The 53,465-nt window shown below is 45.3% G+C and overlaps 1 protein-coding gene across 5 annotated transcripts; it reads right to left on the bottom strand.

Annotated features, from left to right (window-relative positions):
• Window positions 1-593: 593 nt before the first annotated feature.
• On the bottom strand, window positions 594-49,947 carry MKX (mohawk homeobox). Of its 5 annotated transcripts, none has more exons than XM_049798367.1 (7): window positions 49,902-49,947; window positions 48,071-48,317; window positions 45,619-45,778; window positions 38,715-38,868; window positions 37,223-37,558; window positions 3,326-3,359; window positions 594-3,181 (listed from the first exon to the last, which is right to left on the bottom strand). In XM_049798367.1, the coding sequence occupies exons 2-7, from the start codon at window positions 48,250-48,252 to the stop codon at window positions 2,995-2,997; spliced, it is 1,053 nt and encodes a 350-aa protein (XP_049654324.1). In that variant the 5' UTR covers window positions 48,253-48,317; window positions 49,902-49,947; the 3' UTR covers window positions 594-2,994. The 5 variants fall into 5 exon arrangements, with proteins under 5 accessions (XP_049654324.1, XP_049654321.1, XP_049654323.1 ...); XM_049798364.1 differs by lacking the exon at window positions 49,902-49,947 and adding an exon at window positions 48,580-48,658; XM_049798366.1 differs by lacking the exon at window positions 49,902-49,947 and adding an exon at window positions 48,580-48,654 and having other exon boundaries at window positions 48,071-48,312.
• Between the last annotated feature and the right edge of the window lie 3,518 nt (window positions 49,948-53,465).

Consider the following 53,465-nt stretch of genomic DNA (forward strand, 5'->3'; position numbering starts at 1 on the left):
CTCCCATGCAACTGCAGGAACTTTGCTGAGGCATAAAAGTTAGGGGGCTAGTTGCACTGGGCTCTCATTACTATGAGCACTGAACTTCTAGATGGTCTAATTGCATCTCCTTCTCCAGCAAGGCTCCACAGCCAGAGTGTATCCATACATGGTACTGTAAAGAACTGTAGCCTGTACTCAGAAAAAACCCTAAATGACCAACGTCTTTCCCAGCTTATAGACCTTCTCCAGTGATTTGAGACAGTGATTAGCTATGGCTTCCCTCTGCACTCCTCCAATGTGGAGGTCCTATAAGCATCATGCCATGTTGTCATTAGCAGTCATTAGCCTAAACTTGCTGAACAGTCATTTTCATCAGGGATGTGCTAAACTACTTCATGTAACTGTGCACCACAAGGTGTATTAATCAAAAGACTAGCATTCCTGGTTTGTCTTTGCCTATCACATGCTTGTATCCCAGTATAGAGAAACCCTGACTATAACAGGAAACCAGAAATGCAAATGACTAAGGACAGATAAATGAATATTTAATTCAAACCAGTAAGACGTTGTTTGCAGTTATTTATTTTACTAAAATGGTTACATATGTTGAAACAAAGAAGAGCAATAGTAATAATGTTTGTTTTTCCAATATCATAAATAATTATTGAGTCTTCATTAGCTGTTGGCTCAGCACTGATCATGATTTTTGTTATTTAAAAAAAGACACACACATAATTCATTAGAATTTGTGTTTTCAGAAAACTCTAAAGCAGCAGTAGAAAAAAAATAAATTAAAGGAAATGGTAACAAGAAATTATGCCAAGTATTTCTTAAATTTAAAACCCACTTGATGTGTTTTACAGATTATTCTTTGTGCTTTGATCATTTAAAAAAAGAACCATGAACAAGTTGTTTATACAATGGCTTGTCTTCTCCAGTTTTACTCCAGAGAAGTCCCCAAAAGTACCTTTTTTACATGAAAAATTTTGTTGTCATTTATACAGACAAAACCACTGAATATTTCTAACAGAAAAGTTTGTCAAAACCATCAATTTATTGTCACAAAATATTTAATACCAGAATAACTTATAATAGTATGAACAAAAGTGAAGTATTAACTCTCTGCTATTAGTTAGAAACTCACATTATTATGTCAAAATCCAGTAAAGTATCAAAAATTAATGTCATGGAATCTTAGACATATAATGATGCAAGTCAGTAAAACATACTTCAACTGTTCATACAGTCATGACATACATTTCTTGCTTGGCACTTTAAGTCAATGCAAATCAGCAATTTAGAAAACAAAGTAAAAATATATATGTACAAAATATTTTCATATCAAATCATTTTCATTGTACACTAAATAAACCCAACAACATGTTATGTTACATCAAGAAGTTTCCTAAGAAGTCACACCAAGGCTGATATTTGCGATGTATATTGACTATTTTAGTGCAACTGGAACAGCCTCTACTTGCAAGTTAGTTTCATCATTAGCACAGTCCTGCTTCCATTGAAGTGGGAGTTCTGCCATTAAACTCAGTGGGAGCAGGACTAAAGTCTTGTCTTGTTCATTGATGGCTCACCGAAAAGAGAAACAAGGAAAAGGGTAAGTAGAAAAAAACCTGACAGGATACTCACAGGAAAAAATCCAAATCCTAGCAACAATCAGCTCTTTTCCAGTTCTCTGTAACTGATTCAGTATAAATTGGTTTTGGCTTTGCCACTGTTTATTCAAGCACTGTAAACCTCATTAGACTATTGTTACATGACTTAATAACTTGTACACCTCCCAATAAAACTTAAAAATAAACCTGGTTTTATGCTAGTTATTACGCTCAATAGCAGTCAAGTTTAGAGACATAACGTTTAATACATGGTTTATTATCTACTTAAAACCCTCCCACTTTAAATGCTGAGATTTTTCAATGTTTCATTTCCCATTTGTGTTTCTAGTTTGGGCTTTGATAGTTTACATTATAGCTTTTTCTCACTGAAATGTGACCTGTCAATCAACCGTCCTCATTTATGCAGTACCTACAAAATAAAAATGTTTAAACCACATTAAAGTAATAAGTTCCACCATGGAAACTTTTTTTTGAGCTCCATTGCAAATAATAAATGGCACTATAGATTTATTTTTGTACAAGAAGGAATCAATTTTACTTCCATCAAAACTTCAGTAAGTCACTAGCAAAGCTTTAAAATTATAGACATTCAACTTGAATTTACAGCTAGTCTGGCTAGAACCTTCTCAACTAGAAATCTTTAATGAGCAACACAGCTGGGAGCATAGGTATAAGTTCAAAATAATCTGAACAATTAACTTATTTCCTAAATTTGTGTGTTCTAGAGTATTGCACTTTTCAAAGGAATGATTTTGGTATTTTAATATACTGCATATACAGGTAAGAAACATGCATAACAACCTCATTGTCACTTTGACAAAACATACTGTACAATTTTTATAACACTGTTGATTAAAAAGAGAGAGAGAAAAATGATGTAACAATTTCATTAAGACTCGTCAATTTGTACAAGTCAAATAAGCACAACTCTCCAGGGCCTCCAGCAGTAATGTGTTTAGCCCTAGGCTGCCTAAGCCCACTTGGAATAATATACAAAGTTTAAGCATTATGGCATTGTCATTTTGAGGCATAATACTGTTGTACTATGCCCACGTTATAGCTTATTTTTTGAAAGCAAGGCACTTACTGTAATAGCAATGCAAACATCTTATGCGCACTTTGATTAACATAAAATAAGTTAATGTTTTGATAAAAACAGTTTTTTTATAATTTACATGCCTTTTATAGAAGCAATTGAACATTTCATTTAATACAATGAAAACGTCTGAGTCAGAAAGAACATTATTTTTTTAAACTGACCATACTGTTAAAGGGGGCCTATTTTCCACATTTGCCTCATATCTGTGAATCTGATTTTGCTGAAAACCAATCCTGCGAGGAAAATGTCCATTTGACAGGAAAAAGAAAAAGGACCCATCTCTTAAAACTGCTGAACTAATGGCACTTTAACAGTCTTTACTTCTGATATATGTGATGATTTCTGAATGATGCAGCTGGTAGTTCCCTGCAGTTTATCCTTTCCCTGGGCAAGGTTCGTTAGGGCCATAGCTGCGTTGATCTCCTTCCAGTATGTTTCATCTTTGCTGTTTCCTTTTCTGTTAGCTGCGCTAGATTCAAGCAATAACAAATATTTACACATACAGCTTACACAGCTATGTGATGTCAGGACAACCATAATAATATATATTATTACAATATATAATTTATTATTATTATTATTATTATTGAAAACTGTGAAACCCCTTACTCACCTTTCACACTTATTTGGTCCATTCTCCAGAGTTTCTGAAAACAGGAAAAAAAAAAAGATGTCTATTTTCTTTTAATAGTTTTTAAAACAAGCAAGTTCATGGAATAGGCACATGGAAAAATAACCAAAGATTAATTCCAAAACTGATACCAGATTTCCAAATAAAATCTTTGTTTGGACACATATAAAGGGCCAGCTTCATGCAAGTGTCTGTCTGGAGAAATCTACACTGAGCGTGGAGCAGGGAACATGTCAAAAAAAAAATGCTGTGGGGAGGTTCCCGAAACACAACCTTACAGAAATAGGCTTTGGTGAGGCAGAACCTCACTAAGCCTCACCAGAACCGCACTGGCAGAACCGGTGCAGAACCCTGCCCGGCGCATCCCACACCAGCCTATGTCTGGGAAAAGGTTATCTTGCCAATAGTGAGAATAAAGCTGGTCTTGGAGGTTCACCCACATTTTGCAGGGTGATAGAGCTAGTTTTTCAAAACATCCCAAGGATGTAAGGAATTGCAAAACCTAAAAATAAAAATCGGCTTCATTGCCCTTCAGTGAATGCCTTCTTGTATGCACTAAAAATAGGACTTTCACCCATGCACACACGATGTATGTGGTTTTTAATGCGCCCCTTGCCCAGGCTGCAACTCAGTCAGAGGCAGGCTGAGAAGGCTACAAGTAACAAGCACACCTGGTTAACAGCCTTCAAAGATGAAATTGCATCACAGGCATAAACTACACTTTCCCATCAAGAGTCACATTTGTTCATTCATTAAGTCCTCACGTCGCAGAGAAGCCAGAAATATTTACCAGGCAGAAATGTATAAGGTTTATTCAGTGGGCTTGCTATCCTGACACAGAAACGCATTATAGAGGAGTGAGAAGCTGATGCCTAACTGCAATACTTATGGAGAACGAGTCAAACAAAAGAAAGACCAACAGCATGAACACTAATGGCTACAAGACCCAAAAAGCCCCTAAACGCAGCACAGATCTCATACAGTAATGCACCTCCTTATGAGCCTAGATTCCCAGGTAAAAATCAACCTTATTGTTGGATTTCCATCAGATTATTAATTAAAAGTTGATCTTTTCTTTAAACAGAGCTTCCAGTGGAATAGGTCTCAAAGCTCATTGCAGCCCTTGGTAGGTCTCCACTTGCGAGCGACTTTGCCCACCACAGACCAGCAGCCTGTTTTCTCATACAGCCAACCCGCGTCAAACAACTCGGCCCAGCCGCGCTCCCAGCACTTGGAGGTGATCACTGAAGACCACAGTCTCACCAAAGAAATGGAGGGAGACCAGCTCTGATTTCAGAGGTCAGGTGTTTGCCAAGCTATTTGATTTAGCAGACCTCCATCCTTTCACAAAACAGCTTTATAAATAAATGTCCACAAGTGACCAAGGTTTACATTTTGTTCCAAAAGAGCACATCTTAATCAGTATCTCTCAAGGTCTCCTAGATCAATTCTTGAATGGGATTCAGGAGGGGGAAGTTCAATCTATGCAGAAGAGAGGGAACCAAGGAAAAAAGAACCATTTGATCCAGAGATCACTGAATGACACCAAAAGTCTCCTTCATGCTGTACTTGGCTACAAGTAATTTTTTAGCCCTGCTTCATTTTTTTTTTCTTAATAGAGACAATTTTAAAGAGAAGGTTTAGGGCTGAATAGGTCAGTAGGTATAGAAATGGAAATGGCAAGTAATAGAGAATGTCGTTGCCAGAGCAAACCTGGATATAAATACACCTCTCAAGCATCTGTCAGTTTCTTTTGCTATTGGAAAATATTTCCTATGAACAAAAAAATTGCTTGTACAAACTTCTGAGGAAAGTAGGTGTGAATGGTGACACACATTCCAATTCCAGCGTTTATTTGAAGGAGTATTTGCAAATATTTTTTACTGGTGTTTAGCCAGCTCTGAAAGAAAGCAGCTTGCCCATGGTATATAAAGCAGTAGCAAAGCTAAAAAATAAAATCCAGGAGCAAAGAGCTACCCATTCTTTAATTTGCTGAAGATTTTTCCTGAATTACAAGTCTTTTTTTTAATCCATTCAGTTCTTATGTTTTTTCAAACTATTTATGTCAAAGAAACTTGAAACTGGGTTATAAGAAAACCATCATTAATAATTTGCAAAGCTCTTGCTAATAACTGCTGTAAAAGCATGTTAGTACAATGAAGTCTGAAAATCCATCATTTCAAAGCACAGGCCCCCTTTTTCTTGCCAAAAATCTTTTTCTGCTATACCAAACCTCTGACAGCATATCCCAGTTTGCACTACCATAGCATCCAAGCAGTTCACATCTGTCTGAACAGCCCCTAGTGAAGGAAATAAATATTACTATCATTTTTTGGATGGGGATAGCCACCTTGAGAGAGAGACGAAGACCAGTCCCCATGCTCTCCTTGACATCTTGCTGGTCAAACCAACTTGATCCAACTCAAAAAGAAGAGTAGGGTTCACCTCACTTGCCATGAATCTGCCATCTAAGTCATATAACTTTATCTAGGCTAGTTGTCCAGCCTCCATTCACAAACAACAGAGATGCCCTCCAAGAAGTGGTTTCAGCCCACTTATCTAACACCGCAGTCCAACATCCCTCAGTGCTGCTGCAAAACCAGACCACGAAGCCTTCCTCTATGTCCATCTCCTCCCACTGTTTCCCTTTGGGCAGCATTATCATCCATGTGGATATGCTGTGAGCTGGATGATGGCAGGACCGTATCTCTCCTTTGGAGACTAAACTGGTGGTGTAACTACAGCCTTAACTGCTTAGCTCAGCCTGGAAGAAATCCAGTCTGGCCATGTCTGGCTCTTCACTGACAAGAGAGGGAACACAGATGACAAAATTTATCGAATTTAAAAAAAAGAAAGGTCAATCTTGCCCGACATTTTGCTTTTTCTTCATCTTTTGCCATCTACCTGCTCTATGCCCTACTACTAATTGAAGCTTTTGATGATTAAAGCTTTTGGTATTTGGCATATCTGCACAACAATTGCAAAGTTGTTTCACCTGTAAAAGCAACATTTTAGTGAGACTGTTTCATGAATATAATCAAAGAACAGCATTCTCAGTATGGAAAGTGTTTGGTTTCTTGACCATCACACAACATGTTCCTAGATTTCTTCTCTGAGGCAATGAGGAAATGGCACTGGGACTGGGTAACATCTCTGGAAATGGTGACAGAAGGAATGGAAAAATCATGCAGCGTACTGAATGCCACTGAGTAGCCTCAGTCTCTCCAGAAAAAGTGTGGTCCTCTCACTAGTTGGATGAAGGCAGGCTGTCACACAAATTTCAACCCCTACAGACTTGTCAAGCTTAGGTCAATGTGTCAAATGACTCCAGAGAAAGCCAACGGTGATGCATTATTATATTCCACGCTGTTCCCAAGACTTATTTGATAGGGTGTATGCTCAAGTTTATCAACAGAATGCCACTGGCCAGCACAAGTAACTTTCCTAAACAAACTACAGTTGTGCTCAATAGCAGATTTATTAATTGAAACCCAAAAAGAAGCTGCTGCTGAACGTGGTTTGTTCTGCCTCAGAAAGCAATGTGCTTCTTGTGAAAAGGTGTTGGTAGGCTTTCAGCATATACTGAGATCCTATAGTAAGTCTCTTTAATATTAAATACCAGAAACATCTTTTTGTTACAAGATTGGAAATAATCTAAAACTGTGGTCATTTGCTCTACAACTGGAAAGTTTTAAGCACCATGAAAATGGAAATTCAGTCATTTATAATTAGGGATTGTCATTTATACTTCACTTTCTGGTGCTTCGTTCTGCTCCCAGTTGCAAGCATCCAAAGAATCAGCTTTTGCCTGGCCAGGAATGTCTCATTCTGCTCTCACCATCCGCCCAAAGAAACCAGCAAGGCGGGATATTTGTTCCCTCTTGTTTATAATAGGAAGTCACTATAAATCACTTACCAATGGAATCCTGTATACCTTTCCATTAGTATGAGTTTTCAGTACACAGTTTACTGTAGCACGCAGTGCCAGGAGTGTAGTCACCAGACAATACCAGCTTTGTGATACAGTATGGTATTTTTCAGGACTCACATAATTATTAATAATATATGTAGCATATATTATTTTTTTTTCACCACAAAATTTCTTCATAAATATTCACTGGCTGATCCTGACAGCTCTCTTGCAAGGTAGCCTGCAGTACCATTTTAGCAGAGATGGAAATGAGTCTCAGAAGTCCAAAGACAACATGCCTAGGCAATACTTTGACCATTTCAAAAGCATTTAAGAGCAGAATTTTCCAGGATTTCTCCTATATTTAAAATGTTTTCTTTTGTTCTTCTGCTATCAGAAAGGCCCACCAAAAGAAAATATACCCTACCGTTCTTGCAGGCAAACCATTCTTAAGCTGGACAATGGCATCACTTACCTCCAGTACATTGCCATTACACCTGACTGTTGTCAAAACAATATAAAAATAATTCACAAGAAGATATACATCTAAGGACATACACAGTGCCCTTTTACATACTGCATCCAGTATTAGAGAAGAAAGCCAGAGCATAAACGCTGTAGCACATATGCCTACTCCAATTTACAACATACAAAGGCTCTCTGGCTACATGGTGCTTGCGGCACATTCGAATATTTCAGAACAATTCAAACCCTTACCGTTCGCCGAGTCCAGACTAATAATTTTTATATACTTGGATGACTTCAGGGGTGTGCTAAGCAATGTTAATTATGGTTACGTTTTATTCTTTGGATCTAAGAATTCTGACCCAAGAATATCACACGTGTGTGGTGATGAACTGACTTCACCTAAAGGCCCTGCCGGGAACAGAAAAGGAAAGACTGACCACTTACGTAGGACCAAGAAGCATCCGCGTTGCTCCCCTGCTCGGTGTTACATACAGCTCAAGCTGAACTGCAACAACTGGCTTAAACCCCTGCTTTGTGTTATCAGGTAACACTGACAAAGAAAAGATGGCTTGAAACCAAGAGGGGAAAGAACGTGTGAATGAGGGAATGAGACAGAGAGGAAAGGGTACAGAACATTATGTAGTGGGGAAAAAATGGACATGGAAGTCAAGACACAGTAGGTCAGTCCCACATGACCATGGTATTTCTTGAAGCTACTTAAACATGTACAGATTCCTGATGAATTACACACCTTCTATTCTAGCTCAAAACGGAGGGAAAAAAAGAACTGCTGGCCCCAAATGGTGAACACTATAAAATATTTGTTAGTTCAATAAAAGGTCCTGTATAACTTATCTTCATTTTAAAATTGGCAATGTTATTCAGCTGTTTCTCTCGCTGCCTCCTGAACTTTCTTTTGTTGCTTTTGGAGACTCTGGCTTAACATGTGTTGACCAGCATTTTCAAAACAAGCAAGAGGAGGAAAAAGAGGGAGGAACAGGAAATAAATGGGGGCAGCTGAATGAAAAATGAAGTTTACATGTGTGAGTAAATTAGTGGTGAGATGAGTATTTTGGTAGGTCACACACACACACCTGGACTCTAGTATTTTCCAAGCCGCAATTTCAGGGCATATACAACTTTCAGCTCTCTGGTTCTCCAAGAACAAAACTGGGTTAACTGGAGTTAATATCCCTGTACTCCTCCACATTGACACAGCTCCTTTTCTCCCAGAGGATCCCAAAGTAAACCACGAATCATACAACATCACTAACCTTCACCCGCACCTGGGGAGGGAAGGTGGCTCAGCCCAGGCTGCTCGGCAGCACAAGGGCCCAAAGCACCAGGCCAGGCCCTTTCCTCTTACAAGAAATGTCATTTAATCTTGATGCAAAGACCACAGCATCTTTTGAAAAACCCCAGCACAGCAAACCTCAGCTCCTCTAGCTTGAATTGGAGGAAGCAGGAGTTGCCCTTCCCATGCTGACACTTCCAGGACTCCCATTTTGAGCCTGATGAGAACAGACAAATGAGTTTCAGAACGTGGATACTGCTCAGCCAGCAGCCCACATCGCAAAGGCTTTCTACACACAGGCAGGACTCATCCAATCCAGCACAGAAACTCTTAAAACCCTTTTCCTTTTGCACCATCCTCTCAGGTTTCCTCAGGGACATCAGACCTATTAAGGATGAATTATGGAGAAGCGCAGACAGGAAAGCTCACGCTGGACGAGACTCCAAACCGCAGAGTCTCCTACGGAAATGTTCCCCAAACTCGCCCCCGTGGCTGACCTCCTGCAGACCCCGGGCCACCTCCACAGGGGATGCGCCCAGTGTTGTCCCTCCTGCCAGAGCAGGTCCTGGACTGGGCAGGTCTGCGTGAAACTGCCCGGTCGGGGCTGGCAGTGCCTGTGCAGCAGAGCCTTTCGCTGGGGGGATGAAAGTCCCCGCTGGAGTTTCAGATGACCTGTGGCTGCAGACGCGGCGAGGCAGCGTGACCTGGGAGTGTGCAGGATACCAGTCACAGCTGGTCCGATCTCAGGGGGGTACCGGGTTTCTACTGACAAAGATTTATTGCCATGTCCTTTTGTTGGGTGGGAGGAAGAAAGCTGTCAGAAACTTGCAGGAACGAGCTCTGGGCCCCGGCTCTAGAGACAATTCCTTTTCAGCAAAGCTTTCATTTACCACTGCTCGCTCTTTCTTCCAGGAGGAGGTTATGGAGCAGCTTGTAATGAAGTCACCCCCACAACCCCGCTGCCTCACTCCTTTGGCTTCACAGTGACACCAAGTACAACAACTGACCTGTCATCAGCTGTTACGTCCTTTCAGATGAACAAACTGCATAATGACAATTTATGTTCACAGTGACAGCTACAGTGAATATTTTTCCCTGTTCTCCCAGTGCTTTTTTTTCCAGGAACAGCTTTAGCCCTGGCCTGATCTCTTCTATTAAGACCCGTAGGTTGCATCTTGCCAATGTTGGAAATATCCCTTTGCCATCACGCCTCTGACCAAGCCTTTTCAGGGAAATGTTTCTTTGAAATTTGCTTCTTGCACCAAAACATCAGATATAAGCTTTAACTGTGAGGGACTGGTACCACTCAAGTTTTTTCCTGAATACCTGGGAACTGGAAAACTTTTTTTCCCTGTGCAGCCTTCAGCCTGCTGAAGTGGGAGTAGGCATCTAGTTACATTTTAATACATGTGATTTTTATAAAATGAGTGTACATGCCCACAGAGACTGGGATAGGTGTATTTTATAAACCATAAAAGAGAATTGAGTTTGCAAGTCTGTATTAACATTTGCATTAATAAGTGCACTAAAAGCCCCACATAATAGTAGGCATGGTGCAAATGGTCTTACAGTCTTGGGCTATGCACCTGCATGTAAGAATTTATGAGTTAGCAAACTAGATACAAACCTGGTGTAAATCACTTCATTGTTCGGGCTGTCATGGCTGGCTCTAAATTTCCCATGACCAGTGACAGTGTGTTCTCCTTGGTGAGATGCAGGGCACTGTGTGAGACTTGTTTTCTTAGCCAGACTTTAGTAGCTTATAATGGGAGTCGGGGCTGTGTAGTGTTGGAGGCAAGCTGTTAACAAACTGCTGGTTATATAGTAGTATTTTCTTTTCAAGTTTCCTGCAAAGCTGACTGAAATAAAATCTTTCCTCATTGAGTTGGCATGTAATTAATAGCGTAATGTTGTCAGATTCCTTGGTGATAGTCTCCCACATGCATTTCATAATGGATAAACAAATATCTGACCTAGGCTTCACTTTTTTTCAGTGTTATTTAGAAAGGGATTTACAGCACGTGCTGTGCTGACTGGAAGGATGAAGTAGTTGGCCCTCCTATTGCAAACCGTTATGGGTTAACAGTGAAAACCAAGTTAGGCAGCAGGGAAGGGGGAGGGTGAAATAAAGAAAAGAGGAGAAAGAAGAGGAAGAAAAAAAAGAAATAAGGGAAAGGGATGGGAGATGTTAAAGAAAAAGGAAATAAGAAAATGGCAAATGAAGATTCATGAGGAGAAAGAAGAGTAAGGAGTATGAAGGGAGAAAACTTACCACTGTGTTAATTTTCTTTATTTTTAATATAAAAATATCCTTTTCCCACCCAGGAATCTCGCTGTTGTGCAGGCAGGCACGTTCAGGCTTTCATTCTGGATCTAAAAAGTTTAATTGGGAGCTCTTAAAGCCTAAAATAAGGCTTTAAAAGTAAAAAGCTAAAGTCAAATGCAGCCAGGGTAAGCACTATTACACTCCAGCCCGATTGTTTTTCATTAAAAAAGCGGGGTGAAAGGGAGGGTTTCAAAGCCATATTTCAACCCTAGGCTGACACTACAGCAGTAAAATCTGATTTTGTTATGCTAGTTGGCTGTGGGTTTGGGAGCAGACCCTACATATGTGGTGTAACGTTATGATATGAATGCGTACACACAGGATATTTTCAGAAGCCTCCAGCAGAATTCGGAGAAACGTGCCCCCTGGTTCCTGTGGCCCCGCTCGCAGAAGCCAGCTCCTCTCCTGCCCCTGGGAGCCAAGCGGGCTCAGACATGGCATATGCTGCACAAAGGCAATTTAAATTACAAGGTGCTGTATTTTCAGGCAAGTGGAGGAACTTCTAAGTGAATGCCAGAACTGATTTCCAGGGTGTGTTTAGCCAGCAGTATGGAGTAAAGAATGGGTAAGTCTGTCAGGGAGAGGAAATTCACTGTTTCTTTCACTTGCCTGTAAGATAAAGAAGAGACTGAAAATATGACCTTTTTAAACATAGCTACTTCCATCCACTCCATCCAGGGGTACTGGGATGTGCACAATACTCATGTCCAACTACTAAACCCCAGGTGCCTAAGTTATGTCCCAAACTTATTGTGCTCTCTGCAATCACATGCATAAAAACCCAAGCAACGTGTAAGGAAGTACATAAGCACATACAAGGCTCCAACAGTCAAACAGCTATAAAAATGGCTGTAGGCTGCAAAAGAGCTTCATGGTAACCTCAGACAACTGTTGCACAACAGATCCTACAGGTGAAGGGATTGCAGGTGAAATTTTAAAAATTATTTATATCTACAAGTAGATACAGATATATTCATATATATATACATACCTGTATCTGCTTCTATCTGACGTGTGCACAAAAATGGGAATGCCTAAGCAGTCTGCCTTCCCACTAAGTGTACTGCGAGATACAGCAGTACAATCACAGGTGGTATTTTCTGCGGTCACCACCTCCCCAAAGGCGCGGGATGGACCTGCTCCAGGTCAGTAGGTGAGACCTTTCCCTGCACAACCTCAGCACCATGGCACAGCAGCTGCTAGGCTGTTGTGGGAGGGGAACACAGGGAGATAAAAGATAGTCAGATGGATTTAACAATGCCAGATAAATCATGTTAATGATGGGACAGTCTCTCTGCTTCTGCTACAGGTTTGTGTGTTGGGCTGGATGAGCGGTTTTAACCAACATTTTCACAAATGCCACAGTGTGTTCCCCAGCTTCTACACTCTGACTCGAGAGCCCAGGCTCTCATCTTCAGCAGTGCTGAACACTCGCAGGTCAATGAGAGCTGTGCTTTGAATGTGTAGTCATGAAATCATGAGCATCCACAAGGTCTTAGGTATCCAAAATGACTTCAAACTGTAATTGTTTGGTGCCTCAGTTCCCCTTTTGCGAAATCCTACAGACATCTTATGAAAACAACCTTATTAAAATTTGTGAAGGACCAGATGGAGCATATCACATGGCACAGAACAGCACATCATGAAATTAATCATCCTGTCCTCAGAGATGCTTAGCTGTGTTCACATTAGTGCTTTGCCAGTAGAGAAGCAGGAATGAGCATCCAGTGAGACTGTGAGCTGCGTTTTGAGGATTCTTTCAAACTGGGTTATTTCACATACATCAGAAAAGTACCTCTTTCCTCCTCTACGTAGAAATGTGATGGGACCCCTTTATTCAGCATCCTGAGGACAGCATTCAGGACAGATTCAGCATTACAGGAACCTACACAGAAAGCTGTAGTCACACACCTCCCTGACCATATGCAGAATAACCAGCAGAAAGAAACATTGCTGAGTGAACCGCAGGGGGAATAGCTGTCCATGGATTATTCTCACCTCCAACTGCACAGAAATTATTTTAGTGTTTGATTGCATCTTTATTTTTTTGGAGTCAAGTTTTTAGTTCTGCTCCCTTTGCTTTTCCTTGTGAAGCTACTGCAGTCTTCGTGCTCCCGCTCACCACAACTTGCACTGTTATTATTTCCATTACAGGATTTCTTCCCAAACCTAAATATTCCCAGACACCTTCTGAACAGGCCCTCAGAGATTCTAGTAAACTGGGAGGTATCTCAAGAAGGGCTGTGTTTGCAGTTTTCCTATTCACCAAGCAAGTGAGAGGCACCGCAGCAAACCAGGCAAAAGGGCTCTTGGAGCAGAAGAATCGTGTGCCCAGAATTATTCAGGAAGTTGTACCCATTTGCCAAGAGGTTTTGAACAAGCAGAAACACCTCCTTCTTCTCCAAACATCATCTGGTATTTACAAATGGTTTGAGTCCTAGCGCAGTGCAATTTCAATGACTCTGCAGGAGTATCGTACTTAGAAGAGCTCAAAGACTATCCTGACTATCACGGAGATAGGTGCAGTGTAATAAATCAGCCAGACTGAGCTTGAATCCTCAAGGACCAGCAAAACCTTAACACTGCAGATGCTCACTAACTGAAAGTTGTAAGAGCCCTTCACAGCGGAGTCTTTGCGTAAGACAGATGAGGCTCCTGCACTCCAAAGGAGCATGTGTGGGAGGTCCTGAAACAGTAGTAGGCCGGTATTTAACATTGCAAAGGCCTTGGATGTGAACAGCTTTGTGGAAGAAGATGGAATTGCTCTTCTGGCAAAACATGTGAAACTGTCTGTGATAACGGGAATGAGAGCAAGGATGACTGAACAAATATTTGCACTGAATGCCTGGTCAGGACAGGGGAATTGCTACTGATACGATCTTTACTTTCAATGTTACTGCTTCTGACAGTCTTACAGACTTTGCAGATGTTTATTGGCCACTAAATCATTCTTCAAGAATGTTGGCTCTGCTCCCAAACCTGAAGAGTCTGAATGTGAAGGGGTTTGTTATTCAACACACACTGCTGCTTTTGGAGACAGTGATTTTCAAGAAACCAGCAGGGAAGTATCGTCAACTGATAACAACATGGGACTGAACTCCTCAGCACTCAGGGCCTGAGACATTGAGGCACGCTTGAGTAAATGTGCACCACGTAGCGAGGCATCGTGTATCCACGTGGCATAGCACACTGCCTGAGCCCTGACAGCAGTGCTATGCCACGTTAATGGATCTGTATCATAGTAAAGATTTCTGTGGAGAGACAGGGCTTACTAGCTCATCCTGACCGTGATATACTGCTTGCAGTTCTCAGTATAGCACAATTGCATGAATTCTGGGGCCTCTGTAAAACTCACTCCATGACACTGCAGAGATTATTACTGTTCCATTCGGCTCCTCTAACTGCGGGACACACTGCATAACAAGGCATATTCAAACTCTCTGCCATTCATCCCAGGAAGAGCCGTTCACAAAGACGCAATTGCTGAGCCATAGAGGACGCTAAGCCACAATATTTCAAGCCAAACAGATTAGCTTTCAAATAAAGAGTATCCAAACCACGGGCAATATGCCCAGGCTGTTTCTCCGAGTGAAGATGCCAATTCTCTGAGATCATTGCAAATGGCTCTCACCTGACAAAGCTACACTGGCCACTGGAAACTACACCTAAATAGCAACTACACCAAAATAGTAGTAACAGTAATTCTGATAGCGGTAACACGTATCTGTTAAATAACAAGTGATAAAAAGTAATCCATGTCTTTGTACTAATAAAGTGACAAATTATTGAAGCACGATGTATTATTACCACAGGGGAAAAATGTATTACCAAGAACTATTAAATATACTTCTCCCCAAAAGGCACTGGTTTCCCTGACCAGCGTAGCCCAAGCCAAAAGAGCGGACGTGATCTAACGGCAGTTAAAGCCAATAGCCTCCTTTAAGACCTAATTGAATTGCTAGCTATCAGCCTCCAAGATCAAAGACAGTCTTATCAAAAGCAGCCCCTCATAACACTTTTCCCCCCATATACAGTGAATACTGTTTGTTTAAAAATGTCAAGTTGTTGCAGAGATAGGGTGCTTCAAAAATATGTAAAACAGGTGCAGAAGGCAATAATGTCATATTCACTACATATTTGTTTTACATTAGCTCATACAAGTTTTCCTGGAGGTCAGGAGATCTCTATTAGGGAATTCTCTCCTGCAACAGCTTGCTCTATCAGAGACTTAAAACACACATACATATTTATGGTAAAGCCATATGGTATTTATGGTTAAATCAACTGACTTGCTTCGAAAAATATCAGTTTTGAGTAATTTGAAAGATCTGTAGATCAAAAACAACTGAGAAGCTTTATCAGCATGTATAAATAACCAGTCTTCCCTCCTGTTACCATAAATCAAACAAAACCCCTTCACCCAGCAGGGTTTGCAATCAGGGGAAACTGGGCTACATATTTATGTATAAAAATATGGAAAATATCTGCATTCATAGATGTAGTTAGAAATCACTGTGGACTTTTTGCTCAAGGGGCAACCAAATTAACTTTATCTCAGAGTAACTCACACTTCTGTAATTTGCTCATGTCTCTTCCCTGACCTGCTTAGGTGCTTTCCTAAGGGTAAGCAGCACCTGCAACAATCATATATTTGTATAGATAGCCTTGCATCCTCACCTCCCTTTTAAGAATTAAGATCCTGAATTTCCACTTCTATAGAGAAAAGCAACAACACAGGAAGCCATGGTTCCAGACATAAATAACATTCATATCTTTTAGGGAATAACTATGGTGAAAAATACTGAGATCCTCTGATCCCTCCAACACCATCCAACTCTAGGCTTTCAGCCTTTGGACGGAGGACGAGAGGAGGACTCTGAGCAGCCATGCAAGCCAGGCAGCTACAACACAAAGGCTTTAAGCTCTGTGAATTGAAATGTGGCATGTTCTCTAATTAACTCGCTGCTATTATTAGTAGTACTTCTGTTTCCACTTTTAAAACAATAAAAGCTTTTTCTTTCATTTTGCAAGAGCTTTTACTTTTTACTTTTGCCCGTGAGCCAAAGCCTTCCCGTAGCACGATAGCCTATACATCACAGTTTGCGAAGTTTACGGAGACCTGCAAAGGGCCTGCAAAGCAGACACAGCAAATCCCACGTGTGGACAACGCCTGCTTTCCTCCCCACCCTCCTTCTGCGACAGTGGGGCAAACAGACTGTGCACCACAGACAAACATTATATTTGGGGGTACGGATTCATTAGGGAACACTTAGCACTCACACAACCTACCTAGTTGGCTGCCACCAACCATTTTACTTCGGATGAACAAACTTAGCAAGATGTTGGCAAAACCAGCCCCCCAGAGCACCGCTGAGAGAGTGGCTCACCCAGCCTGCAGGCAGGAGTCGGCTAGTGCTGGCATACACCACCAACCCTACCCCAACTCCAGGTTAAACGTATCTTTTTAAAATACTCTCCTGATAGCACTTCCTAGGCAACTACCATCTCAGGTAGGAGCATCTTGAGGGCTGCTCAATGCACCCTGAAGACTGCTGAGCACCCCTAGCCCCCATCTGCAGCAAGGCTCTCCCCTTCCTCTCACACCTCAAACACAGCCGGCTGCTGCAAGCTGTTATAACTCACGGCGAGTTCTGCCTGACGGACCTAAGCTTTGCAATTAGTACCTGCCTTGCACCCTCCAAACACCCAGAGGCCCACTTTGTGGGCTTAGATGACACCTGGCACATTCTGGTTTTATTTTTATTTTTACAAGCCTCATTAGCCTTTGTGCTGAAGCAGAAATCCCAGAGCAAGAACCAGGATGCCGACACTGTTGACTGTCTGTACTCTTAGTCCCCAGGGAGCAGCTGCCCAGAGGAAACAACAAAGTTTCTAAAAACCCTGGCATCAAGGCCCTTTTCCACATGATTTTGGTTAACGTTAAGAAGCCGCATTACTCAGCCAGGCCTGGGAGCAGTGTCTCCTGCTTTGTTTCTGAAATCTGCATTTCTGTACAAAGTATAGGAACAGATAGGAATGTACAGGCATATCCACTGTTAGCAATTCTCAATTAAAGTAGCTTCTCAGTCATATTGTCCCCTTTACTGTCATCTTTGTCTTCCACCTCCTCCTCATTTCCAACTGCATCCTCATTTTTCTTTTGCTACTATGATAGGGGAAGAGAAAACTGAAGCAAGAGGAGACTTCTGCTGCGGTTCTTTCAAAAAACATCTAAGACCACCTGCTGGGATGGTACTTGGCTTGCAAAGTCAAAGCCGTACTGTAGGAACCCATCAAATACAAGGTGCTGTGTGTGCTTGGCTGGTGGCATTAAACTGTTGTTGCTGTAAGAATTTGTTAGAAATTTGAAAATGGTAATTGCTGCCCCCAAAAAAGGCAGATTGGGGAGTATGACTTGCGGATACGAGGTACAAGGACTTTTGGAAAGTAGCCCCTGGCCACAATGCTGTGCACGTGTCCTACCCCTGAATTTGGTGCGTAAGCTGGTTTGTATACAGAACTTAAAATGAAAAAAATATCCTTTCAAAAGAAGTGCCTTGAAACGGAGATATTGGCAATAGATGAGACTCACTTGCTGTAATTACTAAAAGACAAATTTTTGAGCAAGACTCCTATTTGACTTCCGTCCAAAGTCTCCTTGAGACTCCAAATGCTGTGGCCTTTAAAATCAAGGGAGCAAAATGTTTTCTGTTCAAATGATTGGTAATATAAAAGCAGAAAATTCACATATTAAAACTAAGGTTTCAGTTGTACTCCGGTTTGTCAATAAAATCAGACTAACTTTTTTGTGTGTGTCAGAGAAAAACAGGATCTGTAGAACATGTTTCATAGGAGACTAAGTTTTAGAAAAATGGGCAAAATTCATAAAGAGAAGAACTCCTTTTTCAAGGATGATGAAAACAGTATCTAGATATGTAGTGGTATAAAATCTACTGCCTAAATGCTACATTTACTTGCACAGTACATTTTTTTTAAAAAAGCATCTATCTTTCAAGGAAACAGTAGAAAATTTTCTCTTTGATTATATAATGATGCTTCAGATGAATTTACAGCTCTTTCTCTAACTGTTGTTCTGGTTCTCATAGATACGTGCAAGAAATGTTCCTTTACAAAACATTCCTCCTTTCTAAGTAGCAGAAAGGATGGCCTCCTTTGGGCAAATACACACTTTTCATTTATTTGGGAAAAAAAAATATTAAAATTAAACAGAACAAATTTCCAATCAACACTTGTTAATTTGTAACACTAAAAATTCTCCCATATTGAAAGCAGATTGCTCTGAAGAAACACTCACTTTCAAGGTCATAACAGCGCTGGCAAAACTCAAAAAAGTTGTAGTCCAACTTGCTTGTGTTCAGCTGTGTTTACTTAGTCTCAATTTGACAAAAGTCTGCCTCTGATTATACATAGCAGTCATCTGCCCACAGATAAATAGATATTACACAAACGTTTGGAGGGAATGACATTTGGCTACCATTATTTTTGGAATAATTTACTCTGCATCCTGAACTTAAAACACCAAAATGATTCATAATGTTTTTTGGACCCAAGAATTTCCATTTAATAAATAAATTTACCTCTATGACCTTTGTGGACTTTATATTGTACACGTTAGTGGATTAAAAAAAGGTAATTTATTGTTAAATATTCTGTATGCTTGGGAAAGGTGAATTTATACAGAATTCAGACCAAAGCCAGTGGCACATCTGGTGCACTCACTGCAGGTCAGAGCCCAGCACCTGCGCTGCAAAGGGCTCAGGATGCTGCTGGAGAGGGGGCTCTAACTCAGCTCCACAAGACATCCCACCCCATCACAACCTGCAAGCACACATATACCACTCAGCTCTCAGCAGAGCATACACCTGCAGCTGAAGCCCACGCTAGCAGAAAACCTAACAGGAGCGCCTGAGATGCAAATGTGTTTTCTATTTCAAATGTACCTATTCAGATGTAAACTTAACAGTTTGCTGCCTATTATTTGTAGGAGGAAAACTGAATACATATTGGATGCCAAACTGAAATTTTGCTTTATCTGAGGCAGGTAGTTGCTTCATGACATTTATAAAATAGCTTATATTTGAAACCAGACCTGCAGTATTTCTCTGATGTGGATAGAAATTTTGTCCAGTTAAAAATATTGCTTAGCCTAGGGCATTTTGCGTTACAAATTATCCAGTAATAAGGCAAAAACTTATGAATAAATCATAGTCCCTACTCCCATTCCTTCCCTGACACCTCTTCCTAATTCTCTCCCCGTTAAGCCCCTGTCAGTTCCCCAACATCAACTACCCCAAACCGTGCTTCCACATCAAGCACTGGAAGCATTGAGGGCAATTCAAAGTCCATGAGGGATATTGTTACTGCTGTACATCTAAAGTGGAAAATATTTCCAGAGTGTGGTGATAGATGGAAGAATAAAACCTAGACCCGACAGAGAGTCATAGATTAGTTTCTGTAAAGTTAGCATGCTTTCAGAAATGTCTTTTCAATTAGAATAACAAAATTAAGAAAGCCTCTGATGCAATAGGAACCATATGTTTGACATATCCAGCTTCTCTATCTTTGACATCTAAGTATTCAGTTTAAAGAAAATTAAGACATTTGTTTACAAAGAACTAGTTTATGTGTTTGCAAGACTAAGCTGAATGTTTTTAGATGGAACGATTATATACTAGTCATTTCCTCTCATTTTCCTTTGTTTCAGGAAGGGACGTTACTGTGAAGAAGGAATGTGTTTTCGATGTGGACAGCTGGAGGTACAGAAAACAGATTTCTGTCACGTGGAACAAATGCAGCAAATTCCTTCTTTACAGGCTGTTTCCTTACAGAGACGAAGTATTAGGAGCTCATTACACTATGATGCAAAGCCCCAGTCATTCAGAAGTGTGCTAACAATCGTGACCCAAAGAAGAGTTAATTCAGATGGAATCCAGGAAAATGAGGCAGCATAGAAACCTCATCAGCAGTCCAATCACATGACAAAATGCGAGGCATCTCCAAAGCCACTGCCTGCCAAAAAAAGAAAGGCTGCTGCAAGAAAAATACTTTCACAGCTTGATATCTGGGTCTTGTGACTGCTATCCAAACAAGGAGTAAAAGTGGTACTATATAATGTGGCAGGGTAAACAGAACCACCCACTCGTCATCACCAATCATGTTTTTAATTCAGATAAATTCTGTTTCTTTAAAAAATGATGGGGGAAAAAGAAACAAAACCTTTTGTTGAACTTGAAAATCATATGTATAATCTGATCCGGCATGACATATTTTAGGTTCATTATATCATGAACTATATAGGAATTCATGATTTGCCATGCAGGATCAAACTATCAGTCCATCCCAGGTGATGTCCTTTCTACACTACTGACTGACGCTAATCTCAGAGGAGCACAAAGACGTTGCCCTCAGCCAACTATCTGCCTGCAACTTACAGGTGATGACTTGAAAAATTTCCAAATAGAATATCTGATCTGCAAAATTTACAGAAAGGAGTAGATCTGGGAGAATTTCAAACTTCCAGGAATGCTGGGTCAGAGAAGCCTTCACACTTGGCCAAGCTGTCTTACAGTAGCCTGAAAACAGTTTACAGTTTTCAAAACAGGTCTTGGTGGGATTTGCCAAAGTCTGGGTTGGGCACGATTAAGCCAAAGTATGAAAAGTCTTCTATACTTTTGTGTCCAGCTTAGTCAGGGACTGTGGATGTACCAAGAAACTGGGAAAATAATAACCACACCCCACACTCAAACAGACACCCCTGCCACTACCACCACTGCCACCAGAACTAGAGTTCTGGTTTTTCCCCGAGTTGTGAGCAACAGTTTGAATTAATTTACTTTGTATTCTAAGCAAGGTCATACCCTTTTCTGGACGTGTATTTGCTCTTCGCCTGTGTAACACGATAAAAAATGCCAAGACATAGTAATTAGAATCAAAGGTGCCTTCCAAGAAGAGTGGCAATATCTTGAATGCTTATCTACCTTCATTTCTCAAACACTTTGAAAAGGAAAATGTCAAACTTCTCATTTTGGACTGAAAAAAATGCTAGTATCTTCTATGCTTCTATAGTTTATTCTAGAGCTCTTCCCCGTTACACTCCAGATTCCTACCAGTATTTCCATAATATCTGCTTCCCCAGTATTTTCTCTTCTTACCTTCATTCCTTTGATCTCTTTTCTTTCCTCTTCCTTCCCCTCCATTGCTCTCCCCTTTCCTCTTCCTTTTTGTTCTTACCCTCAATTCTGCATTTCCCTTTCCTTGTGCTCTCCTAGCACTCTCCTCTCTTTACAATCTTCCAAAAGTTTCTGTTCTTTATTTTCCCACCTGTATTTATTTCCTGGCTGTGCGTTTTCCTTTTTCCCTTCGGTCCCCATCCTTTCTTCTATCTTTTGCCTCCTAGAGCTAAAATGATACTCCAGCTATAACCTACCTTGTACCAAGGTACATCTTTTAAGTCCATTGTCAGGATGAAAAATGTCTCAAAAAGAGCTAAACAACTATTCCAGTCACTGTCCTGGACAAACAAACGTAGCTCCCATTGACAGCTGGAGGACTTCAGCGCCTGAGTCACGTTATTCCCCATTTGCCACCAGTCACTGTTTGGCAATCTGTCCCCACACCAGGGCATGGAGAGATAGACAGAATTTCATACAGTGGCCGCAGGGTGTTATTGATGAGAAAAACAACTTGGATAACATAAGTCCTTTCTGCACTCTTAACTGAGAACAACACGTAACATTAAGTGAAAACTTTGTTGAAACTTAAAAGACTAAGGAAAAGGTCTGTATAAATATGGAAACAGTTATGCACCACTTCACCAGCTGTATTCTTCTGGATCTCTAAGAAAATACCAAAACATCAAAAGGAAAGTTCCTTGTATGGCATGCATCATTTAATTAATATCACAACTGATGAAAATCTCTGACTTGGCTTCAGGTGAAGTGGTTTAACATCCTGTGAAAGGACAGAATTACACCACACAAGCAATTAGGTCAAGAGGATAAAAAGACTAAGAAGCATTGATTCCCTGAACTTCTTGAGATCTGCCCATCAAAACAGTAAATGTTTGCTTTCCAAGATGAAACAAGCTAATAGAAACATGCACTGAAAATCATCTTTATGGCCAATGCTCCAGAGAAAATACTAAGGAACACTTTTGTTTTTCATGGTGAATGTATCACCCCTGTAATACCCCCCCAGTTGAAAGCCCGGCTCCCCCCTCCAGCTGGTGCTGCCTGGGCAAGCTAGAGCTGTCTATGCACGGCCCAATCCAACCTGCACACCCAATCTTTCGAAATTTTCTATGTTTTCTTTGTCTCACTCTTTTTATATTGCTTCTGGTGGTTTTTGTGTGTGTTTTTGCTGCTGCTTGCTTCCCACCCTTACCACTCTCCAACTGCTTGCCGGGCAAGCACAGCAATTCCATGTAAGGAACGCGGGGAAGAGAAGCATTCCTTGATTTGTCTGTGCACAGTAACTTGCACGACATTTGATCATACGCAGAGATTAAGTCATTCACGAATAGGGCCCAAAGGGAGGAACAACTCCAGAAAAACAACCCTTCTCACTGGTAGTGTAGCATCCAGGACTCCACAGTCATTACTGCCACACTTACAGTTTGTAGCCGATCTGGCAAAGCGAGGTATCCAACTGCAGGCTCTGTGGTTTAAATAAAATGTATCTACAGCAGCTTGGATCAATGTTTAAAAATGTTCCATGTTATTTTAGTCCAAGGACAAGCTTTTAAAATTAAAAGAAAACTTTGGCTTTAATTACAGATTAAAAGTGAAAGTTGTTTAAAAAGAATGCATATTCTGAGAACAGTAATAGAAATGATTTAGAATGTAAAACTTGTTCTTCTCTCTCCCAGCATGTGACAAGTCTCCTGTAAATATTTAAAACAAAAGTTTGAAAGCAATTAATTTGTGGACAATATTTAGGGTGCTTCTGCCTTGCTGTCGTGGATCTTTGGCATAGCTTGACTTTTTCCTACATTTATACTTTCAGGCTAAAATAAGTGTCAGATTTTGATGCACGTTGCAACGGCCAAAAAAGAACCACAGCTGTAACTTTTACCTCCTTTTCCTTTTGTTACTACATATGTGTGATGCAGCAAATGTCACCACCCTATACATAAATGCAAAGGGTTTATTCCAGATCAGCTATGAGCAATGCGATCCCAAAGTGGTTAGGTGCTACAATGGAGAAGCTGCTGCTCTTGGGATGATTTTCAGCAACAATTGCCCATCTGAAAATCATTAGTGCATAGCAGTGGATTTTCCACATGTTCATATGCTGGACAAGCAGGTTGCCCTTGAAGTATGGTTCCCTGGGGGAAGAAGGAAAACCCAGAGAAAAGTATTCTATTGTCAGATCACGGTTTCACTAGCGCCAGACAAAAATATGGTCAAGCATTCACTTGGCTGCTCTGCTGGCAAAACGATAGGGTACCGAAATGGAGACAGCTAATGAGGAAGGCAAAGAATGAAGCTCAGGAAGAAGATCTTAAAATACAGATATTTTTTTCTTTTAAAAAAATCAGAAACAGGGTTAAGTATGCAAATTTAACCACTGTCAGATTACTGACCTTTATTTTTATAAGGCAAAAAAGGTTTAGAAGGGGTAGTATTTTCCCAATAAAGTATGTCATCTTTTAATTCAGCTGTGCTTGAAGCACCACCGAGAAAGAACTGAAGGAGCCTAAATAAAAAAGGTTATGAATATAACTAGGCAGTATTTGATATTTAATGCCCCATTAATCGATAAGTTGGCTTGAAGGAGGAAAAAAGTTGGCAAAAGGGAATGGAATTCTTTAGCTCCTTGTTTTACTTAAGAAAAATTCCCAACGGGCTTCACTTAAACAAAGAACTTTAGTTTTCCACTGGAAAGACAAAAAGAAAATCTTGGTCTAGCATGTCCTGCCACATGCTTTAACTACACAGTAAAAGAGTATGTACTTGGATCCCAGGCACATTTCAGAAGTGTAGTATTTATTAGCTGCTCTGTTGCCAAGTTCCACTATTATCATTTTATTATAACTAAGGTATATTTTTACTAACTAAATTATATTTAGGTCTTTAGTTTAAGCATTTGAAGGTCTCGGAGTGTCACGTACAGATGACATACAATATATCACAGGAATTTGTTGATTTTCTCCCTCCTCCTCTCCTCTATAAACAGTTACCCTGTATCTGTGATCTCAGGGCATTTGACTTTCCTAAACCCATAATCCAGCTATAAAGATACGCAGAGGCCAAGGGAGCAAAATCCTCGGATGGAGCAGAGCTCGCCAAGGATGAAGGTGAGCCCTGTTAGCGGATAACCCACAGCACGCACGTCCCTCACACCCCGAGGGGCAGCGCAAACCCACCTTCCCCCCACCGACCCCTTCAGACACCTTGCTCCGACCCTCCTCTGCTGCCCTTAGCCCAGCTCACCCAGACACGGCTTTTTGCCGAGACCTCCCATTCCCAGCCGGGGCCGTGGGCTGGTTTTTCGTACGCAGGAGGCGTTGCGTGGTGGGACACCGGCTCTCCGTGGACAAGGGTGGGTAGGAGCTGGCAGCTCATGCCAAGTTTGCCCCAGCAGAGCAGTGTCCCACCCCCACCCCACCCCTTAAAGGATTTTTGGTCCTGTGGGGAGCATGGAGCTGCTGGCTGGAGGCTGTCAGGATGGGATGGAAAGAGGACGTGGCCATGAGGCAGGAGAGGGTTTTGGTGGGCTCACATTGAGCTGGGTGTTGCCGCTGCTCTGGGCAGGGAAGGGGTGTCTCCGAGCAGCCACGACACCCGCAGAGAGATGACAGAGCTCCTCAAACCTCAGCAAGTGCAGCAGTACCGTGGCGCTGAATACAGCCTTTATTTTTCCTATTTTGTGCAAGGAATGAAGGAAGAGCAGTACCCAAATATGAGCACTTACATTCTCTGGGGGTCACAGTCTTTGATCTGTGAGCAAAGATCCCACTGAAAGCAGCTGGAGTTCACCAAATGAAGTTTGGAAAGCTTTGCAAACACATGAACATTGTGTGTCAAACCATGTTGCGTGCTTTGAGGCCAAAACACTCAAAACCAGACCAGATATTGGCACATTAGATTTTTGCTTTGCCCAACATAAAGCACTTCCAAAGGCTTGGTTTTAAAACATATCTGAGTGCCTGTCCATCAATTATCAGGTGGAGCTAAAGGCACTTTGAGTTGGACATCAGATGTAATTATTAGCCCCTTTTGAAATAAGAGGGCAGAGCATCAGGGATGTGAGTCTGTAAGTGAGTTGAATGAGGTATAGAGGACTGAGAAATATGAATGACCTTTCCCCTATATATAGCCACAGCAAATGTAACAAACACAAATTAATGCTTATGTGCACTTGCAGCCAGGAGAAATTATTATCGGCCACAGTCTCATTAGATGAGGAGTGAAAACAGCAGCAGAAAAGCTGGGAGACAGTACTAAAAGGAGAACAGGCTTATAAAGACGCCTGCCATTTTTATTCATTTAAAATGTTTAAACAAGAATTTCTTTACTTTGGTTTAGCCAGCAAAAAAAAGGCTTTTGCATAAAACAAAGGATCACCGGGATCAATACCTGCAGGTCAGCCTCATCTTCTCTGCTGACCTCCATGAAGAGGATTTTGGGCTTTGCTGGGCAAGCTGGAGTAAGCACCTCAGTGAGGTACGGGATTTGAAAGGGAGATGTCATTTGTGGATAATACCATTGGGAGCCTCTTTTCCTCTATGTTTGCAAAGTTCACTGCCACAGTGAACTACTGCACAGCTCTGAGCCGAAGGAGGAAGCACAGCAAAACGGCAAGGCAGCAGGCTTGAATTCCACAGGTATCATCATCATAATGGAGCACTGAGGAAATATATGTGTGTGTGTGTGTATATGCATATATATATATAAGCTTGTATGGTGTACAAACACCACTACAGTCTCTGGAGCTGGCCAGAGCAGGACAGCTTTTTTGGGTTCTCCCTACTTCAAGAAGCGTCTCTCAACATCCAGACTCTAAACTACAGAGATTCAATAATTAGGAAGCCCATAACAATCGCAATTCTGATATTGTGGACAGGGAAGGGCCCCAGGCTTCACCCAGCACCCACGCTCCCCCGGCTGACATTACTCTCATGCACTGGGTTCTCACTGGCACTGCTTTCGCTGCCGGCACAAACGGCGCTACGGCCACCCAGAGCTTTCCCTGATACAGGAACAAGCTCCCATTTGAAGATGATCCAGAGGAAATGAATTAGCGACGCAGTAACCAACGGCTACACCAGCTAAACAACACGAGAGGGAGAAAAGCAGGACAATGAATTTTACTGTGTCCGTATAATGGGCAGTCCGGCACCCCTCCCGTGCGAAGCTGTCACAAACAGTTGGGAGCAGACCGTGTAATTTGCACACCAGCTCCAGGACCTGCTCCCCAAGCAGCCGCCGTTCCGGGCTCCCCACAGCTTAGCTCACAACGTGGCAAAGCCAGGCCCCGCTCCTTGGGGTGGGAAGAGCAATTAGAAGAGCAGGGACCTGGGATGAAAGCCTCCCTGAAGTCAGCGGCCGAGACAAATGCTCCAGCACACCAAGATATCATTAAAACTGCCCACAGTGTCTAGCCCACAAAGTACATCTAGTGCAAGGAGAGCAATCCTGCTGCTGTTTTGCAATGCATTACAAAATACCTTGGCTAGCAGAAAGAATTTGAGGCAATTCGCTCCTGAAGAGCCAGGTCGTGAAGAGCCTTCATTTTTCCAGCAAACTGGATTTAAGTTGACAAATAGTAACTGAGAGAAAAAAAGCCTGACAAAGTAAAGGGGAGATGGAGAAACCGACAACATTTAACTTGATCTTTGACGGTGTAAATCTGTCAATACCCACAAATGACCACAAGGCCACATGCCAGTTTTTACTCTGAGATACCGTAACTAAGACATTTGGCTGGTACCTCACATTGGAAAGAAAGTTTTTACATTTAGAAATGTAAAACATTGTAACATTTAAGGAATTTTGGCTACAGCCCACTAGCCAGCCTTCCCCCAGCTTCAGCTAAGGGATTATTTTGAATGTTGCTTTGCTCTTCATGCATCTGTTGCCTAAATCAATGTGGAGGCATGAGGGAGGGACTGAAAATTGGCCCTAGAAATAGCGGTATATTTTAGTGTCATAACTGAGAGTCTTGGCAATCCCTTTTAACTTGAAATGTCAGTGCCATACCAAACGATCTGGTCATCATAACCTCAACTTCTGGCCATCAGTGAAAGAACAGAGATAGAGTCTCTAACATCAGGTTTCAAGGCCACTGTGAAAAATTAAGGAAAACACATTTCATGGCTTGTTGGAATTTCGCTTTACCTATTTTTGCGTGTTTCTTTTCAGCTGTTCCATCTCTAGCTGTTTATCTGATCTCTTTCTGTTTGAATTGCTTTTACTTTTTCCAAGTTTTCTACAATGCAGTTTACTTCTCCAACTTACTTTCCTGCTTTAAACTCCTGCTCCTTTTTTTTTGTACTTCACATAAAACTCCCTTATATTATACAAGCCTTCTGCGTGCTTTGACTGTTAGGACATATTTCTCCTTTAACAGAACTAAAGTGGCTACCTGATGCCAATTTAATGCCACAAAGCATAAAAGACCTCAAATGGACTTTAGTAATCACTGATAATTTCCACATCTACCCCTTGTATCTCATACCCAATTTTTTAAGTTTGAAGTGGATTAAATGAAACAGAATCCAACTCTGCTTCTCTGTTTCTGGATAATTAGAAATTAGAAGTTGAACTTTACAGATGAAGGGACATTTTTCCAGAACAGGTGTTTTTATGAGCACTCCTTCCATCAGGATGGCAAAAATCTCACACACAAACAATACACATAGGTTCCCCACATTTTCCAAATACAATCAAGGAGTCTTCCAAGTGGCCGGGTATAAACCCATCCACAGCCTAATATTAGTCCACATAGAGATTCCAGGTTCCCCCTTCAATCCACTTCTCAAATTGTGCCAAAACCCTCCTTAAAACTCCTCTATGAATACACATGGAAGATCAGAAGTCTGGTCTCGCTAAACTGCTTTCATCATTAGGTTTCTGGTATTCACATTATGGACAAATGACCTAAAAAATTTCAGTTAAACACATAAAGGAGTTTTTTTAAGTTGCAGAATGACATTCAAAAACCACAAACCTGCAAGGGAAATAGGATTTGCTGGATCAGATAAGATTACCAGTCTATCTGGTCAGGCACGTTCAGTGTGCAGCTTTTTAGAAAAGAAAATTAAAATGGGAGGAAGTGATGGTGAATAAAACTAATTTTGCTGTTCAATACTGAATCAGCTTTGAAGATATTTTAACAAGAGTCCAATCAAAAATCCAACTCAAAAGAAAACAATCTGGCCTTTTTATTTCCCTATTTTTTTTCTATTACAATTGATAGATAAATTCTACCGTTCACACTAGCATGAACACAACTTCTTACACTACCTGGGAGCGATCCAACCCTGCTTAGGAGCAAGACCCTGCAGGAGTTTCAAGCATTTTTGCCACCGACATCAAAATATTGCCATGGTAAGGAAAATGCATTTGCTTGTGCTTTTGCTTGTGCATGTAAGCAAACGCAGAAAACTCCAAAACATTTACTTTATTTACAGCTATATGACTGAATACAAACAAGCTGCTTTTCACCAGTCTCACCACGGGCATAAAATATTTCAAACTCCAGGACTACTGAGAAGCTCACCGTTTTATTCAGCAGTCGTCATGCTCCAAATTTACAAGCCTAACTCGGATGGTTATTACTGGGATGTACCTGCTTAAATCCCTTCCACAGATGGGAGAACGAACACTGCCCATGCCAAGTTTCAGTCTGGATTGAATTTTTACAGCTGGGTCATAAATTTGCGGATTAAAAGGGTTCTAATGGAAACACAGATACAGCCTTAACTACAGCAACATGAACAGCAGCACTGTAACACTGCGCAGGGGACAGTCCGCGCTACAAGCAGAATCCACCCGGACGTTACCCAAAGTCGCGTTATTTCTCCCCAGCAGCAGAAGGAGGCTGGGACATGCAGGAACCCCACGCCAGGTATGAAGTTTCAATTCAGACGTTTTTCCAGAAAGAAGTGAAACTTTTATGGGCTCGCCATTCCTTCAAATTTACTGCCCCAGAATGTGAAAAGTCCAGCCCTCATCCCCCTCCTGCTACTACCCCATCCTGCCTGTGCCTGACTCTCCTGCGCCCCGTCCGCTCCTGGTCACACTTTGCTGTGCTGCACATAGATTAGCGTGTTAATAAGTGTCACCGAAGACAGGGGTTACTCGTGAAGGACATGATAGATTTCATACGTAAAAGTAATTCACTGGGCAACAAGGAAGGTTTTTGTCCCTGTAATTTCTCTTTCTTCTCCGTGCAGGTGCCACGGGCAGATGTCTTGGTGCGGAGGCAGAGCCAGCTGGAGACTCACGTGAGCCCCGAGGAGCAGAACGGGCACATTTTGGCATCAGAGCCTGCTCAAGTCTTGCTCCCAACCCAGCACCGGGGTGATCTGCCTCCAGCCTTGTCTCTGCACTCAAAAGCACTTTCCAATCAGTGATCTACAGAGTGTGTGATTTTAAAAGCCGCTCCTGATGGGGTGACAGCACACATCTCTGTGTTTCTGCCTTTGCAAACGCTCCTGTGTTTGTTCCTCTTTTTCTCTCTCTCGTGTTTAAAATCGTGCCATATTTTTCACATTCATTGGTCTACATCCCCTCTTTGGCACAAACAGCTGATAATCACGTTTTGCTGCCAGGTTTCCCGGGTAGGGGAGAGAGCAGACATACTCTCCTTCAGGGGCAGGATCTCTCTGCATGCACATCAGTGCAGCGCAGGGCGGCCAGGCTATGAGGACGACCCACGGGATGCAAACCTGCGCTCTTGCCCGATGCTGCACCGCTCTGTCCCTGGCTGCTGCACCAGGGCTGCAGTGCCCAGGGCTTTCTGCTGCTCCGCTCAAGCTGGTGCATTTCCCCGTTACTTCGTCTCATTATCTCTGCCACAAGCTCCCCTCTGCCCTCCTCATTTGAGTAGTGCTTCCTTGTGCAGCGCATGCAACCGCTTGCAGTGGCAGTGGCTGCAGCCGGCCGGCGTTTGCAAGGCTGAGGATCCCCTGAACCGATGCAAAAGCCACGCCAGCCGATGCGCTGCAAGGCAGTATGGAAGCCTGATGTTTCTGCTGTAAGAGATCTGCACAGAAATTTGGCTACCAGGGAAAATCTGCTCAGGCAGTGGAAGGGGAGAAGGAATCACATCCATTTCATTAAATCAGTTTTCCCAAGCTGTAGTTTCACACACTCTTTAAATACTCCTTAAATTAACTGCTAATTTTCTTACTAATTTCCCTATTATATTCATTACTAGCCATGCAGTCTACAGCTAGAACTGGAAAACAGTCTGATTTATGATCATGTGCTTTTCCATGCACATAATTTCCTGAAACATTCACATTTGGGCTGGCCCCAGGTTTTAAGACCAAGCATAATTCTAAAGACATTTTGAACAATGGGAAAATAGGGATAAATATTTCTCTCTCTTTGAACACACACCTTAGCTAAATGAATGAGGCCCGAGGCTTGCCAGGGAACAGCCCTTGCTGAGGCCTGGAGCATTGGCTAACTCTAAAGAGGAGTATTAAAATATATAGTTGTTAGCGATCGGTGACAGCAGCATACATTTTTCCTGCTGTGTCTGAGAGCGGTCTTGGGCAAGCACAGGGGTCTGCTGCTTTTTTGGCCGCTGCTGCGAATATTTGCATTGGGGAAATTTTAATGGTCTCAGAGAAGCAGAGGCGAGCTGCTGTACCGGCACGGGCAGCAGCAACCTGTGGCCATGGAAACATGGCTGATCCCCTGATTTTTTTGGTCTCTCTGATTTTTTGGTCAGATGGTGTCATCTTTTCCATTTCAAATCATTCATGCAAGAACATCTCATTCTCTGCGATGATAAAGCTGTCAGGAGTCCCAAGACGTGCTGCCCTGAAGCAAGCTGACTTGAAGAAAATCCTCTGCAGCCAAACAACTGGCTTAAGCTAGTTTTTACTGAAGTACGCAGAAAATTTGCCATGACATCAACAGAAGCAAAACCAGCAGAGGTGCACACGCGCCTCCTTTGCTCCGTGGGGTCTCCACAGCAATTATACCTGAATTAGATCCACAAACATGCTGCTATTAGAAGCACATCTGACCCGCACATAGCCCAATCTCCAGAACCTTTAATATTTTGGGTTTAAAAAAAAAAAAACACCCAAAACCATTCATAGCCATTTACATCTGAAAACAAACAGATAAAACAAGGATGCACAGTGTTTGCACCCAGCACCTGTGAGAAAACGAGTACTTTCTTCTCCCACAAAACTGACCATTAAAAGCAGGGAGTGGAGAGAAACGGCTCAGAAAAGCTAACGCTGCCAGGGGTGCCGCTTCCCCTCCCGGTGCGGCTGGCTCCAGGCAAAGCTCTCCCCTGCCCGCTGGCAGCCCTTGGGTGCCCAGGCTTTTGGGAGGGTGCTCTGCCCGCAGCGCCCGTCGATGCTCCCAGCCCACCCAGCACTCTCTTCCTCCATTCCCCCACCTGAGAGCAGTTGAAACTGCTAAATTTCCACAGTTTTGATGAAGGATTGTTTTCCAGGGTCATGTGGAAATGATCCTGGCCCACTCCCCTCACAGCTCAAATACTAAGAAACTGAGAAACTAAAGGGAATTAAAAACCAGCTTATTTGATTTTTGCTGTTCAAACTGAAAGAAATGCGAAAAGTGAACAACCAACTTAACTAGCAGGGAGCGGGCAGGATCTTTAAAATTCTCAAGTTTGGGCCATCACATCTGGTATATTAAACTTGACACTGTCCCTGTAGTAAAGCCGTTTCCTTTTAATCTTTCTTTAGAAAAAACAACAGAACAGCAAATTAAACGCAATCCTCTCCTCAGTTCTCAATTCCATGCTATTTCAGTGTTGACGAATCAGGTCATGTAATAATAAAATTCCTGCAGAAATATGATCTTAGCTGTGTAACCTTCAAATTGCAGTTATGCTGCTGTGTGCATTTAATACTGTACTTGACATTCCCCTTTTCCATTTCACTTCTGGATGACATTAGGATCTGCAACAGGGACCTCCTTCAGCTCTCCCAAGTTACCATTTATTTTAAAGTATCCCCACGGTCTCCAGCACTGTTTAGATCAAACTTGCAAAAGTCACTGGTACTAGAGGTTTTTGTGGGTCCCTCGAGTTGTTTCTGAAAACAGGTTCCATTGTGTTCATATTATGCTTTTAAATTTTATAGCTCATTTTTAAATTACATGTTAATTTCTAAAAATGTTAAATTGTGAGGAAAAGTTGGCAAGGACCACACAAAATCACAGCACTATTCTGCAGCTTGCGTGTGTCTCTCTGTAGTACTTATATGCATGGCTATACCCTTACATTTAAGTGCTCTGTATGAACGTGGGCCTGATCCTGCAGTGTGCTGAGGGTCTCATCAGAGGTGCTCAGTGTGCTGCAATAAACGACCTAGGATCATGCTTTATAAATCACAAACTTTGCAGGGTCCAAATTAAAGAAAGAAAGGAAGGCGAGAGGAAAGAAAAAGGCAGTAGTAATGAAAACATCAGAAACAGAGCACGCTCCTGAGTATAAATGTCTAAAAATAGAGATCAAACATCTTCAAAAATCAACCAGTCATTCATGAGTTTTTTTAAAAGCCACCCTCCTTTCCAGGCCTGCAAGTCTTTAGTTTCCTCACTATTTTTATTTCTTCTGGCTTTTCTACTGTGCTAAGTAACATATAAAGTGCAATCAATGAAAATCTGCCTACAGAAAAAAGTTAGAAAACTCCCTGTCCTGCCATTTCATCTCTCTTTCTCTCATTTTAATTTTTGCTTTCATTCACCAAACGCAGCTCACCAGACAGCGATATCCCAGAAAGTTGGGATTTTTCATTTCCTTGTGCTATGACGATGTAGAACATTTCATTCCCGCAGGTGACTGACGATAGGGCACTTGCAGAGCACTGCGGTGTGATTACAGAAAAAGTTGGCATTTTAGTGATCCGTAAACCAAAGACTGACGTTGCCACTTTAGATTTACGTCCAGCCTTGCTATAAACATTATTAGATCTTTTCCTTATAGATTTCTGGAGTACTTGGTGCAGTCAGACCGTTGTTTCTGTGTGCGTTTGTACAACAAATACAGATAGGCAAGTCTGGTTTTAGTTATTCCTGTCACACAGCGAACCTGCTGTGAGTGATAGCGTGCCAAGGAGTTAATGAAAACTTGTTCTCCAACGTGGATTTTTAACTAAACAAAAACACTGAGCAAAGCCTTCCAGTGGTCAGTTTAAGACACTTATTTGACCAATTATATATATTTATATATTATACCTGCCCTAGGATTAATCCGAACTGAAATTTTCTGCCTTAAGTGAACACATTCGCCTATGTCAAGTTCTATACATAAGCGTATCAGCTTACGACAGAACCGCTTACATATGCGACACATCCGAGTACGGCCGCGGTCTTTCCCAGCCGCTCCGCTCTCCCCAGGGCCGGCCGCCCGCGCCGCCTCCCGCGTCAGCTCCCCGGCTCCCCGGGCCCCGCAGCCGGAGCGGGACGGAGAGGCCGGGAGAGGCGGCAGGGGACCCGGCTCGGTGCGTGCTGCTCCTGCCCCAGCACTGAAGCCGCTTCCCACGAGCTCGCAATAGTGGTGCGGGGGTACAAAGTGAGGCCGCTCTCCTGACAGTCAGTTATATAGCCTGTCCTTGATCTTTACACGGCATTTCCCAGTTGCCTGAAGCTGGAGTAGCATATGGTCCCGTGTTTATAAGCATGTTAATGACTGAAATGGGAAACTGTACAACCCGTTTTCCTTATAAACCTTAAACAGCAATTTCTTGGTTTTGTCATTGGACACTGCACTCGTATCCTGTTAATTTGGCACGGGCTGTTGAGACGCATGTGGCCACGCTGACCCCAGGCACTGGTCGAGCGAAGTCGCTCCGGACACACTGACGCACCTGAAATCAGGGTCCGGCCCGTAACATGAACCAGATGCGGTGAGTAAGCTTTCTACTCATGATCTGCTATGAAAAGTTGCTTTTCCAGGGAAGCACAATAATTTGCTTCAACACCAATGACTGCCTGCTCTTAGGAGCAGAGCAACCTTGCCAAACATTTCTCAAAAATAAAGTGTCAATCAGTTTTCACTCCGTGCTTTTTGAAACACTACTCAAAATGTTTTCATAAACTAAAACATCTAGTAGGGACTTGACAATTCTGCTTCAACCCCTTTGTGTTAAAAATCAGCTGTTTCACTTAACAAAAAATTGCAGTGGGGAGCTCCTTTTAAGTGGTGATATCTCACTTAAAAAGACACTTGCTGCTTTCAGGAAGGTATGAGCCGTACAGGCAGCCATACCCTGTTATTCTGCTTAACCAAAAGGGATTGCACCTATTTTTGAGAACACAGATCCAGGTCTCCTACATGATTGCACTGAGAACTGCCATCCCAGGTATTCAAATTACAGAGAAAAGACATAAAAAATTAAAACGTCCTTATTTATCTCTTCCTATCTAACAATCATTTGGATAATTTCATCTATTTGTAAATAAATTTCATGAATGGGTGATAACTTGAAAATATCTGCTTTGTTTGTGAAGGGCTCAATTCCTGCACACTATAACATCATCAGAAAAAACATTAATGGGACTGTAACCTTGTAGCTGAAAAAAGCCTATTTGTACCTATTATTTCCTGAATGTGCACACATATATAGGAAGAATAAACCTAATAATATAGTGTGTGCACATGATCTTTTTCCTTCTATCAGCAGGCTACTGCTTGTCTGCTTGTCTGCTTTGGAAGTGTAAAAAGAATAAAACTGTATCTTCAGAGCTGCTGGTATGTATCAAAGGCCATAGCACTTCAAAACGTTAACAAAGATATTTAAGAACTGACTTAAATACGATCTCAAGAGGAGTTCCAGGAATGTCAGTTATGAACTTTAAGGCCAAATATACTGGTTTTTAGTCATTCCAGCCCAGCTTGTGAACTCACACAGTTACAGTGTGCCTGTCTCAGCCTCCTCATTAAAGACCATATTTTTCAGTGCAGCTTGAAACTTGGCAAGAAGAACTCAATCCAGTAGCAAATTTATTACAATTTTTAAAAAGTCATTGTGTCCATTTTTAAGTTATGGTATAAAAGTACAGAAAACCAGAAGGTTACGTATGTGAGCTGCTGAATCTGTTCTTGAGTAACATTTCACTTAAAAATAAAACTTGGCAGATAATATGCCCATAACACAGACCAAATGCATTTGATATATCGGAAAAAAAAAAGCTAAATGAACAGAGAGAGTTAATTTTGAAACTTATTTGTGTATGCACTGTTCTCGCTCCCCTCAAGATCCCGTTCCTCTGCAGGGACCCCACTCCCCTCTCAGACATCCGCTGACAACCTACATGCACCAGCGTCCTCCTACCCCCACCAGAGCATTCAGCCTCCTGCAATCCTTGTGGCCCCTCCACAGGGACAAAAAAAATCACATGAAATGTGCCAGGAAAGAGAGGGCAGAGGCTGCAAACTTGAGAGGTTGCAAAGGCGAGGGGCACCCGAACCTGTCTGCCAGGGAAGCCAAGGGGAACCAAGTTCAACACTTAAATCTATACTAACTTTAGTGCAAAGCCCTCCAGTACTTTTCATCAATATTCATCCATCCCAAAAGTGATGCTGCCCACACACAGGGTGGTCCCTGGCAGAATAACCCTCTGAGAAAGGCCCCAGGACAACACAAAGGGCTGCTGCGATGGTTGGAAACCCTGACACGTTGGCAGAGACCTCCAGAGCTTGGGATGCAAAACTTCTTTTTTTTTTTCAAAGATAAGGGGACAGACTTTGCCTTACGTCCCCAAAGAAATACAGAACAAGCTTCACAAGAGGAGCCTTCCAGCACTCCCTGCTCCACGGGGACCTGAGCAAGCCCTGATCTTGCCCTGATTCACAGCAATTTACTGGCATGAAGCAGGCAGTCCCATGTGCTGTCTCCCGACTGGTAACACAGCCGATTATATAAATCATGCTTTTATGTTTTTATTGACAAGATTAAAATAACAAATTTTGTGTGACCCTTCAAAAAACCATTAAGCCAAGATATTCAGTGGCCAAGTCCGTGGCCCCTTAGCTCAGTGTACTCTGTCTGGAGAGTGATGCAGAAATTGGTCTAAACTAATCCATGTATTCCTAAGAGACGCATGAGCGCTGAAGGGCCACGCACCACAGAAGGCACTCTGAGGACAGAAAAGATGCTGTACAAAAGGGGAAGGCGTTCACGTGCACTCCATTGGGAGGCATATGGCTCACGTAAGTGCCGCAAACAGCCACCTTGAAATTTCAGAGCCTTCCTGCTCCTCCCAGCTGGGGCCATGGAGTACTTTAGTCCTCCTTTATTCTAACAGAAGGCTCAAGAGTTTTCTCCTTCTTTAGGCTTGTCTTAGTGCTGACAAAATGGCCTGTAAGCATCATTTCAAAAATCAGCCCCATAGCTCCATTCAAAAAGCAAACCAGCTTCATTAGTAGTCAATAAGAGCATTGAACTTCAATACTGCAGGTAGAACTTCTCCAGTGAATGAAAGTGTGGACAGGAGTTATCCACTCTCATACGAAAGGATGGACAGGAGTGATCTACTCTCATACAGGAGGGTGGACAGGAGTTATCCACGCTCATACAGGAGGATGGACAGGAGTTATCCACTTTCATAAAAGGCACGACCAGGTGACTCATTCCAGGTGATGCCATACACCAAAGCTGGCTGTATTAGAAATGATGCAAAGAGAATCCCTTACCTGTCCGGTAGACAAAATTGCCTTCTGTCTCTGATGATGACGGAGACACCAATTCTTCCTCAAATTCATTGGAACTAAATGAACCAGAGTGATTCCTTTGCCTTGTTTTTTCCATCATAGCTGCATTAGTAGCCATGACATGTCTCAATGAGTCATTTAGGTAACGATTCAATAAGCTGCTTTTGTATTTGGGGGGTGACACGTAATCCTCATTGGCACTTGTTTCTGGTCTCACTCCTGTTTTTATTACTGAACTTTCAGTTTTAATCACAGTGTGATGAACTGGTTTGTTATATCCCCCTTCATTCATATGGTTTCTTGGAGGATTTTCTCCATCTGAAAACAGAAGAACACAGATACAGTAATACATCGAATACCTAATATTTAACAAGGGCTTTCTCTACATGTTTTAAATTGCTATAAATATAACTAAAACTAGCATTAGACAACGATTTTCATTTTCTTCTGTTCACATATTGCTCACAGTAGTTCCCAGAGTTCTCAGATGTTCCAGCTATTCCAAATTAATTAACTGTAGAAAACAGTCTCTGAGTCTAATTTGCTCATGAGCAGCACAATGTAGGTAGAAAAACCGAGAAGTGCCTTACACCAATGATAAGCATTTAAAAATCTGTGTGAATAAGCTGAATTCTTACTATCATAACTTGAAATTTGGTTCTCCTGAATACTACAGCATATTTAAGTGTATTTGCTTAAACTGTACTTTTTTAATTGTCCTGCAACCAATCTTTTAAAGGGAAGTGCATACCAAAGAAATGTGAGTACAAACTGAAACTGGAACAAAGAGAATTGAAACTCGGTACAAATTGAAACATATTCTTCTAAAAATTCACATACAGATTTCTGACAATGTTCTGTAGCATTTGTTCCTGTCAATGTATCTCCATGTCATAACCGACTAAAAAAAGTACCCACAGGCATAATTAATACAAACGTTCTATTAAAAAATATAGGGTGCTATTTAAAAAAGTCCTGCATTTGTTAATTTGGATAGGAAAGAGAATTTCAGTGCACTTTTTAAATTCAGTTTACCATATAAAAAGCCCCACTGAAGTTAATCAGATTCTCTTGTTAATGTTGTGATATTGCTCTAGCCCTTCCATCAAGGAAATTAACAGTCAAGAGATTTCTCATTTCCTTAAACCAACAAACGTAATCAATTTTTTCTTTTAATGCAGATTAAAAGAATAGGCTTGTAGAATCAAATGAAATAACAATCATCTTTCTAGTAACAATGCTATACGAAGCAGGCAAATAACATGCAAACAGACTGTCACCCTGATTAACCTACACAATCCTGCTTTGCAAGGCTGCACAGTACTTGGGAGCCAAAAAGGGCACCTAATTCATAAAACGTAAAGGTGAATGCACTGAGGGCGTCTTGTGAGAAATCAGAGCTAACTTAGGGTATCTCATACTTTCTGTATTTATTTTAATTGGTTTAAAATTGATGAAAAGAGCGTCAACAAACCTTCAGAGCATGAGTCATCGCTGCTCACGCTGAGTCGTTCAGCATTTCCTTGAACATATTTGTTGTACAGTTTTATTCGTAAAGCCCAGCTAAGATCTGGTTGCCTGACAGTATTCTTCAGGCGACGTCTTGCATTGGCAAACCAGTTTGACACCTGCATACAAATGAATGTATTAGTTTCCCTTGAAATGATGCAAATAAACAAATCTAACCCATAGAGTTTTTGTGAGTTTTATGTATGCCCTAAGAAAATGGCAAACAAAGGAAACATGAACAGGAGTCCATGAAACTATCACAGAGCAGAGCAGGAACCTCAGACAAGAAGGCAGGTTCAGGCTTCCCACCCTTCACAAGTGTTAGCAAACCCTCATTACTAACAAGGTTTTAATCAAAGTGTCCCTAAATACTCATTTTATATTCATCTTTCTCTTTTTATTTTAAAGGTAATGCCCTGAACTTTCAATATTAACCTTCAATTTGCCTTTGACATTTATGTAGGCTACAATAAGGCTGTTGAACAGAAAAACCCATTCTGAACTTTGTTACGTAAAAGCCCACATTCTGCCTTGTGCTTTATCAGTACTCTGACAGGTAGTGGGTATCAGGAAAGTCTTACACAGAATACAACGTACTTTGAGTCACTGCAGAAATCAACCATTTGCTTTACAGAGCAGCAGCTTTTATGAACTCTTTCTGTTGTGGAAACCCTAAAAACCAGTGAAGATGCAGATTCCTCACAAGGTGACTACTGAACAAGAGACTGGCTTGTCTTCCTTCTCAGCTACAGAGCATTTTCTAGAGTTTGACATTGCAAAATGAATACACATTAGTATCCTTCTAGCATACAGGGTCACCACAAAGTCAGGCTCAAACACAAGGATTTCACAGTGCTTTAGGCACCAAAGGAGCAAAAGGGCACAGTATGGTCTTCTGTGCCAGCAGTGCTAATCGAACCACCAAATGGGATGCGTGCACTTGCCATGACTTTGCATGAAAGCATACCTGAGAAAATGCTGGCCTTGATTCTACTGTAACTTAAAAATACATAAAATAGGAAATACTGATGCTGACAGAGTGACCTTTCCATAACCTTACTACAAGCAAGAACAGAGGCAAGCTACCTACACTCTAACACTATTTGTTTAATGATAAATCAGGTCTTAAAAATGCTATTTACTCCTTGCAGGAATAAGCGTATTTTGACATGACCTCTGCAAGAAGGAGGCAGAGTAGCATTACTTGCAAAGGAGAATGTAAAGAATGTCGGGAGTCTATAGCCCCGCTCACATCTTTGTGTTGTGAAAGTGCACACAGAGGAAGCTGGAGACTACTGCAGTCATATTCTGACCTGGGAACGTGCATAGCATTTAATTTATGTTAACCTCCAAAGCAAGTTAACACATGTTTTATCAATACATGCTACCCCACCTACTAGAAAGCCAAACTGTAGACCTCAGTGTTGGATTTTGGCCCTAATTTTCTCATCTGTCTATTGTAGCTAAGGATGTATAAATCGCATGGAAGTATTTGGCTAATTATTCTGGATCGATAATCTCTTCCAGGGTGACTGTGAGAAAAATAAATACTATCTGCTTAAAGGAAAAGCAAAACTTCAGTTCAGAGTCACACCCAGAACTTAGCTGTGGCGCCTTAAGCCTGTCACTTTGATTTTACTTAAAATCACGTTTACATGAAACAGGCTTCCACCGAAAATACAGTGAGCCCTGGATCAGCGCTCAGAGGCCAAACACATACCTTTATGAACTATGTAGTTTACTATGACAGGTTAGAAGACCAAAACTGTGGCTGGCAGAGAAGAACAAGTAATTTTCATTCTCTTCCAAGGCTACTTGTTTATATTCATCATATTGACACAGCAATCATTATAGTAAACCAGAAAGGGTGGGCTGGAATCCATCCACTTCCTAATGCCGTTAACAAACTCACTCCAGACTGCTCAGCTGAAGCGGCAGTCACCTGGCTGCTGCATGATTTACTATAACTCTGAGATCAAGTATGTAACGATAGAGATGGGTCAATCCAGGGTCCCACTGAGTATTACAGCAGTTACTGCAGCATCTTACAAAACTGACAGCTTTCCAACCTCTCACGAGAAAGATTTCATTATGCTCCATTTCATTACGTACTGAAATAATTCATCAGTGAAGTGGCATGTACAGAAAAGAAAGATAGGGTAGTATTAGTGTGACTCATACAAAAAAGCAATTAAATTTAGCAGGAGTGATTTTTGCATGGCACTCATGGTTTATTTTGGGCTCATTCTCCCCATACCAACGCTTTACTTTCTGCATATCAATATGAAAAGATGAGTCATATTTTAAGTCTTCTGCTATGAGAGGAGGAGATAGTAGTATTTGATCATTATGAAAGAACCTCAAGTCAGCATTTACAAGAGAAGCTTTCTGCTAAAGCACAAAGCAGCAAACTCACTCCAGAAACTCGTATCCAAAATGCAATTACAATGAGGCCCATTAAGCTGAAGAAAGTTAGGCAAATCCACTTAAGAGATTTTTAGGCTAGATCTATGGTGTGGTATCTCTGGGTGCTTTCCTGCTCTTGGGCACTGGTATACGTTGTTGGAAAACCCTGATTGCTTAAGACATCGAGATTCAATGTCTCTCCCACTCTTCAGTCTTGGACAACCTCCAGGATTGTGGACTGGAAGAGGCTGCATGGCCACAGGCTGTACCAGACAACACGCTCACCCTCAACTCCGGCCACCGCCTGAGGTATTACGGGCTGTTCCTGGCTCCCTTAAGGCCAAGGACAGTTTTGTCACTAATTTCAGCCATCCCTAATGTTTCCTTGTGTATCCATGTGGTCTTCAAAAAGTTGCATGCCTACTGCTGTAGGTCCCACCCACTACAAGCGCCTGTTTGCACCACACTTACTTAAGCTATTACAAAAAGAAACAACCAAAGCTGCCAAAAGCCATCCATCCTTTACCATGGTCCCAAGTTACACTACCGCGACCTCCAAAAACAATAAAAAAACCCAAAACAATGATTTCCATACAAGCCAGTGGGAAAATCTGTGTCTCAGAAACCTCCCAAAGAATTAAGTATCTTGAAAAAACACATGATGAAACTCACTATTCTTGGAAAGTAACAATCATGTAGCCCTTCAAGAAGTAAAACAACAAAATCCAAGGAGAACGATAATAGATATGCTTTCCAGCATTCGTATTTTACAGCAGCTCAGTCATTCCCAAAGAGCATCAGGTACTTATATCGGCATCATGAAATATTGACCCTCTGGCTTTACTTCTGAAGAGACTCTTCAATTTTATTGTAATTTGTTCTGCTTCACTGCTTAAGAGTGGCCAAAGTTTCAGAAAAGGAACAGAAATCAAGTGATTATCCTCCTCCAGTAATCCAGATATGCCTCTATGAATCTGAATACTATTAAATCCATAGCAGCACATGACCAGTATAATAATCCTAGTATTGCAAAAAACTTCTCCTCAACAATATGGCCATTCATGTTTCTTTCTGGAAGGAATATACAGCCATTTTTCTTTTTTATTTCACAAGAACATCTAAACCAAAATTTAAATGAAATAAATCAAGCACTGTGGTAATAATACAAATGAAAATGTAGCATATTAATAGGACAAATTATTGGATTCTGAATTGGAATCTAATTGGAGTAAAACATAAAATGCCTTTTCAAACTACATTGCTTTTTTTGTTTCCTGCTTTGGCAGTGGGGAAAGTAGAAGACTTTGGACTGTTCCACTAAAAGCTGTAGTAACATTTGCCTTGAGGACTCCCAAAGACCTTGTTGGCCTGCTCAGGAATAAGACAGCCCAGAATTTGCCCCAGGTTTTACTACTACTTATTAAGGAACAAGATGATTTATGATTCCTGCGAAATCCTACCTCCTTGAAAGAGTTTGACTTTCCTTCTGCAGTGCTGTCGGACATGCAGCTGGAACAGTCCCCTTGCTGTCCCACTGCACCCAGGAACAGGGGGTTAAGCCAAAGTATTAGTGAGGTAGAATAAATTAATTTAAAACCAGCCAACTTGGTGATAGCAAAGCTAATGAAAATAAAGTTGTGGAAGATTTGACATGCAGATACTGTCCTAATAGTAACAGTAGAAAACAGGGCTGGATCTTCACCTCCTTGTCTCACAGAAGGATCGGTTTTATCTGTGCCGCAGTCCTGCAAAAGCTCCTGTGGCTAGATAGTATGTATATGTCATATACATACTGGAATAAGGTTCATTAGATGAAAGAAAAGCATGTGGAGAAGAGTTACAGCTGTATTATCAGTATTACTGTGACCAACATCATCTTCCAGGCAGCTGCTGAAGACCTTTTCCAAGGTCAGCAGTCAGGTGAAAAACAAAAACCCCCAACCATTCATTCCCTAAACAGCATTTTGGCGGAAACTCAAAGGGATTTTCAACAGTATCTTTTGCCTTCCCTAGGGCTTCCAACAACAAGGCGTCAGCACACGAGGGATGCTGGGACGAGGTAGCAGCTGTCAGCAGACAACAGCCTCCACAGGAGTGGAAAGCTGTGGGGGCAAGTATCCGCTCCCACCAAGAGCAAACACCACGGCACAGCACCGAGAAACGGAAGAAGAGTAGGAAATATGAGAAAGGTCAGCAAACGTGAAGGCGTGTAACCCGGAGAAAACATCATACGCCGATTCCTGGTTCTCCGACGACGTCTGGTGTTACTAGATTAGAAAAGCAATCACAGGAGACCCTGGCTGATGCTTTTGCAAAGTGCCCCTCCTGGGACAGAAGCAAAGCTTTCCAACAGACACCGAAGCCCAGTCCCGAGCCTGCCCTTGGTTACAGCACTCAGCTGAAAGAGCACAGCCTTCGGGGAAGCTATTTCAGATGTACCCGGCGTGACTGAGATCACAGCCTGGCGCCTTCTCTCTCATTCTCAGAGAACAAGAATTTCGATCTGGATTACAGTCTTGTTCTTCCTGGGCATCCGAAAAGTAGATGTGGGGTGTGTGTTGTTTTGTTCTTCCAGGCTCAGGAATTACTGCTGGTGCCACACAGATGTATTTACCTCTCGTACAGACGCTATCGTATTCCTGGATTAAAAGAGCACTGCACCCATATGATGGAAGAAACATCTGGGGTTTCTTTTTGATGGTGTGCTTCTGTAAATGAAGATAGATGTGCTGGTTTGCACAGCTCTTTCAAACATTACAGTTCATAGAAATGAGGCTGGTCAAATTCAGCTTCAGCGTAAATCCACTAGAGTCACTAACAGATAAATGTAGCCCTCCGTGTTTCTTTTTAATTTAATTCTACACCTTACGTAGATCGTAAAACTCTGTGGAGTAGTGGCCATGGCTCACCTGATGCTTTTAGAGAGGCTAACACAGCATATCCCTATCAGGATTTATCAAAGCTGCCACGAGAGAAATACTGCAAAAAAGCACCGGGTTTTTTTCCCTTGCCTGTTCATTCTGAGGCATTTATAAAAGAACAGAAGAACTCCTGAAGATGTCATTACTGTGAAAGTCTCCCAACATGTATTCTGGATGTACGTTTTAAACCTCATGTAAAAATAAAGGAATATTCTAAAAGCCACAGTCCAATAAGCTACTCCTATTGAATTATGGCATTGAATGGACAGTGTTTATGTAATCATATTCTTAAAAGTCTGAGCAAACCTTTCATGTGTATTTTTTGAAAGCAAGAGAAGTTGTTTTAACTATATCTTCCAGTTATAACTGGCATTTTCTGAGACATTAATATTATTTTTGTCAAAGCTATCGTGTTTGTTCTAGTGCAAGTTTCACAGAGAGGTACTAAAGCGTAAAAGTTTCCCATTTCGCCATTACTAGGATCGAAGTTCACAGCACAGGCTTTTTTGAAGGAGCACTCAAAATAATAATGCTGAATTACCACCTCCTTTTCCTAATACTTCATGTTATTTTGATATCTTCATGTCCTTTGCAAAGTGACGCATAATGTGGTTAGGCAGAGCGCTGAGGACCCAATCCTGCAAACACATGTGTTTCATTTTATGCACCTAGCAGTAGCTTGCAGTAAGGAAATTGGATTATTCACAATGCATAAATCTTTGCAGCATCCAGACCTGAGATAGCATCACTCAGCAACCGATAGCATTTAACCACATATTTCAATAGAGTGCCAGATGGCAAAGAGAACAAAGCAATAAGATTTATAAACGTTCACAGCCAACTTTATACCTCTTACTGCAACACAGCTGCCAGTCATTTCAGAGGAGTTTTACCTGAGAGCAAAACAATTACTCCCCATGTCTAATTACACTATAATGATAATTCTGGCAAGACTGAGAAGCACAGTCCCTGCGTGCTGAGCCAGCGCACACAGCATGTGTGGTAACACTAAGGTCTGTGCAACAGGTGATGGTGACGGTTATTATCAGAACAATGCAACCGTTTCCATTCTCGCCCACTGTCAAAAGGGAAAAGAGTGGCTCCCTACGATTTCCTCTACAATTCCTCTTCTGTGCTGAAATCTCCCACTACCGATTATTTTTTTTTTAACCTGAAGATGTTTAAAGACTAAGCAAAAATATTTCCACTCTATTTATGAACGAGATTAAAGGACGGGGGCACCTTTTCCTCGGAGGGAGAGCACACACACTTTTGCCGATTGCCTTCAGCGCCTCCCCAGCCGGGATAGCCCAGATGTGTTCGGGGGATACAGTCCTGCTGGAGGGGGAGCCCTAGGGACGGCAGAGGGAAGGATGCGCGGAGGAGCCCTGGCCTCCCCCGGCGCCCGGCCCTGCCTCTTGCTCAGCTCACAGAGGGGCTTTGGCTGGTGCTGCCCCTGACCCTGTCCCTCCCGCCCATGAAACGCCCCAGAGCAGCCGCCGGCGGTGTAGGGGGCGGGGGGGGTGTAAGGGGTTCTCTTACCTGCACCAGGGTCATCTGGGAGCCGAGGGCCAGCAGAATCTTCTCGGTCTTGGTGGGGTAGGGGTTGTCGCGGTGCTTGTAGAGCCACTGCTTGAGCGGCCGCGCCATGTCCTGCAGCGCCTGCCGCTTGTGCCGCACCTTCCCGCCGCTCTGCCGCGCCCTGCCGCGGAGAAGGGGCGCTGAGGGGGGCGGCGGGCACCTGCCCGGCCCCCCCCCCCCCCCGCCCCGGGCACGGCCCCGGGCACGGCGCCGAGCTCCCCGGCGCCGCCGCCGCGGGTGCGGGAGGCGCGCAGGGATGCGCGGCCTGCTCCAGGGGGGGACCCGGCCCGGGGGGGGAGGGGGGCTGCCCCAGCCCCGGGGTGCACCCTGCCCGGGTCTGGCCCTGCCCGGGGGGAGCCGGACCTCGTCCTCGCGGGGTGCCCGGGGTCTTCCCACGGCCGCGACCCTCGCCCCGGGCCGGCTGCTCAGGAGGAGGCGGTGCCCGCAGCTCCCCCGGACTCCCGGTGGAGGGTCCGCGGGAGCGGACCCAGGGGGGCCGGCTCGGGGCCCCGGGCGCTGGCCGCGGGGATGCTGCGGGGGCCCGGGCGGCCCCGCCGCGGGGATTCCAGCGGGACGGGGGGCTCCGCCGGTGCGGCCTCTGAGTGTCCCGATGCTCTCGGTGCTCGGCATCTGCCAGGCGTGTGGTCGGTGAGTTTACAGAGAGGCCAGGGCCGGCCTCGCACGGCCCCGGCCGCCCACCCCAGCGCGGCGCCCGCGGGAGAAGAGGGCTGCGGGGCGGGCGGCCCCCGGGGCCAGCCGCGCCTGACCCCCCGCCCCCGTTTATCTGCCAGTCATGTCTGCCAGGGATACCCGCGGCACCGAGCACCTCCCGGGTCGTTTCTCCGCTCGGAGCCGGCAGCGAGGAGTGCTCCCGGGGGAGCCGGCGTGCCGCTGCCCAACGCCGCCGGCAGCCCCCGAAGCCCCGCGCCCGCCGGGGAAAAAAAGGGTTAAACCGGGGGGAGTGAAAGTCAGGCCCCCCGAGAAAACAAAAAACTAAAAGAAGGAAAAGGTGTTTCTTTGTTAAAAGCCGGTCGAAAATAAAAAGCGAGTGAGCAAAGCCGGGGGAACCAGAAGGAAAACCCAGAGGCGGGCTGGGGCCGGCGGCGCGCCCGGCAGGCAGCGGGGCGGCGCGGAGGCTCCGGGCGGCGGCGGCGGCAGGGGGCGCCACGGCGCCGAGCTGCGGCGTGCCGAGCCGGGCCGGGCCCGGCCGAAACGAGCCGAGCCGAGCCGAGCCCAGCCCAGCCCAGCCCAGCGCAGCGCAGCCGAGCTCAGCCGAGCTCAGCTGAGCCCAGCCCAGCCCAGCCCAGCCCGGCCCAGGCCAGCCGGGCCGTGCCGAGCCGAGCCCAGGCCGAGCCGCGCCGGGCCGGGCCGAGCGGCCGCGGGCGCTGCCTCGTCCAGGGCTCCCTTGGCAACCCAGCTCCGCCGCGATCGTCTGCTAGCAACATTTCGATGAAACCTAACCTGAGTCCTACCACTCAGCACCGCCGATAAAAGTACGAGCTGATGCAATCGTTAAGGTGGAAATTCGGCAGTAAAAACAGCTCCTCGGGATTTCTCGGTTTCGGTGCCTTCCTGACTCTGCTCCTAAGTCTTTACTTTGTAAAGCTGACCCGAAATGTCTGGTCCGCGCTCGCTGGTACAACCCTTCGAGCTACGGCTGACAACGCGCTGGAGCTAACACGTCCTCTCATCACCTCCTATTTCACCTGTTCCAGCACCAAAAAAAAAAAAAAAAAAAAAAAAAATCAGCCGCAGATGGCTCAGCGCGCAGCTGCCTTCCTAGCAAAGCCGATCCTAACATCACCCTGCCCAGCCCTTGACTGGCATCGCGCTAGTCCGTTTTAAGTCCCATCCCAGGGAACGCACCGACAACGCAGCTCCTTCCCGTCCGTTCGCCCAGCGCGCTGCAAACCAGCGGGGACGGCGGAACAAGTGCTGGGGGCCGCGCAGTGCCCGCCCGCCTCAGCCCCGGCCGCGAACCGGCTGCCCCGGCACCGCCGGCGGGGGTCGGCCCCGCGGCCGCCCCGTCCCCCAGGTTTCACGCGTTCCGCCTTGCCCCTCTGTTTTGGGGGGGCTTTAATTACACAAAGCGCCCGACCAAACCGGGCGAGCCCCAGGTTGTTTTCGTTTGGAGGCAGAGAGGGCGAGGTCAAACACCGCAGGACAGGAGCGCTCTGTCTGGCACATTCCAGCCCAATCGGACGCCTCTGCATCACCTATCTCCGGAATTTCCCACCGTAGCTGTGGAATGAGGGTCCCCGAGCGTACGGCCCCGGGGGCGTGGGGGAGGACCCGTCCAGAAACCCGTCTCGCAACCCCAAACCGGCTACGCGGCGCCCGGGAGCGCCGGCAGCGGCACGCAGGGCCGCCCCGCGGAGCCGCTGCGCGGCGCGGAGACGAGCGCACGGCATACCCCGTCCGCCGGTTGCGCAGGCTGAGGCTCTCCTTGATGGACGGGCTGTCGGGGAGCAGCACCTCGGCGTGGTGCGGCCCCTCCACCACCCCCACGTAGGGCCGGCCGCTCCGCTCCCTCTCCTTGGCGTCCTCCTCGAAAAGCACCTGGCCGCTGAGCTTGCTGAAGACGATGGTGTTCATGGTGCGGGGCTGGGGGCCGCCGTCGGGCTGGCCGCCGGCTCCGAGATGCGGGGGCTCGCTCTGCGCTGCGGGGAGGCGGCAGCGGTCACCGGGCAGCCGCGCCGAACCGCCGAGACCCGCCCGGCGCGACCGGCGGGGGGGGCAGCGCGGAGGCACCGGGCGCCGCCTGCCCACCCACGGGGGGGGGGAGGGGGCAGCCCGCCCCTCCCACGGCCCGGCCCGCTCCCACGGCCCCCCCCCCCCCCCCCCCGCCAACCCCGGCCCGCTCCCGCGGCCCGGCCCGCTCCCACGGCCCCCTCGGCCCGGCCCGCTCCCGCGTCTCGGCACCTCGCCGCCAGCCTCCGCCGCGCTCCTCGCTCCGTGTCGCAATAGTTCGGAGCGCGGGTTTTCTATTGGGTTTGGTGTTTCTCCCTCGCTTGCGCGCTCTCTCTCTCTCTCTCCTTCTTTTTCCCCTTTCCCTTCCCCTCCCCTCCCCTCCCCTGGAATGATTTCCCCCTCCCCAAACGGGGAGGGAAACGAATTGTTTTTAACGACCACCAAATGCGCAGAGCCGGCGCCCGGAGGCACAGCCGCCCCGCAGCCACTCACACCGTCAGGACCGCCGATCCCCATCCCCTGGGCGCGGCGTGGGGGTGGGCACCGCCGGCGAGGGGACCCCAGCAAGGGCACGGGCCCCGCCCGGGCAGCGCGACGTCGGGGGGCGGTGCGGGAGGGGCGGTAGGAGCCCGGCGAGGGGCAGCCGAGGGGACGGCGGTGCGCGGCTGGGCAGTCCCCGGTGTGCACGGGGGGGGGGGGGGGGGGGGAGGGATGGTGGTGCCCCGGGGAAGGAGGCTGAAGACACCGGCTGGGGTCACGCTGCCCGCGGGAGAGACCCCCGTCGGGCGGGCGCGGGGCACTGCCGGCGCGGCAGCCGCAGCCTCGCGCCGCTCATTAACGCCGGCGTTTAATAAATCCGGACCAGGAAACATCTCCCCCCACCCTTCTCCGTCTCCTCTTGCGTGTCGTCGCTTCGTCCCGTCCCCCACCCCCGGCCAAGGATTATAAATTAAGACCGCAGTCCAAGCCGGGAGACAGCCCGCTCCCTTTAGCATCCCCGGCGCGCCCCCGCGGATGTGCCCCGGCCCCCCCGGCTCCCCCTGCCCCGCCGCTCCGCACCCCCCGTCGCCCTGCGGCGCAGCAGCCCGGCCCCGGCTCCGCCGGGCTTAACATTTCGGTTACTGTGCGCAGAAACGAAGAATATGGCCACAGTCAATATTTACAAGGATGTAATTCAGACGTTATGTGACCGCCGCGGGAGAACGGGGAGCAGCCGTCTGCGCCCGCGGGCCCGGCGGGACGTGCGCGGCGCGGCCCCCCCCCCCCCCGTGCGCTCACCCCCACGGCACCTCGCTTCCCCGCGGGCTCCTTGTCCCCGTCCTTGTCCCCGCAAGCGTGACCCCAAAGGACCTGCGTCTGCACAGCCGCTACCGGCTCTATCCCTTCCCCTCTCCGACACCCTGGCCTCGTCCCCTCCCGCCCTCCCGGGCCGGAGAGGCCACCGCGGAGGGGCTACGCGGGTCCCCGCGGCCCCCCCGGCGCCGGAGCGGCGGGGACAGGCGGACGGGGGGCTGCCGCCTTCCCGGCCCCGGAGCCGCGGCGGGGGCAGGTACCTGCTGCGGGCGCGGCCGCGGCCGCTCCGGTCCGCGGCGGGGCACGGCGGCGGCTCCTGTCCCCGGGCACCCCCGCCCGCTCGCCGCGTCCCCCCTCCCGGGCTCTGCCGCACCGTTTCTGCCCCGCCGCGGGGTGCTTTCTGCGACCTGCACCCCTCCCTGCACCCTTCCGTCACGGGCGCGTGACGTCACGGGCGCGCTCTGCGACGTCACACAGCCGCACGCTCTGGGGAAGGGGCTCCCTGGAAGAGGGGCACCCTGGCGTCGGGGATCACCCACCCGGCTGTAATTTCCCCGGTTGCCGAAGGGAACCAGGAGGGAGGTTGGGGAAGGGCAATGGGCTGAAGACGCTCCATCGTTGAGGGGGAAAAATCGCTATCCCCAGGGTGGGAAAAAAACCCACCAACAACTTGCTACCAGTCCCCCCCCCCCGGCCGAGAAAACAAAGGACAGAAACGGGCGTAAATGGCCGCGGGAGTGCTTCTGCCTTTGGGCAAAGCCCTGTTCGAGGCTCCCCCACAGCACATGCCCCGGCCAGAGCACTCGGAAAGAGCTTGGGGGGCAAGGGGGACATACGGGGACACAGCGGGACGAGCGCCTCCGGTTAGTCTGTGCTAACGCGCTTAGTCGGGGCTTGCTGCAAAACACGCAGCTCCAGTCACTGCCATGCCCAGCTGAACTGTTTATGACCTGGGAAGTGTTGTTACCTTACAGCAACAGGAGACTGAGAAAGTGACAGGCTTGATCAAAAACAAGCTCCTGAGGGCTCCTGCTCACTCCAGAGGAATGGGAAGGTGATCTCAACCGTTTGCAGCCTCATACAAGTATTTGCCCTGTTGTCTTGCCATTCCCCCTCTCCCAGCCCCTCTGGCACCTTCTGGCAGGGCAGGCACAGGCTCTGGCCCGCAGCTCCGGAGGGGAAGCACGGATGGGGCACAGCAGGTGTCTGTGGGCCCTGCAGCCTGAGGCAGCCTCTGGAGCCTGCGGGGTCAGCCCATGCACTGGCAGGGTACTACCTGCTCTGTAGAGCAGGTGCCCACAGAAGAGCATCCCCTCCTGCCTGCCCGCCATGGTGGGATGAATGCTCGTTCCCTGCATGGTGGCTCAGGAGGAACTGGGAAGGCGAGGATAATCCTCCCCCGTGACTCCTGATGATGGTGCTGCTTGGGCATAGGCTCAGGGGATCCCTGTCTGCACCTGCAGGGTACGTGGCTGTCCTCAAGGACATCCGTGGTCCCCAGGAGCGGTGGGGGTGTGCATTGCCCGCCTGCCTGCTTGCCCGCCCAGAGTCAGGCAGGGCACGGGCAGCCAGGGCAGCAGGTTGCTGAGGGCCTGGCGGATCCCACACCCACACCCAGAATAAATCACAGCAACAAGAGCCGAGGGCAGAAATCAGCATTTGGAAAGCGGCTCTGGAAAAAACCAAAAGTCTGTGCGGGGCAGGCGCTGCCAAGCGCGGTGAGGCAGCGGCAGGAGCAGTTGGCACCGCGGCGCCTTACAAGCCTCTAAACCAGCGAGATCTCCCAAATCATCACATGTAAATCTCACACACGCCCGCCCCCTCCATATTTTATTACTTAGATCACAGTTGAAAAGCTTAAATGAAAACAGGGTTTCTATTTCCAGAGCTTGTTTAACATCGCGAATGTGATACAAACTGTGGGCTTCATGTTTTTAATTAAGGTTACTTACCCGGCCGTGCACGGAAAAATAAGTCAATAGCTGCTGGCCGCATACCGTGGTCCGCAGCCGGCTCCCCTGAGGACGGTGCAGCGCCAACTGATGGGAACACCAGAGCTCCCATGCATCCCGCAGCGGGGTGGGGGCCCGGGGTGCAGGGGGAGTTCAGGCACCTGCAAGGCTGGAGCTGCAAGAAGCTCCTTGCCAGTCTTTGAAACACCGTTCTCCCAACGCATGCCCATGTGCCCAGCCTCAGACAGCGGTAGGCCAGGCTGGCATGCCAGAAAGTGGCAGCAAGGCACCTTTCCAAGGGATATCGTGCAGAAAGAGCCCAAAATTGGTGCTCTGGGGCCTAATCTGCCTCACTGGAGGAGCCAGGAAAAAATCAACCGTGCTGTCAGGCTGAGAGGAGAATTTGCTCCTGAGGCTGCAAGCGATGGAGCTCCCCAGTGTCAGCTCCGCTCCAGCCAGCAGAGAGGCTGCAGCCCCAGCCCGGCTGCCTGCGATGGGCGGCCGCCCCGCAGAGCCCAGCTGGCACTGCCGGGGCAGGCTGGAGCTCTTCCCTGCCCACTCCTCCTTCCCCAGCCAGGGGCAGGGGGCAATCCAAAACCCATTTGGAAGAGTCCCATCTACGGTCCTAAATACAGTCCTCGTTTCTGCTTTGCACTCCCAGCAAAATGTTGGTTTTGTCCCTTGCTTCGTGCTCTGGTTATTTTTGAAATGCTTTCAGCAAACATTTCCTTGGCGTTGCATTCTCACAGCTCCCCCCTCCAGCTGCAGATTCCTTCACAGTAAACATATATGTTTGAAATTCAAAGAATTTCCTCACATCCCTGGTACACTCTGTGCTATGGCATGCTGGGTGCCTGAATAACTATGGCCATGTATGTCGAAGGGCCTGAGAAGTTGGGTAGGTGAGAAATTGTTTAGGATTTTGCAAAATGAGGTGTTATCTACACTGCAAAATAGCCACACTCGCCGGGAGAATAGCTGCAGAGACCTGTTGCCATCCATGGCGGCAGCTGGGTGAGCGCCAAGCAAAGTCTCCGAGGCACACATAGACAAGGATGAATCTGCTTCACCAAGTTGTCTGAAATGGTGCCTCAAAGGGTTTGCTCTTCTACAGTGGGCAGCCAGAGCTGGCAGAGCCACAGCATTAGCAGGGGCTCTTCCTGCTCAGTCTGGCAGCCCCCAAAGCACTGGAGTGAAATAAAGTAGGGGTGAAGTTAAGTCTCGTGACATGGAGTTTTGTTAAATATAATTCTAGGGAAGGAAGAAAAACTGTCCCCTTTGAACCTTTCGCAGGACCAATGCCTAGAATAGCCCCCAGCATAGAGCAAGGGAGGCTCAGCGCTCCATCCTTGGGAGCAGCATGGTCATTGTACTGAGCATATGACATCGAAGGGAGGAGATAATTATGCTTGCCTACTAGAAAGCAATGATAGGCTCTGAAGTTGCCACCTAATTACAGGCCTTTTTGCATGCAAAGAGCTGTGGAGAAATGAGCTTTGGAAGGTTTCTCAACAGCAGTGAAGGAGCACCTGAAAGATAAAACATCTGCTTACTTCTTCTCTTTATGGGTATTTGGTTTGGAGGAATTGGTAGGAGGGTGTGTTGAAATGGAAACATGTATGCAGGAAGCAAACCCACCAACATCATGTGTGACTGTCCCCATAGCAGCTTTGCTGGTGGTGCTGCAGCTGGTGGTGCTGGTGGTGCTGCAGCAGGTAACACTGACAAACCACAGGGCCAAAGACTGCCGGGAGCAAGGTGGGTAACAACAGCAAGAAGGTGAAATGGGGAGGTTGTCAAGAGGACATCCTGAAGCCTGGCAGATGTGACCATTAACCAAACCCTAGTTGCACTTCCAGGTCCAGCAAGACT

Source organism: Accipiter gentilis, chromosome 4 (genome assembly GCF_929443795.1).
Source record: "Accipiter gentilis chromosome 4, bAccGen1.1, whole genome shotgun sequence".
NCBI lineage: Eukaryota > Metazoa > Chordata > Aves > Accipitriformes > Accipitridae > Astur > Astur gentilis.

Bases quoted from the DNA above. Each gene is read 5' to 3' on its own strand.
- MKX (XM_049798367.1), bottom strand. From the start codon at position 48,252: ATGAACACCATCGTCTTCAGCAAGCTCAGCGGCCAGGTGCTTTTCGAG. The intron at 45,779-48,070 runs GTATGCCGTGCG...TCTCCGCGGCAG, and splicing joins CTGCGCAACCGGCGGACGGG to GGCGCGGCAGAGCGGCGGGA. The intron at 3,360-37,222 runs GTAAGGGATTCT...TCCTGTTTTCAG, and splicing joins CAATTTTGTCTACCGGACAG to AAACTCTGGAGAATGGACCA.